Consider the following 72,089-nt stretch of genomic DNA (forward strand, 5'->3'; position numbering starts at 1 on the left):
TGCAAAGAAAAAGAAGTGAAGAGAGTAAGTTTGGGGCAGTGTTGAGGTCCGCTTGGCATGCCTATCACATGGCCAGTATCCCTGGAGATCAAGGCTTTGTGGTTTTCTGAACCCTAATCCTAGGCATAACCCTAACCCTAACCCTAGGTGGAGCCTAAAACATATGGTTGGGCTGAGGCAAGCACCCATCAGGAAGACTGGCATGCAGCAATGTTTGCATTGTTCTGCTCTCCCGTTGGCATGCGTTTAGCATTTTCAGTGTACGTGGAGCTCTGGGCTTTGTGGTTTACTGAGACCTAACCCTATGCATACCCCTAACCCTAACCCTTGACAGAGCCAGAATTTGGGCATTGGGCTGTGTCCAGTTGCAAAGAAAAAGAAATGAAGAGAGTAAGTTTGGGGCAGTGTTGACCTCCCCTTGGCATGCCTTTTGCATTGTCAGTGTCCTTGGAGCTCTGGGCTTTGTGGTTTTCTGAGACCTAAACCTAGGCTTAACCCTAACCCTAACCCAAGACACAGCCAGAAATTGGGCATTGGGCTGTGTCCAGTTGCAAAGAAAAAGAAGTGAAGAGAGTAAGTTTGGGGCAGTGTTATGCTCCCCTTGGCATGCCTATCGTATGGTCCGTATCTCTGGAGCTGAAGGCTTTGTCGTTTTCTGAACCCTAACCCTAGGCATAACCCTAATCCTAACCCTACCCCTAGGTGGAACCTAAAATATATGGTTGGGCTGAGGCAGGCACCAATACGGAAGACAAGAATGCCGCAAGGTCTGCACTGTGCCGCTCTCCTGTTGGCATGCCTTTGGTATTGTCAGTGTCCTTGGAGCTCTGGGCTCTGTAGTTTTCTGAACCCTAAACCTAGGCATAACCCTAACCCTAACCTGAACCCAAGACACAACCAGAAATAGGGCATTGGGCTCTGTCAAGTTGCAAACAAAAAGAAGTGAAGAGAGTAAGTTTGGGGCAGTGTTGAGCTCTCCCATTGGCATGCCTATTGCATGGCCAGTATCCCTGGAGCTCTAGGCTTTGTGGTTTTCTGAACCCTAACCCTAGGCATAACCCTAACCCTAACCCTAGGTGGAGCCTAAAATATATGGTTGCGCTGAGGCAAGCACCCATCAGGAAGACTGGTATGCAACAATGTTTGCAGAGTTCTGCTCCCCCGTTGGCATGCCTTTGGCATTGTCAGTGTGCTTGGAGCACTGGGCTTTGTGGTTTCCTGAGATCGAACCCTAGGCATAACCCTAACCCTAACTCTAACCTGAACCTAAGAAACATAAATCGGGCATTGGGCTGAGTCCAGTTGCAAACAGAAAGATGAGAGTAAGTTTGGAGCAGTGTTGTGCTCCCGTTGGCATGCCTATTGTATGGTCAGTATCCCTGGAGCTCTGGGCTTTGTGGTTTTCTGAGATCGAACCCTAGGCATAACCCTAACCCTAACCCTAGGTGGAGCCTAAAATATATGGTTGGGCTGAGGCAAGCACCAATCAGGAAGACAAGAATGTTGGAAGGTTCGCACAGTTCCGTACTCCCCTAGCAATGCCTTTGGAATTCTCGGTCTCCTTGGAGCTCTGGGCTTTGTGGTTTTCTGAACCCTAACCCTAGGCATAACCCTAACCCTAACCCTAGCTGGAGCCTAAAACATATGGTACGGCTGAGGCAAGCCCCCATCAGGAAGACTGGCATGCAACAATGTTTGCATTGTTCTGCTATCCCATTGGAATGACTTTCGCAATGTCAGTGTCCTTGGAGCTCTGGGCTTTGTGGTTTCCTGAGATCGAACCCTAGGCACAACCCTAACCCTAACCCAAACCCAAGACACAGCCAGAAATCGGGCATTGGGCTGTGTCAAGTTGCAAAGAAAAGGAAGTGAAGAGAGTAAGTTTGGGGCAGTGTTGAGCTCGCCCTGGCATGCCTATCGCATGGCCAGTATCCCTGGAGCGCAAGGCTTTGTGGTTTTCTGAACCCTAACCCTAGGCATAACCCTAACCCTAACCCTACGTGGAACCTAAAACATATGTTTCTGCTGAGGCAAGCACCCATCAAGAAAGACTGGCATGCAACAATGTTTGCATTGTTCTGCTCTCCCGGTGGCATGCCTTTCCCATTGTCAGTGTGCTTGGAGCTCTGGGCTTTGTGGTTTCCTGAGATCGAACCCTAGGCATAACCCTAACCCTAACCCTAGCTGAGGCCTAAATATATGGTTGGGCTGAGGCAAGCACCCATCACGAAGACTGGTATGCAACAATGTTTGCAGGGTTGTGCTCTCCCGTTGGCATGCCTTTGGCATTGTCAGTGTCCTTGGAGCTCTGGGCTTTGTGGTTTCCTGAGATCGAACCCTAGGCATAACCCTAATCCTAACCCTAACCCTAGGTGGAGCCTAAAACATATGGATGGGCTGAGGCAAACACCAGTCAGGAAGACATAAATGCCATAAGGTTTGGCCAGTGCCGGACTCCACTTGGCATGCCTTCCTCGTTGTCAGTGTCCTTGGAGCACTGGGCTTTGTGGTTTTCTGAGACCTAAACCTAGGCTTAACCCTAACCCTAACCCAAGACACAGCCAGAAATTGGGCATTGGGCTGTGTCCAGTTGCAAAGAAAAAGAAGTGAAGAGAGTAAGTTTGGGGCAGTGTTATGCTCCCCTTGGCATGCCTATCGTATGGTCAGTATCTCTGGAGCTGAAGGCTTTGTCGTTTTCTGAACCCTAACCCTAGGCATAACCCTAATCCTAACCCTACCCCTAGGTGGAACCTAAAATATATGGTTGGGCTGAGGCAGGCACCAATACGGAAGACAAGAATGCCGCAAGGTCTGCACTGTGCCGCTCTCCCGTTGGCATGCCTTTGGTATTGTCAGTGTCCTTGGAGCTCTGGGATCTGTAGATTTCTGAACCCTAAACCTAGGCATAACCCTAACCCTAACCTGAACCCAAGACACAACCAGAAATAGGGCATTGGGCTCTGTCAAGTTGCAAACAAAAAGAAGTGAAGAGAGTAAGTTTGGGGCAGTGTTGAGCTCTCCCATTGGCATGCCTATTGCATGGCCAGTGTAGTGGTTTGGTCTAAAATACTCATTACTGTTTATCTTCTGTGAGATAAGAATTAGGAGAAATGCAAAGCAGGCACCAACTTGAATGAATATAAAGAAGTTTATTAACAGACCTAAAAGAAGAAAAGAAAAAAATTATACCACCTTTAGAACTCTCCTCCTCCCCCCACCTTCCTCCCGTCTCCCACTGACAATGTAAAGACAACCCTTAAGATGTTCAGTCTGTTTACCACTTCCATAATAACCTGGTTCAGTCCATTTAGAAAGAGAAGTCTCTTTTTGCTCATGCTATGAAAACAGTATCACACCGAGACAGCCACCCACTTCCAAATATTGTTCAGTCCATTTAGGAAGAGGAGTCTCTCTGCTTGCGATGTGAGTCCCTTCCCCCCGACTTGCAGCTTTTCCCGCAACTGCTTTCGAGGGTCCACTCTTGAAAGTTTTCTGGGGTACAATTTTAAGGTTGAGCTGTTCAGAAACAAAGAAAAACAGAGGCCCTTCTCCTTCCCTGGGAGCAAAGGGTCATCTTCATCTTTAAAACTATCTCTGGAAGCATCTCTAGGAATTGAGGTTTTTCTCCTTTCCTCTTTGGAGCAAAAAGTCCTCATCTGGTTCATCTGGTTCATCTCTCTCTGTCCAAACTTCTCATGAAATTACAGCTGCGTCAGCATCTGCCTATCTCAGCGCAGGTGCTTCTGCTTATGAGTTGAACACTCCACCCCCCATATCTTCATGAAATTACAACAGGATACTCTGATATATCATAGCTTCACAACAGACTTTCAGCTTTAAGCATCTCCTCTCTCTCTTCCCTCAGGTTTTCAGCTCTTCACAGCAATAAAAGGGTTAATCTCACCTCGGCCTTACAGCTGGAATGTGGCTTATCGCAGTTGGTCACCTGACCTCTGCCGGACAGAGGTGCCGCTTTGCTGAATCTCGGCCGCAGTGGAGGGGGGGGGGGTTCCGAGCCGCTCCGGCTGCCCACGGCAAGGCAGTGGGGGGGGTTCCATGGCTGGAACAGGCCCATGGCTCCAGGCTGGCCGTGGCCTGGCCTGGCCTGGCCCAAGCAGGGCCTGGCCGGGCCTGCTGGCCCCTGCACGGGGCCTGCAGCCACCTGTCCCAGCGCCGGAAACGAGAGAGAGCTGGGGTGGGAGTTTGTCTATTCTTAAGTGTGTATCACAGAGGCGGTCACAACTTTAAGTGGCTTAAAGAATTGTCCATATTCAAACTGGCCAGCTGATAGGTTCTATCAGGTCCCAGAGGAAGCTGTAAGCACCCCTTAGCAAGGATATCCCTTCCGGGACTATGCTTGCTAACCTATGACAGCCAGTATCCCTGGAGCTCTAGGCTTTGTGGTTTTCTGAACCCTAACCCTAGGCATAACCCTAACCCTAACCCTAGGTGGAGCCTAAAATATATGGTTGCGCTGAGGCAAGCACCCATCAGGAAGACTGGTATGCAACAATGTTTGCAGAGTTCTGCTCCCCCGTTGGCATGCCTTTGGCATTGTCAGTGTGCTTGGAGCACTGGGCTTTGTGGTTTCCTGAGATCGAACCCTAGGCATAACCCTAACCCTAACTCTAACCTGAACCTAAGAAACATAAATCGGGCATTGGGCTGAGTCCAGTTGCAAACAGAAAGATGAGAGTAAGTTTGGAGCAGTGTTGTGCTCCCGTTGGCATGCCTATTGTATGGTCAGTATCCCTGGAGCTCTGGGCTTTGTGGTTTTCTGAGATCGAACCCTAGGCATAACCCTAACCCTAACCCTAGGTGGAGCCTAAAATATATGGTTGGGCTGAGGCAAGCACCAATCAGGAAGACAAGAATGTTGGAAGGTTCGCACAGTTCCGTACTCCCCTAGCAATGCCTTTGGAATTCTCGGTCTCCTTGGAGCTCTGGGCTTTGTGGTTTTCTGAACCCTAACCCTAGGCATAACCCTAACCCTAACCCTAGCTGGAGCCTAAAACATATGGTACGGCTGAGGCAAGCCCCCATCAGGAAGACTGGCATGCAACAATGTTTGCATTGTTCTGCTATCCCATTGGAATGACTTTCGCAATGTCAGTGTCCTTGGAGCTCTGGGCTTTGTGGTTTCCTGAGATCGAACCCTAGGCACAACCCTAACCCTAACCCAAACCCAAGACACAGCCAGAAATCGGGCATTGGGCTGTGTCAAGTTGCAAAGAAAAGGAAGTGAAGAGAGTAAGTTTGGGGCAGTGTTGAGCTCGCCCTGGCATGCCTATCGCATGGCCAGTATCCCTGGAGCGCAAGGCTTTGTGGTTTTCTGAACCCTAACCCTAGGCATAACCCTAACCCTAACCCTACGTGGAACCTAAAACATATGTTTCTGCTGAGGCAAGCACCCATCAAGAAAGACTGGCATGCAACAATGTTTGCATTGTTCTGCTCTCCCGGTGGCATGCCTTTCCCATTGTCAGTGTGCTTGGAGCTCTGGGCTTTGTGGTTTCCTGAGATCGAACCCTAGGCATAACCCTAACCCTAACCCTAGCTGAGGCCTAAATATATGGTTGGGCTGAGGCAAGCACCCATCACGAAGACTGGTATGCAACAATGTTTGCAGGGTTGTGCTCTCCCGTTGGCATGCCTTTGGCATTGTCAGTGTCCTTGGAGCTCTGGGCTTTGTGGTTTCCTGAGATCGAACCCTAGGCATAACCCTAACCCTAACCCTAACCTGAACCCAAGACACAGAAATCGGGCATTGGGTTGTGTCCAGTTGCAAACAGAAAGATGAGAGTAATTTTGGAGCAGTGTTGTGCTCCCCTTGGCATGCCTATTGTATGGTCAGTATCCCTGGAGATCAAGGCTTTGTTGTTTTCTGAACCCTAACCCTAGGCATAACCCTAACCCTTACCCTAGGGGGAGCCTAAAACATATGGTTGGGCTGAGGCAAGCACCCATCAGGAAGACTGGCGTGCAGCAATGTTTGCATTGTTCTGCTCTCCCGATGGCATGCCTTTGGCATTGTCAGTGTCCTTGGAGCTCTGGGCTTTGTGGTTTCCTGAGACCTAACCCTAGGCATGCCCCTAACCCTAACCCTAGACACAGCCAGAAATCGGGCATTGGGCTGTGTCAAGTTGCAAAGAAAAAGAAGTGAAGAGAGTAAGTTTGGGGCAGTGTTGAGCTCCCCTTGGCATGCCTATTGCATGGCCAGTATCCCTGGAGCTCTAGACTTTGTGGTTTTCTGAACCCTAACCCTAGGCATAACCCTAATCCTAACCCTAACCCTAGGTGGAGCCTAAAATATATGGATGGGCTGAGGCAAACACCAATCAGGAAGACATAAATGCCATAAGGTTTGGTCAGTGTTGGACTCCCCTTGGCATGCTTTCCTCGTTGTCATTGTCCTTGAAGCTCTGGGCTTTGTGGTTTCCTGAGACCTAAAACTAGGCTTAACCCTTACCCTAACCCAAGACACAGCCAGAAATCGGGCATTGGGCTGTGACAAGTTGAAAACAAAAAGAAGTGAAGAGAGTAAGTTTGGGGCAGTGTTGAGCTCCCCTTAGCATGCCTATTGCATGGCCAGTATCCCTGAAGATCAAGGCTTTGTGGTTTTCTGAACCCTAACCCTAGGCATAACCCTAACCCTAACCCTAGGTGGAACCTAAAACATATGGTTCGGCTGAGGCAAGCACCCATCAGGAAGACTGGTATGCAACAATGTTTGCATTGTTCTGCTCCCCCGTTGGCATGCCTTTGGCATTGTCAGTGTACTTGGAGCTCTGGGCTTTGTGGTTTCCTGAGATCGAACCCTAGGCATAACCCTAACCCTAACTCTAACCTGAACCTAAGAAATATAAATCGGGCATTGGGCTGAGTCCAGTTGCAAACAGAAAGATGAGAGTAAGTTTGGAGCAGTGTTGTGCTCCCGTTGGCATGCCTATTGTATGGTCAGTATCCCTGGAGATCAAGGCTTTGTGGTTTTCTGAACCCTAACCCTAGGCATAACCCTAATCCTAACCCTAGGTGGAACCTAAAACATATGGTTCGGCTGAGGCAAGCACCCATCAGGAACACTGGTATGCAACAATGTTTGCAGAGTTGTGCTCTCCCGTTGGAATGCCTTTGGCATTGTCATTGTCCTTGGAGCTCTGGGCTTTGTGGTTTCCTGAGATCGAACCCTAGGCATAACCCTAACCCTAACCCGAACCTGAACCCAAGACACAGAAATCGGGCATTGGGCTGTGTCCAGTTGCAAACAGAAAGATGAGAGTAAGTTTGGAGCAGTGTTGTGCTCCCGTTGGCATGCCTATTGTATGGTCAGTATCCCTGGAGCTCTAGGCTTTGTGGTTTTCCGAACCCTAACCCTAGGCATAACCCTAACCCTAACCCTAGGTGGAGCCTAAAATATATGGTTGGGCTGAGGCAAGCACCCATCAGGAACACTGGCATGCAACAATGTTTGCATTGTTCTGCTCCCCCGTTGGCATGCCTTTGGCATTGTCACTGTACTTGGAGCTCTGGGCTTTGTGGTTTCCTGAGATCGAACCCTAGGCATAACCCTAACCCTAACTCTAACCTGAACCTAAGAAATATAAATCGGGCATTGGGCTGAGTCCAGTTGCAAACAGAAAGATGAGAGTAAGTTTGGAGCAGTGTTGTGCTCCCGTTGGCATGCCTATTGTATGGTCAGTATCCCTGGAGATCAAGGCTTTGTTGTTTTCTGAACCCTAACCCTAGGCATAACCCTAACCCTTACCCTAGGGGGAGCCTAAAACATATGGTTGGGCTGAGGCAAGCACCCATCAGGAAGACTGGCGTGCAGCAATGTTTGCATTGTTCTGCTCTCCCGATGGCATGCCTTTGGCATTGTCAGTGTCCTTGGAGCTCTGGGCTTTGTGGTTTCCTGAGACCTAAACCTAGGCATGCCCCTAACCCTAACCCTAGACACAGCCAGAAATCGGGCATTGGGCTGTGTCAAGTTGCAAAGAAAAAGAAGTGAAGAGAGTAAGTTTGGGGCAGTGTTGAGCTCCCCTTGGCATGCCTATTGCATGGCCAGTATCCCTGGAGCTCAAGGCTTTGTGGTTTTCTGAACCCTAACCCTAGGCATAACCCTAATCCTAACCCTAACCCTAGGTGGAGCCTAAAATATATGGATGGGCTGAGGCAAACACCAATCAGGAAGACATAAATGCCATAAGGTTTGGTCAGTGTTGGACTCCCCTTGGCATGCTTTCCTCGTTGTCATTGTCCTTGAAGCTCTGGGCTTTGTGGTTTCCTGAGACCTAAAACTAGGCTTAACCCTTACCCTAACCCAAGACACAGCCAGAAATCGGGCATTGGGCTGTGACAAGTTGAAAACAAAAAGAAGTGAAGAGAGTAAGTTTTGGGCAGTGTTGAGCTCCCCTTAGCATGCCTATCGCATGGCCAGTATCCCTGGAGCTCAAGGCTTTGTGGTTTTCTGAACCCTAACCCTAGGCATAACCCTAACCCTAACCCTAGGTGGAGCCTAAAACATATGTTTCTGCTGAGGCAAGCACCCATCAAGAAAGACTGGCATGCAACAATGTTTGCATTGTTCTGCTCTCCCGTTGGCATGCCTTTGGCATTGTCAGTGTGCTTGGAGCTCTGGGCTTTGTGGTTTCCTGAGATCGAACCCTAGGCATAACCCTAACCCTAACCCTAGACACAGCCAGAAATCGGGCATTGGGCTGTGTCAAGTTGCAAAGAAAAAGAAGTGAAGAGAGTAAGTTTGGGGCAGTGTTGAGCTCCGCTTGGCATGCCTATCACATGGCCAGTATCCCTGGAGATCAAGGCTTTGTGGTTTTCTGAACCCTAACCCTAGGCATAACCCTAACCCTAACCCTAGGTGGAGCCTAAAACATATGGATGGGCTGAGGCAAGCACCCATCAGGAAGACTGGCATGCAGCAATGTTTGCATTGTTCTGCTCTCCCGTTGGCATGCGTTTAGCATTTTCAGTGTACGTGGAGCTCTGGGCTTTGTGGTTTACTGAGACCTAACCCTATGCATACCCCTAACCCTAACCCTAGACAGAGCCAGAAATTGGGCATTGGGCTGTGTCCAGTTGCAAAGAAAAAGAAATGAAGAGAGTAAGTTTGGGGCAGTGTTGACCTCCCCTTGGCATGCCTTTTGCATTGTCAGTGTCCTTGGAGCTCTGGGCTTTGTGGTTTTCTGAACCCTAACCCTAGCCATAATCCTAACCCTAACCCTAGGTGGAGCCTAAAATATATGGTTGGGCTGAGGCAAGCACCAATCAGGAAGACAAGAATGTTGGAAGGTTTGCACAGTTCCGTACTCCCCTAGCAATGCCTTTGGAATTCTCGGTCTCCTTGGAGATCTAGGCTTTGTGGTTTTCTGAACCCTTACCCTAGGCATAACCCTAATCCTAACCCTAACCCTAGGTGGAGCCTAAAACATATGGATGGGCTGAGGCAAACACCAGTCAGGAAGACATAAATGCCATAAGGTTTGGCCAGTGCCGGACTCCACTTGGCATGCCTTCCTCGTTGTCAGTGTCCTTGGAGCACTGGGCTTTGTGGTTTTCTGAGACCTAAACCTAGGCTTAACCCTAACCCTAACCCAAGACACAGCCAGAAATTGGGCATTGGGCTGTGACAAGTTGAAAACAAAAAGAAGTGAAGAGAGTAAGTTTGGGGCAGTGTTGAGCTCTCCCATTGGCATGCCTATTGCATGGCCAGTATCCCTGGAGCTCTAGGCTTTGTGGTTTTCTGAACCCTAACCCTAGGCATAACCCTAACCCTAACCCTAGGTGGAGCCTAAAATATATGGTTGCGCTGAGGCAAGCACCCATCAGGAAGACTGGTATGCAACAATGTTTGCAGAGTTCTGCTCCCCCGTTGGCATGCCTTTGGCATTGTCAGTGTGCTTGGAGCACTGGGCTTTGTGGTTTCCTGAGATCGAACCCTAGGCATAACCCTAACCCTAACTCTAACCTGAACCTAAGAAACATAAATCGGGCATTGGGCTGAGTCCAGTTGCAAACAGAAAGATGAGAGTAAGTTTGGAGCAGTGTTGTGCTCCCGTTGGCATGCCTATTGTATGGTCAGTATCCCTGGAGCTCTGGGCTTTGTGGTTTTCTGAGATCGAACCCTAGGCATAACCCTAACCCTAACCCTAGGTGGAGCCTAAAATATATGGTTGGGCTGAGGCAAGCACCAATCAGGTAGACAAGAATGTTGGAAGGTTCGCACAGTTCCGTACTCCCCTAGCAATGCCTTTGGAATTCTCGGTCTCCTTGGAGCTCTGGGCTTTGTGGTTTTCTGAACCCTAACCCTAGGCATAACCCTAACCCTAACCCTAGCTGGTGCCTAAAACATATGGTACGGCTGAGGCAAGCCCCCATCAGGAAGACTGGCATGCAACAATGTTTGCATTGTTCTGCTATCCCATTGGAATGACTTTCGCAATGTCAGTGTCCTTGGAGCTCTGGGCTTTGTGGTTTCCTGAGATCGAACCCTAGGCACAACCCTAACCCTAACCCAAACCCAAGACACAGCCAGAAATCGGGCATTGGGCTGTGTCAAGTTGCAAAGAAAAGGAAGTGAAGAGAGTAAGTTTGGGGCAGTGTTGAGCTCGCCCTGGCATGCCTATCGCATGGCCAGTATCCCTGGAGCGCAAGGCTTTGTGGTTTTCTGAACCCTAACCCTAGGCATAACCTTAACCCTAACCCTACGTGGAACCTAAAACATATGGTTCGGCTGAGGCAAGCACCCATCAAGAAAGACTGGCATGCAACAATGTTTGCATTGTTCTGCTCTCCCGGTGGCATGCCTTTCCCATTGTCAGGGTGCTTGGAGCTCTGGGCTTTGTGGTTTCCTGAGATCGAACCCTAGGCATAACCCTAACCCTAACCCGAACCTGAGCCCAAGACACAGAAATCGGGCATTGGGCTGAGTCCAGTTGCAAACAGAAAGATGAGAGTAAGTTTGGAGCAGTGTTGTGCTCCCGTTGGCATGCCTATTGTATGGTCAGTATCCCTGGAGATCAAGGCTTTGTGGTTTTCTGAACGCTAACCCTAGGCATAACCCTAACCCTAACCCTAGGTGGAGCCTAAAACATATGGTTGGGCTGAGGCAAGCACCCATCAGGAAGACTGGAATGCAGCAATGTTTGCATTGTTCTGCTCTCCCGATGGCATTGTCAGTGTACTTGGAGCTCTGGGCTTTGTGGTTTCCTGAGATCGAACCCTATGCATACTCCTAACCCTAACCCTAGACACAGCCAGAAATCGGGCATTGGGCTGTGTCAAGTTGCAAAGAAAAAGAAGTGAAGAGAGTAAGTTTGGGGCAGTGCGGAGCTCCCCTTGGCATGCCTATTGCATGGCCAGTATCCATGGAGCTCTAGGCTTTGTGGTTTTCTGAACCCTAATCCTCGGTATAACCCTAATCCTAACCCTAACCCTAGGTGGAGCCTAAAATATATGCTTGGGCTGAGGCAAACACCAATCAGGAAGACATAAATGCCATAAGGTTTGGCCAGTGCCGGACTCCACTTGGCATGCCTTCCTCGTTGTCAGTGTGCTTGGAGCACTGGGCTTTGTGGTTTCCTGAGACCTAAACCTAGGCTTAACCCTAACTGTAACCTGAACCCTAGACACAGCCTGAAATCAGGCATTGGGCAGTGTAAATTTGCAAGCAAAAAGAAGAGAAGCGAGTAAGTTTGGGGCAGTGTTGTGCTCCCACTGCCATGCGTATCGCATGGTCAGTAACCCTGGAGCTCTAGTCACTCTGGTTTTGAGAACGCTAAACTTAGGCGAAAACCTAACCCTTATCCTAGTGGAGGCTAAAAGCTATCGCTAGGCTGAGGCAAGAACCGATCAGGAAGACAAGAATGTTGCAAGGTTTGCACAGTTCTGCACTCCCCTTGGCATGCCTTTTGCATTGTTAGTGTCCCTGGAGCTCAAGGCTTTCTGGTTTTCTGAACCCTAACCCTAGGCATAACCCTAACCCTAACCCTAGGTGGAGCCTAAAACATATTTTTGGGCTGAGGCAAGCAGCAATCAGGAAGAAAAGAATGCCGCAAGGTTTGGTCCGTGCTGGAGTCTCGTTGGCATGCCTTTTGCATTGTCACTGTCCTTGGATCTCTGGGCTTTGTGGTTTCCTGAGACCTAACCCTAGCTGTAACCCTAACCCGAACCCAAGACACAACCAGAAATCGGGCATTGGGCTGTGTATAATTTCAGACAGAAGAGATTAAGTTTGGGGCAATGTTGTGCTCCCCTTGGCATGCGTATCGCATGGCCAGTATCCCTGGAGCTCAAGGCTTTGTGGTTTTCTGAACCCTAACCCTAGGCATAACCCTAACCCTAACCCTAGGTGGAGTCTGAAACATATGGCTCGGCTGAGGCATGCACCAATCAGGAAGACAAGAATGCGACACGGTTTGCACTGTTCCGCACTCCCCTTGGCATGCCTTTTGCATTGTCAGTGTCCTTGGTGCTTTGGGCTTTGTGATCTTCTGAACCCTAACCCTAGGCATAAGCCTCATCCTAACCCTGGGTGGAGCCTAAAATATATGGTCAGGCTGAGGCAAGCACCAATCAGGAAGACAACAATGCCACAAGGTTTGGACTGTCGCGCACTCCCCTTGGCATGCCTTTTGCATTGTCAGTGTCCTTGGAGCTCTGGGCTTTTTGGTTTTCTGAACCCTAACCCTAGGCGTGACCCTAACCCTTAACCAAGACACAGCGAGAAATCGGGCATTGGTCTTCAAGTTGCAAACAGAAAGACGAGAATAGAGAAAGTTTGGGGCAGTGTTGTCTCCCCTAGGCATGGGTATGGCACAGTCACTATTCCTGGAGCTCTAGGGTTTGTGGTTTTCTGAACTCTAACCCTAGGCATAACCCTAACCCTAACTCTAAGCCTAATGCTACGACTAAATCTAACCGTAACTCTAAGCCTGACCCTAACCCTAACCGTTTCCCTAACCCTATCTCAAGATCTAACCATAAGCATACCTTTTTCACTAACGCTAAACCTAAACTTAACCATAACCCTAGCTCAAGCCATAAGACTGACCCTAAACTTAAGGCTTATTCCAACCATAACCTTTGGGAGTTTTTGGCATGGAGACAGTCTGGCCGGGAATCTGAATTATTTATTCAATTAAATGAACACACTTTTCACAATTTCTGAGGCACAGTACTTCCGCACATGAAAATTCTAACTACATGATTTACCTGAGTTGCCACATCAGCAATACACATTCCAAAGGCCCTTTAGTAAGGTGATAATTTTTGTAATTGCATAGTCCCATTCATTAAAGCTATTTTCCTCCGACACGTGAAAGCGTGAGAAAGTGACATCACCCTTCCATCAGCTCCCAGCAGGCTCCTCTCTGAAAGGCTCTACCCTGTAACAACCATAACCTTAACTCTAACCTAACCCTAACCATCACCATAACCCTAAACCAAACCCTAACCCTTGCCCCTACGACAACACTAACACTTACCCAAACCGTAACATAGCCCTAAATCTAACAATGGCCTTAACCCTAACCCGAAAAAACCCCATACCCCTATCCCAAACCAAAAGAAATCCCTAAACATAACCCTCACCCTAACCCTTAAGAATGACCCTAACCTTAGACCTAACCATACCAAAACCCTAAGCCTAATCCTAAATCTAAAACCTTACCATAAGCCTAAGCCTAACCCTAAACCTAACCCTAACCCTTACCCTAACCAAGTCCTAACCTACCCTGAACTATAACCATAACCCAAACCATAACCAGAACCATAACCCTAACCCTAACCATAACTCTAACTTGTCCTGCAGTGACATGATGAAGGTGCTTTTTTCCTTAACCATTTGCTTAATGCCCAAGGACACTTTATCTTTAAGAGGGACCCAGGAGGCGGGGCTGGAGCTGCAGGAGCCAGGTGTGGGTTGGTTCAACAGCTCAGCCCAATGGCTCTGGCTACAACAGCTCCCCACCATGCTCTGGAGGGAGGGCACCAGGGGTGCGGCACTGCTTCTTGGTGGTTTTTTTGCTCCCGCTAGCTGGAAGAAAGGGGTTTGTTTTTTTTTTCCCTTCCCTCCTCCTGGCCTCCCTGCCTTCCTTCCCTTCTCTCTGGTCCACGGAGACTGCAAGGTGGCCCAGGCTGGTCTGAACCCCAGGGAGGGCCAAGCCATTGAGTGAACTTCACCTGCTGCAAGGAGGAGGACCGGCACCAGAGAGGAAGTGGTTCTCCAGTTTTGCATGCTGTGGGGAGAAGGACCAGCACTGGAGAGTCAACAGGTATTTTTGCATCTGCACTACTGCAGGCTGCTGTGTGGACTCTCCTTCCCCCTCCTTTTCCCCTTCTCCTTCTCCTTCCTGGAGACTGGGGGGACCATTTGCCAGCCCATGTGTTTTTTCCTTCTCCAGGCATTTGTTGTATTTTGAGTTTTTTTCTCTTCTGCCCTGTTTTGTTCTGTGTTAATAATCAGTTTGGGCTTTTTTCCCGCTTTCACCTGCTATTACCAATTTGTCTCATTGTTGGAGGAAAGGGGGACGCCCTTTCCCTTTGGAGTAGACGCTCATTCCTGAGCGTTTCCTCCTAAAATTTTGTCTCCAAAAACTGAGACAGGTTAGGGTTAGGGATAAGGGATAGGGATAAGGTTAGGGTTAGGGTTAGAGTAAGGTTTAGGATTAGGCTTAGGGTTAGAGTTTGGGTTAGGCTTTAGTGTTAGGCCTAGGGTTAGGGCTAGGTTTCGGGTTAGGTTTTGGGGTTAGTAGTAGAATTTGGGTTTGGGTTATGTTTAGGATTAGTTTTAGGGCTAGGTTTGGGTTTAAGTTTTTGTGTTATTTTTAATTTTAGGCTTAGGGTTTGAGTTGAGTTTTAGGCTTTGTTTTTGGGCTAGGTTCAGTGTGTTAGATTTCGGTTTAGGATTATGGTTAGGTTTTGTGTTTGTTTAGCGTTAGTGATAGGGTTATCTTTGTTGATATGTTTAGTGTTTGGTTTGGAATAACTTTTGGGTTAGGTTTAGGTGTTACGTTGAGGAGTTAACGTTAGCGTAATATTTATGTTTTCTTTTGGGGACAGATTTAAGATTAGGTTTTAGGTTTTTTATTAGATTTAGTGTTAGGTTTATGGTTAGTGTTATGATTAGGTTTAGGTTTTGGTTTTGGGTTAGGTTTAGGGGTAGTGTTACAGTTAGTGTCAACGCTAGGGTTATGGTTAAGTTTAGGGTTAGGTTTTAGTTTGGGTTAAGGTTGGGGTCAGGTTTAGGGTTTGTTGCTCAGTTTTTTGAGACAAAAGTTTTAGAAGAAATGCTCCAGAATTTTGTGCCCTCTCGAATGGGAAATTGTTTCCCTCTTTCCTCTTCCAATGAGACAAATTGGTAACAGCAGTTGAAAGTCATAACCATAAAGACTGTGAAATAATACAGAAAAAATCAGGGGATAACAGAACAAAATCTCAAAATACAGCAAATGCCCAGAGAAGGAAAAAATATATGGGCTGGCATCTTGTGCCCCCAGTCTCCAGGAAGGAGAAAGGGAAGGGGATGGGGAGTCAACACAGCAGCCGGGGGCTGTGCAGGTGGGGAATAAAACCTATTAGCTTTCTGGTGCTTGTCCTCATTCCCACAGCATGAGAAACTGGAAAACAGATGAAAAAAACCCCCACTTCCTCTCCACTGTTGGTCCTCCTCCTTGCAGTAGGTGAAGGTGGTGGACCTCCGTGTCCCCTTGCTCAATAACTTGTCCCTCCATGGGGTTTGGATCACCCCATGGGCCTGCCAGGGCCCCACCGCAGGCTCCGTGGACCAGAGAGAAGGGAAGGAAGGCAGGGAGGCCAGGAGGAGGGAAGGGAAAAAAAAAACAAAACCCTTTTTTCCAGCTAGCGGGAGCAAAAAAACCACCAAGAAGCAGTGCTGCACCCCTGGTGCCCTCCCTCCAGAGCATGGTGGGGAGCTGTTGTAGCCAGAGCCATTGGGCTGAGCTGTTGAACCAACCCACACCTGGCTCCTGCAGCTCCAGCCCCGCCTCCTGGGTCCCTCTTAAAGATAAAGTGTCCTTGGGCATTAAGCAAATGGTTAAGGAAAAAAGCACCTTCATCATGTCACTGCAGGACAAGTTAGAGTTATGGTTAGGGTTAGGGTTATGGTTCTGGTTATGGTTTGGGTTATGGTTATAGTTCAGGGTAGGTTTAGGGTTCGCGTTAGGTTTACGGTTAGGTGTTGGTTAGGTTTTCGGTTAGGGCTAGGGTAAGGATTATTCTTAGGGTTAGGTTTTAGGTTTAGGTTTAGGGTTAGGATTAGGTTTTGGGTCAGGTTCAGGTTTCAGGTTAAGTTTTGGCTTTAGTGTTAGGGTTAGGTTTCGGTTTAGGGTTAGGTTCAGGGTTACGTTTAGTGTTTATATTTATGCCTTGCGTTTTGTTTCGGATTATTTGCCGTTTTGATTCAGGGTTTTGTTTATAGTTACATTTGGGTTTAGAAGTATTGTTAGATTTTGGTTACAGTTAGGTTTAAGGTTTATATTTGCATGTGGGTTAGGGTTTGGTTTATTGTTAACGGTTTGGTTCAGGGTTTAGAATGGGGTGTTTGTGTTTGGGTTCGTATTGTGGTGGTCAGCTGAGGGCTTGAAGGCCTTGCAGTAATAATTAATCCCATTTTTTAACTCCCTGTTTTATAACTAAAATAGTTAAGATATAACTGAAATTATTAAGTACCTTTACTGGTTGGTTATGTAATCTCATCAGTGTAGACTGTTGGAGAGCAGGCCCAGGCCATTGGGGAGGCAAGCAGCTATTGGCTGGTTGGCTGGGTGGCAACTGGTTCATCCAATAGGAATCGACTGCACAGATCTTTAACTCTACATGGACTAAATAACAGCTGGTTGTTGTGCATGAACCCAGTGTGTCTTGTTGCTTGTCTGTCTCTGAAACTGCAACAGGTTAGTGTTAGGTTTTGCTTTGGTATTGATTAGGTTTCGGTTCAGGGTTCAGGTTTTAGTTTGGTTTGGTGTACTGGTTTGGTCCAAAATGCTCATCACTGTTTATCTTCTGTGAGATAAGAATTAGGAGAAAGCAAAGCAGGCACCAAACTTGAAAGAATACAAAGAAGTTTATTAACAGACCTAAAAGAGGGGAAAAAAAAAAATTATACCACCTTCAGAACTCTCCTCCTCCCCCCACCTTCCTCCCTTCTCCCACTGACAATGTAAAAAGACAACCCTTAAGATGTTCAGTCTGTTTACCACTTCCATAATAACCTGGTTCAGTCCATTTAGAAAGAGAAGTCTCTTGCTTGTGCTATGAAAACACTATCATAACAAGACAGCCGCCCACTCCAAATATTGTTCAGTCCATTTAGGAAGAGGAGTCTCTCTGCTCGCATGCGAGTCCCTTCCCCCGACTTGCAGCTTTTCCTGCAACTGCTTTCGAGGGTCCACTCTTGAAGGTTTTTGGGGTAGAATTTTAAGGTTGAGCCATTCAGAAACAAAAAACAGAGGCCCTTCTCCTTCCCTGGGAGCAAAGGGTCTTCCTCATCTTCATTGTTAGGACTATCTCTGGGAGCATATCTAGGAACTGAGGTTTTTTCCTTTCCCGTTTGAGCAAAAGTCCTCATCTGGTCCATCTCTAGGGACTGAGGTTTTCTCCTTTCCCTGTCCAAACTTCTCATGAAATTACAGCTGCGTCAGCATCTGCCTATCTCAGCGCAGGTGCTTTTGCTTATGAGCCGAATACTCCACCCCCCATATCTTCATGAAATTACAACGGGATACTCTGATATATCATAGCTTCACAACAGACTTGCAGCTTTAAGCATCTCCTCTTTCTCTTCCCTCAGGTTTTCAGCTCTTCACAGCAATAAAAGGGTTACTCTCACCTCGGCCTTGCAGCTGGAATGTGGCTTATCGCAGTTGGTCACCTGACCTCTGCCGGACAGAGGTGCCGCTTTGCTGAAATCTTGGCTGCAGTGGGGGGGGGGGGGGGTGATTCTGAGCCACTCTGGCTGCCCACAGCCCTGCTGGGGGGGAAGTCATCCTGGAGGCGTGGCCTGGCCCGGCCCACTGGCCCCTGCTAGGGCCCTGCAGCCACCTGTCCCAGCGCCAGAAACGAGAGAGAGCTTGGGGGGGGCAGTTTGTCTGTTCTTAAGTGTGCAACACAGAGGCAGTCACAACTTTAAGTGGCTGAAAGAATTGTCAATATTCAAACTGGCCAGCTGATAGGTTCTGTCAGGTCCCAGAGGAAACTGTAAGCACCCCTTAGCAAGGACATCCCTTCCGGGACTGTGCTTGCTAACCTATGACATTTGGGTTACGTTTGGGTTAGGTTTAGGGTTAAGGTTATGGTTAGTTTTGGGGTTGTCTTAGTATTTTGGTTAGGGTTATGGTTATGGTGAGTTTTAGGGTTAGCTTTAGGGTTAGGGTTGTGTTGGGTTAGGGTTTGAATTTTTGTTAGGGTTATGGTCAGCATATGAACAGGAATCTGATTGGGTGATAGGATACGTGTACAGCAGCACCCCAGTTGAGCCAGCCACTGATTGGCCTTCTCCAGGTAAGTTCTGTTTAGTTTCAGTTTGGTTTCAGTTGTTTCTGGTGGAAAGTAAGGATATAAAGAGGGGATGATTTCTGACGGTAAACGGATCTTCTTTGGACATACAAGGGGGTCTGGTGGCTTTGTTACCCATTGCTACAGTTAGGGTTACAGTAGGGTTAGGGTTAATGCTAGGGTTAAGATTTATGCTAGGTTTACAGTTAGGGTTAGGCTTCTGGTTAGGATTTAGGGTTAGGGTTACTGGTAATGTTATGTTTATGCGTAAGGGTTAATGTTTGGGTTAGCGTTAGTTTTAGGATTTGGTTTGGTTTAGTCTTAGCAGTCGGTTTGGTTTAGAGTTAGTTTTACAGTTTAGGTGTATTGTCTTTTTTAGTTTTAGGGCTAGATTAAGGTTAGGCCTAGCATTAGATTTAAGGTTCGTGTTAATTTCAGGCTTAGGTACATGCTGTGTGTAATGGGCTGTATGTTGATAACACACCAATGTTTTGCATAAAGGTGAACTCAAACATCATCAGGGCTGTCACTCTAATCCCATTAGCAAAGTACAGTAGGATTGGTCAGGGCAAGATTTTGTGAGGGGCTCAGGCAACACAGCTGACCACTATAACCATTGGGATACTCCATGCCATATGACAGAGTGCTCAGTAATAAGATTCTAAGTGAAAGTTGCAGGGTGGTCATTTGATATTTACATGTTTGTCTTCCAAATCAACTATCAAGCATACTGAGGCCTTAACCTTAAGTGGCTGGGCATTGCCTCCTGATGTTAAGGAAAGAATAAATTTTTTTGCTCCCTTTACTTTAGTGCATGGCTCTTGTCTTTATTGGGAGCCACATGCAGCCTTTATTAAACTTTCTTCATCTTAACCCATGATTTTTTCACCTTATTTTCTCCCCCTGTTTTGTTAAAGACTAGGTGGGTTTGTTAACCCACCACACCAGTGCAAATCATGTTATTCAAAACTCTTTTCAATATTGAAGTAACTAAATAATATATCAGCATGGGGAAGAAGATTAAAACAAAGCCAATCATACAGGTATGAAGAAAATATCCTTTCAAATGTCCTCTAAAACAATAGAGACAGAGACACAAACAAATCAAACAAGAAAACAGCAAACAGAAAACCACCAAATTGCACCAATTACTGAACAAACAAACAAAAACCTAAGAAAACCCCAAGCATAAACCAGAAAAAAACACAAGAATTGATGAAAGAGCAGACACTGATAGATGAGATGGAAAATCAAAAAGAATGATTTTGGACTTCATTAAGAAATCTAATTTGAGCAGAAAAAGCCAGTGAGGATGATGAGGTAGAAGAGGTATTTGCATTGGTGTTCTGTTATTCTACCTATAGTTTTGTGTCTCCTGTGCTCTATGAAGTGCAATTGTTTTAGAAGCAGAAGTTTAAGCACTGTATCCATCAGCTTCCATGAGACCTTGAGAAGTAAACTGTGATAACAAGGTTAAGTTGCTAAAACTGGTGCTTAGGTTATTTTGAGGATACTCATTGATGTTGGACAGGATTAAAATAACTGAATAGTGGCTTGTCCCATTTTTGTAAAGCTTTTACTGCAGGCATTTAATTTCCTCCTTTTCTATTTTTCTATATTTTCGTATTCTTCTGTATTCTGAGGCTGTGTGTTCTCACACCTTTTCAGTTTCCCCTTCTAAAAATCAGTTACTGCTTCTGACTCTTTTAGAACACTTTCTTTTCAGTAGCCTGCTGTCTTAAAATGGCGTCAATTCAGCACAGTCAGTTATCTTCACTTAAATTCACTCTTTCCTTTACAGAATTGCTTTTCAGTTCAGTTCTGAAAAGTGATGCACAATTCCTTTTTAAAATTTAAATGTAACTTATGTGCCATGCTGAACTTTGAGAAGCGTATCTGGATGTGCATGAAGTTTCACTGCAATATGTCCATCCTAGCATGATTCTTACATTCTACTCAGTTTAAAGTAGCTTTTGGAAATCTTGTAGCCCCATTGTGCTGCTCAAACGTGGCACCTCTTTAGGCTGAAAACCTTTATGAGGATTAGAAGTTGGTTTTTCTTTTTAAGTTTTTCATTTTCTGGAACTCTGTCAGAGAATATTTTCTCCTAGTCAGTGGGTGCCCCTTTGGTATTCTTTAAATCAGCATTGTATTTGTACTTTTGGCAAGTGACAACCATTTGACTAAAATGATCCTTTTTCATATTCTTATTTGGATTTATCATTTTATCTATAAATGACAATGCACTCTGTATTTGTTTATGTATGAGGTATCTTGGGGTGATTTTATGATAATACTGTATTTCCCTATCATCTGCTTTATGCCCAGAAATGGGTCCCATAGCCTTAAGCTGGGTCCAGGAGAGGGACAAGAGAGGCCGGGCGAATTCTTCAGCGCAGTTTATGTTTGAGGACTCACACACACTCCCCTGTGTTCTCACTGCTGCAGAGCCGAGGGAGCACCTACATGCTTTTAGCCAGCCTGTTAGATGAGGCAAGATATTTTCCCATACCGGCATACTGAGATCCTCCGGTAACTTCCTCTTCTGGAACTGTTTGGCCTATCTGTGATCTGAGAACCAGATCATTGGACCCCGTGGACTGGCAGAGAGGCTGCGGGAGGGGCTGAGCCAGCTACAGAGGGAGCTCTAAATCCACCAGCTTTCTCTGCATGGAGGACGTTTTATATTTTAACAGTTATTCATTTTTTCTGTGCCCCTCTGGCACTTTGTTTGTTAAATAGTTTTTTCACTTTCATCCAAGAAATTCCTTTCACATTGTTCAGGGAGGGAGAGCCAAAACCTGTCTTTGGGGGAGGTGTTCATTCCAGAGTGTTTTCCTCCTAAACTTGTCTCAAACCAAGACAGGAGATTTTTTATTATTGTTTCTGTAGCAAACAGTAGAAACACTATCCTGCTAGTGGTGGATACGACCCACTGAAGCATCAAAATTTTTCTTTTATTTTTAGTCAAATATTCCTAACTGATGCATGAATTTCTGTAGGAAAAGCTTGCTTGTTGCTAGTCCTTTTATTGTGAATTGATTTTCTATGCTCTTTAATTTGACATCTATATCCCTCATATCTCTATCCTATCTTGTGTATAGAGTATGTCTGATGTAAGTCAAGCTCAGTTAGGAATATTTTCATAAGCTTCAATGATGATAAATATTGTATATTTTTGCATCTTTGACAATGAAGGCAATCAACCGTCTGGTGATTTCAGTTGCCATGTTCCAGATTAAGAGTTGGTCTGTTTATTTTCATGGGGTTGTAGCAACCAATGCTTTATGCAATGAACACCACCTCCTTGAAAAACAGTGGTTTATCTTAATTTTAAAATATTACATTTTGATTTAAGTTTTCTTTTATGATAAAGACCGCTGATATTTGAGCTTCTCAAATAGACCTACTTTCTTCAGTTCACTTTTCCATTCTTACTATCACTGTCTTCCACTTTCACATTAAAACTTTTAAAGAATTTTTTTTCTGGTTTTGTTCATATCTCTTGAATAAGCTGTTGACATTTCAATTTTCAAAAAGTACTTTTAAAATATAATTCAGCAGATTTTTAGTTACATTTTTTCTTGCACTTGAGATAATTCCTTTCCACTTACCAGGCACTGACTGCAAACCAGTATTGCTTTAGGTGCCCTGAAGTACCTGGGCTTGTGTAGAATTTTTAGAAAAAAGATAGATTAAAACCCCAAGATAACTCATGTTTGTCAGAAACAGAAAAAAAGCAATAGATACACCTGAGAACAAATTTTAATGTAGGAATGACTAAATCTTCCAATAAAATACAAATGTATCGTTAGCTTTACAATATTTTGTAATTTTCCAAAGATAATATTACATTTAGAAATCTAGTATTTAACCATATCTCAGTCCTTATTAGTTGGTCTTAGATATTTCAGTCATGGTGGAAATGGCAAGAGCTGTTAATGCGTAATTAAGAAGTTTATTTCCACTGCAGTATTATATCCCACTCAACCCATTTCTCTCTTGTTTTTTTCCACTCACTCCATTCAACCTTTTTGTTATCTTTCATTTATTATCTTTTTATGTTTTAGAGGAATTGTGTTTAACTAAAGATAGCCAGAAGGATTGGATAAAAGAATTCTATGTCTCCCAAGTGGTAATTTCAACTTTTTCTATTAATATAAGACTGCATCCAAAATGTTGCCTAATAGATTTATTTTGACCCTCATTGCACAGAGAGTACAGAACATGATATATGACTATCTTAAAGAGAATTTAAAGGAAATATTTGTATTCTCCATGCTTAAAAGTATAACTAGAGAAATAACTGAAGAATAAATATAGGTACAACAGAGTGGCATATACTTATTCACATGACTAAACTTTCAGGTAATGATTGCTGAAAGTTCAAAAGTTCTGTTGAACTGTTGATCAAATGCAGCATGCAGGACAGGTGTTAGGACAGGACACAACACTAAAATAATGAATTCACAGATGTAGGCAGGATTTTGAAAAGAAATTCTCCCCAACTCCAGAGATTGTTAATGTTGTCTGGTAAATGCCAAAGACTACCCATGATTTTACCTACTGTTTCATGTAATAAAAATTGATGCTAAATTAGGCCTTGCTTCTCCCCACTGGCCAGAAGTCACACAAGCAGAAAAGAGGCCCAGCATTTTATATACCGCTTTATTCGATGGCTAGGCAGTTATTTTGAGGAATACTTCAACTCCCTCCACTCTCACCCTGCACTGTACCACTGCCCCTTTCCATTTGGTTGACTAAAATTAGCTTAAAGCATATCCACATTAATATGAAAAGGGTGTTTTAGCAGTATATTTATAGTTATCAGTGCATTTTCTTGACATGCTTTTGGAATAGTGCATAAATAGTTATCATAAAAATGAGTAAGAAAGAAATTGAGAAAACAAATAAATGAAAAATTTTATTATGGAAAAAGTCAATAGAATGGGCACTGATAACAATATCCACCAGTATAATTTAAGAGAGAGATGGCATTTTCAGTTTTGTGGTTTATGTGTGAAGGTGCCACTGCCTTTCAGGTCAGCTACAATTTTTTTTGCGGAAAACTGATTGTAGTGAAAGGTTTTACCTCCTTACAGGCTTGAAGCAACTTCTGAGGTTCACACTGATAAAACCTAGCATGTATTTAATATATCACATTTTCAATGTCTTTGGGTACTGACCACTTTTTACACACTGATTTTTGCTTCCAAACTTTTTCCTAGGAAAAACATTAGCTGTGCACAATGTGTTTGAGTTTAGAGACTAAAGAACTGAAAATCCAGTCCCCTGATTTTCATGTGGGTTTTATGTGCAGATGACTGAGAAATGAATGGTGCACATCTTGATACACAAAACTTCGATTTTGAAATTTAATATAGCATAGAAATGTCTTTCTTAGTCTGTTCCTGCACACCTACTGATGTTTGAACTTTGTAATCTTTGACTCTTATCTTCTCAATTCCACTTCTTTAAAGAAATTCTTCAGCAAGGCAGTCTAAAGTCAGGCAGGGAGAAACCTTCTCCTCATCATGTTATATACATAAGAAGGTTCTGAAAGATTTATCAACCAGTTAACGCCATCATTTGTTAATCATGAATCCAGGAAATCTCTTTTTCCTTAAACCTGAATGACACCTCGTTCAATATGTGTCGTCTGTTTCTATTATCTGTTAAGCAGATGGTCTGGAAGGAATGCAGAATTTGTGAAGGCATATAAAAATTGGTTTCTGTGACACTGAGATATGTGCTTCTATCAAGTGTATTCTGTTGTTCTTTAATAAACAGCCCACGTGTGGTATTTCTTCCAGAGGGAAGGGATCAGCAGAAGGAGGAGGCTCTTGCTCTATCTAGTAAATAGGATAGTGCAAAGAACCCCATCAAACACAAGAGAACTTACTGTATTTCATGTGTGCAGTCCAGATTGTTTGCCACTGTTTTAGAAACAGCCTAGTATGGCCCAGCATCACCAAGACAAAAGGCTAACACGAAACCTAACATGGGCATTTAAAGATACTTGGAATTATAGAAATGAAAACTGCAAATCCCACTTGATCTGTCACATTGTCACAATTGTGGGATTATATTCTAAGTTTCAGCTTGCAGTGTGTGAGTTGAAAGTTTTTAGCATTGTGAATTGGCATTAATATTAAAGAAGGTGAAGACAAGCAAAGAAGAAAAACCTCTATCTCAGTTACATCATGAGCAGTAGCTCATTAGGTGACTATGCCTAGAATTAGCTTGCAGAATAAAGGGGTAAGTGCTTTGGAACTAATGTCACAGGTACCATGTGTTTGCCTGTCTGTGATAATCTTTATTCTCTGCGTGTCTTTATCTGAAGCTGTTCTTCAGCAGGCTCCTTAATTTTAATGACTATCAGGGATTTAATCATTACATGATCAATCTTTGCCTCTTAAATGTGGATGGCTTTTTACAAAGTGTTCCCAATTTCAACAAGTAGTCTACTGCAGAATGACATTTATAAATTTAACACTTTTCAATTGTACAGCTGCATTAGATGAGACTTAATATATTTTTGCCACTAGAAATGTGTATAAAAATGAACATTTTTGATCTATTTGAATAGACAGTAAATTAGGTGAGAGAAAGGGAAAAATTCAAGAAGGATATATCTGAAAAAAGATAACATTGTCTGTAAAATATTGGAATCTTGTAACTTTAGGATTTCTGCTTTTTATTTTTTCTCATAAATTTTGTCTTCAAAATATTTACTTAGCTTTTTTTTTACTTTTGCAAGATAGATGTACATCAGAAGTTTGGATCAGAGAAAAATGTCAACTTTTGCTGCTATTCATAACAATTTTAATTATGTTTCCTTTGGAAATAACTCTTTTGAAGATCTGATATAGCCATTTATAATTAATAACAATAGTTTACATCAACACAGATTTGATTGCTCACCTATTCTGAATCTTATTTGCTTCAATATTTACCATTTTTAAATGATCACTGACATGTTGTCCAAATAATTTGCAATCTACAGATTGTGCAAAGTTAATTCCAACTGGTCTGTATTCTCTTAAAGGGAAGTTTAAAACCATTCTGCAGAAGTCTATTTATGCTCCCAGCAAAGTGAATTAAAGCTTTACAATTTGAAAATTCCAGAGAAAAATCCTCTGTAATTGGATGCCTACCTCACATGACAGCTTTTCCTTCCTGATTTGGTGACTGTAATTTTTTATGTGTTCATGATGAATAATGCTTTTAGGCACTTGTAATAAGTTAACGCTTAGAATTTTTTGATGAATGTTGACTGCTGCGACTCTCAGAAGCTCAGTGACTTGTTATCATTGTTCTGGCAGCATAAATGGGCTTTAAAGTCAGCATAAATTACTTTTGGAAGTATTTGCAAACCTCTCTGCGGTAGTAGAGTAGCATAAAACTGCCTAGTATAAATTAGAATTAGACTACTGTATTTTGCTTATTTCAGTTTAGCCTTGGGTTTTTGTGGATTTTTTTCCTTAACTATGGAAATTTTCTTCATAATCTAAAATTTCCTTTAAAAATTAGCTATAAGAATTTAGTTTAAACTTTAAAAAATAACTTATGATCAGGTATCAGAGCATCTATATTTTCCTTCCACATTTCTATGCTTTACCCCCAAAGGGGTCCAAAGTTAATAAAACAGAACTGTAAGTTTTATTTCTCCTGTGTATTGAGGTAAACCCTCATATTTTCCTTTAAAGTTAATGGAACTGCAAAGTGGACTCAATGGTTTCAAACAACTAGGCTTTGACTCCCTTTACATGCAGGTTCCTCCCATGTTACAGATCTGGGAAATATTGTTCCGCATCACATCTCCACACTCCCTGAGTATCAGACAGCTCTTGTTCTGGCTGCCAGATTAGTCCCTTTGGGTTGTCTGCTGCAGGAAACAGAGTAGAGCTTTAAGTTGTGAACAGCATAATTTGGCTCCACAAGTTGAGAAGCTGTAAGGACAGTTGAGAGCTGTCATATTCCACCTCCCCTAGTACCCCTTCATCTTGACAAAGTGTCCCTGATAAACCTGAATCTTTTCCCTTAAAGAAACACTACTTTTGCATTGCTGTTAAAATGTGGCCTAGACAAATTTATGTCCCAAAGGTATGAATTTCAGGGTGCAATTTGAAACACTTTATGAGTCAAAGTCTTAACAGAAGCTATTTCTTGCCTGAAGTTATAGAATTACTGTAGGTTCATAAATTAACTTTTAAGCCCAAAATACAATTGTTTTATGATTGTTCTTTGGTATTTTCGACTGAGAATTATTTTTTAAATGCATTACATTTGCCCACAGTGTTGCAAACTGATTGATCTTTTGATGATGGTTGAAAAAAAAACCCACCAAAATAACAGCAAGAGAGAATTGGTGTACTGATGTGAAAGAAATTGCTTTATGTAAACAAGAATAATTAAATATTTTAATCATTTAATATGATGTGGTAAAAACACATCATATCTCAATCAAAACAAGATGTATAAGAAAGGAGCATGCTAGGTTACTAGAGAGCTTTTGTGGGGGAGAAGCAGTGCAACGGGTCAGAACAATATTTTACAGAGAATTTGTTTTGTTACCTGTCCACAAAGCTCTTTAATGCACCATTTTTTCTTTTATCAGTATTTTGAAATCAATAGATATGCATAATGAAAAAAAAATCAATTTAAATGGGCTTAACTTTACCTTCCCCTGAAAATATATGGCTAATGCATGAAGTACATACAGGGTTAAGTTAGTGTTCCTGTCTAATAGGTAACATTCCTCAAACCCTTCCTCCGTTTCTTATCTTTTTGTCAAAATATTCTTTGTTGTAGATCTAGGGTTTCTTTGGTTTTACTTACATCAAATCCTTTTTTAATTGTTCTTGGCCTGACTTGATACCCCTCAAATTGCTTGCTTCTATGGACAATGTCTCAAGAAAGGAATGAACAGAAATATTTTAAATCAGGGGATTATGCCAAAGCAAAAGAAAAAAAGTTCATGGATTTTTAAGCATCTATAGCCAAGACCTGGAGTAGTGGTTCATAGTATCTGTAGCTCTAATCAGACTACTGAAGTGAATCGGTTGTTGATTATTTGAAATTGATGGATGGGATATTGAAGCCTTCTCAGAAGAATCTGAATTCCAAATTAAAATTGAAGACCATTTCTTTGTCTTTGGCTATAAAAAACCCTGGAGATTTCTATATTTACACAAATTCCTCAAGATTTGCTAGCATACTGCAGCTAATGACCACCTTTGTACCCCAAGTTGTGCTCAAAGTATTTTTTTGCGACAAGCTCATCTGAACTTTTAAAGGAAAAATTAAATTACTTTCTTCAAATTCTTCAACATCTTCCCCTCCTCCCATTTTTTCTTTATTATGACGACAAATATATGGAAAAAACCCATTTAATATCTCTTAAAGCACTGGTTTCGATTATATTTTCATTTTTACACTGAAAAGACAGATATACTCTTCCGTGTCCCACTTTTCCTTCAGCTGCTAGGTCAGAAGAGGACAAGTTTTCTGTAGATCCAATACCATGTTTTTCAACATTGCGCAGGAGTAACACATAATCACAGACTCACAGAGTTGTTAGGGTTGGAAGGGACCTCTGGAGATCACCTAGTCTAACCTCATTCAGTTCAACATCCCTGAGAAATTTTAAATATGGTAGAACATCTCATAATATGTTCCTGAAACTGACTCTCTACCTGCCTACCTAATTATGGAAAGATAAATTACTCTTCAGATTACATTAACTGGAGAGTAATTAACTATTTTTTATTCACTCTCTTCTCCATTTCTTGGAAGCCTAGACATCCATCTCATACACTGCCACCTACACTGCAGAAATTTAAAGAGGGTTGAATCCCGTCTTGTGGTGCTTGAGACAAGCTGTCTCCTTTCTCACTTTGTTCACTGCCTGGCACAGAAAGAACCTGAATGCCAAGTGCAATTACACTGTTAATTCAGAAGTTATCACTGCTATGATGCATTATATCCAGGATCTCTCTGACACTGGAAGAGCTAGACAAGAAAGATGAGTTCACTTAGTGATGAAAGTACACAAATTATTAGTTTCTGGACTTTGAACTCATCATATTAATGATTCAAGAGACTTGCTGTTGATTGTGAGAAAGTGCTGCAGTCATACTAATAGGACTTGGACCTTCATTTTGCAGAAAGATGATACAATGAGTTTCATTTTTTAGAGAAAAGTATCTCTTTCCCTTCTGAGCACAGGGGAATTTCTTGGTTTAAATGATGAGATTACTAAAGACAGAGTATTCCTGGAGATGTCTGTTTGATGTACAGGTCTTTAATCCATATATCTCATATATCAGAGCTGCTCTGTGAAGTCATATCTTGAACTGGCAGTTCTTTACTAGAGGTCATGACCCAAGTGGAGTCGTATTGGTTATAAACTGGATTTCTCATCTAACAGAAACTTACTTACTCATGCCAGCACGTAATATAATAATACTGATGAAAATAGAACCCATTTTGCAAAAGTGGCTCCATAATTAAAAGTCGGTAAACCATTACTAGTGGTTACCGTAAATAACTGGAAATAATGAGCTACACAAGTAAACTGAGTCTTACCAACTTATGAGTAAATAAACTCTGAATTCTAAAACTGAAATATCAAAAGCAAGTTGGAGTTTTATGTAGGTAACGGTACTTATGCATGTCTTTCTTATTTTTTTCTGGGTTTAGTTGTTCAGCATTTTTCTCTTCTTTTTTATGCTGCCAAGACAGACTGCAAACTTTCTCAATGGGGAATTTTTATTCCTTCATGTGTTCAGTGCATGCACAAAATACAGTCAGTACTGCAGAGATCAATATGAATACTGTTAATAGCTCTGTCCACACATATCTAGCAATGTCAAATCTAACAGTCACAAAACATAAACCCTTCATGTGATCTGCAGGTTATGAATAATAGTCCTCTCCTTGGAAGTGTTTTTTTAGAATTCAGGTTTTCTTAGGTAGCTAATCAGTGAAGGTCAGAGTTGTTATAGGTTAGTGAAGACATCATTGAGTGTGAGTTCTCTCATACTGGACTCTCTTAATTTTTGAAAATTTATACTACAGATTGAATGTATTTAACCTTCAGTATTCCGTAAATAAAAACTATGTTTTCTTAAATTTAGGGTAAGTTCAGTTATACTCTGTGTTTGGAAAGCCAACTTAAAAAAAACCCCAAACCCAGAAGAACTACTACTTAAAAAATAAAAACTAAAACATTTTTGGGGGCAATCAACCATATAGTTCCATCTTTTTGGTATTTTGGTATATCTCTTCTGCAAGCTTAACTTAGTTGTTTTCTTATTGGCCTTTGACAAATTTCTGGCAAAGCTGGTACAAATTCCCAGAACAGAGTAAAAAAGTAGCATAATGTTCAAACATTATGTAATATCACAATATTACTTTCTCTTGTGTGATTTCCTTTAAATTATTTACAGAAAAAAACTTAGAGAGATGTCTACAGTATAGATGTCTGTTTACATCTGGACTAGTTACCCTGCTGTCAGTTTGTAGTTAGCCATAAGAAACAGGCACTTCAAGTAAAGTAGATATTTAATAGATAAATAGATAGATAGATAGTCTTAAAATCAAGAAAAATTGTGCCCTTTCCCACAAACAAAACCTGCATGGAAGATGTCCTCTTTATTAACAGCTCTTCCGTATCTCACTTTAGGTATTTTTAAAATATTTTCAAGTAGATATGTTAGAAAATTAAATAAAATCTTCACCTCAGTATTTGAAAACAGCCATAAGCTCATACAACATCCCAAAACATTGCATAAGAAGTGAGATAAGCTTGAGCTCCAATGCATACAAGCAGTATATGCCCAGAGCTTTTCTCATTGTAATTGAGAAAAAGTCCTTTGTAACATCATAGGGAAGACCTCAGCCTTACCCTTACCTGCAGCATAAACTGACTTGGCCTGACCTTAGTCTGTATCTCACCTAGCCTACTGGCAATGATACAAGTCTATACTTGTATCATTGTCACAGGCAATGCTTGGTCACAGACAATTGCTTACATCTTACAAAAAAAAATTGATCTCTAGGTAATCTGAGTCTTCCTTGGTATTCAGTGAAAAGTGGAAGCCAGACCCTCTGCCCTTACCCAGGTGTTAAGGAAGCACAAAGATGGATCTGAGAAAGTGTGAAATACTAGACTGCTTCCTGAAGCAAGACAGTGTAGGTATAATCAGTAGATACAATCACTAAAGAATGGTCCTTGATGGTGTATCCTTACAAAATACAGATAAAATCTTGAAGAAAAATCTGAAACTAGGTCTGCAATAAACAGAACTGCAAGGATGTTCAGTAGGTACATATCTCCTGATGAAGGTACACATCTCCTGGTTCCAATAAAGAAAAACAGTCCTTGTTACTGTCTAAATTCTGCTAATGTCTGTCAAGAGCAAGGTAAAACAAATACCCCTTTCTCCTGAGTTGTGAATTTTCTTCTATGTGATAAAGAAGTACAATATAGAAACCACAGACCTGTTAGCCTAACCTCTAACTGGAAAAAAATTACAGAGAAGGTCACACTGGGTGCTATGGAAAGGCATTTAAAGGGCAATGCACTCATCAGGCACGGACAACACAAATTCATGAAGGGAAATTCCTGTCTAACTAATATGATATCCTTCTTTGATATGGTCACTTGGCTAGTGGATGAGCAGAAGGCAGTGGATGAAGTTTTTCTGGATTTTAGTCAGGTCTTTGATGCTCTCCCTCACAGAATACTTCTGGACAAGTTGTCCAACTGTGATATGAGCAGATAAAACAGCACGCTTGGTGAAGAACTGGCTGAAGGGTAGGGCTCAAAATGTTTTGATGAATGAGGCTACATCTGGCTGGCAACTGGTCACCAGCAGTGCTCCTCAGGGCTCAATTCTAAGGATAGTTCTGTTCAGTATATCTGTCAACAGTCTGGATGCAAATTTGTTGATGATATCAAACTGGAAGATGTTCTCTCAAGGGACAAGCATAGCTTCAAGGTTGCTATGGTTTGGATTTTTTATGAACGCAGTGTTAGTAACGCCTATGTTTTAGTTATTGCTGAACAGTTCCTGTGCATCATCAACGACATTTATTTAATTTAATTTAATTTAACAACAAATGCTGGATTCTGAACCTGGGACAGAGTAATGCCAGACATAAGTATAAACTGGGAGAGGCGTGGCTGGAAATCATCTAAAAGTGCCTTCTTGACTTCCATATTTAATTTACCCATCACTAGAAAAAAATGTTTCTATGAGATAACGTGTGCCTCTTTCTTTTTTTCCCTTGAAAAAAACATTTGCACCAATTAACAATAATATAAATGGATAGGAAAGAACAAAAATGAGGTTAAGACACTTTAAACCCAGATAATGAACAAAAAGTGAAATGTTGATTTCTTCTCCCTGGTATCCAGCGACAGGACATGTGGGAATGGATCAAAGCTGCGTCAAGGAAAGTTCAACCTTGACATATTTTTCCAGAATGTTGTCAAACACTGGAAAAGGCTTCCTAGAGAAGTCATCTATGCCCTAACATGTCAGTGTTTAAAAGATACTTGGACAATGCCCTTGACAACACACCGTAGCCTTTGGTCAACTCTGAAGTTGTCAGGAATGTGGACTGACTTATGGTTTTAAGTCCCTTTAAACAGAAATATTCTATTCTATTCTCTTCTATTCTCTCCAGTGATATTCAGATATTTTCAATTCATCTTAATATCGAGAGAATATTGAAAAAATAGATTACAACAATAATTTCAAATATTTGTGATATTTCTCACTGTTTTAAGTGATGTGAGAAGTACTTTGGAATGGATTTTTTTATTAGGAAAGTGACCTTGACATTTCAATTAAACAAAATTTTGCACTGTTTATTGTTAGGATAGAGGAAATTTTCTTTATTGTAGCTTGAATTCGTGGTGAAAACAGTGTTGATAACACACTGATGCGTTAGTTATTGCTGAACAGTTCTTTCACAGCTTTAAGTTTTTCTGCTTCTCTGTATTTGCACTAATGACATTCATCTCTATTTTTCTATGCAACAGTGTAATTATACTACCCTTCATATGAATCCATGTCAAATACGTACCCTGGTCTCCCAAGAATTTTGTTCAATAACTAAAAATATGCATTCTATAGGTTACTAAAATTGTACAAAGTTATCTATATTTTAAAGAGGTTAAAATATTATTTTCATTAAATGTTCTCATTTTTAAAAAATTTCTCATTCTTCTTGCTCTTCAGCCTCCCTCTCCTGACATGCCTTTCATTTTTTAAAATTAAAATAACTGACGGAGGAGATAAGGACAGGGAGAGAAATAACAAATTTTTTTTTCAACTTTCTTCAGAACATTTTTAAAAGCAAGCCTTTAATACTTCCAGTAAGCTTCTCAGCTTTTGAAAATAGACCATTTGTTTATCAGCTTCACTTTTAATTCCTACTCTATGATTGGTCTATGTACTTCTTCAGGTTAAAATTAACTAAAATATAAAATTCTACTCATGGCTACTGCTCTATCTCCCTTTCTCTCACAACACTTCCAAAACAGTATCACAAACTTGCCTTTAAAATAATCCTGTTTACAACAACTTGTTCACATGCACATGCAAAATTCTCTGAATCTATAGTTGCCATGGGAGATAACAGAGAGGCATCATGTTATTATTTGCCTGTTCTTACAGTGTTTTAATGAAAAAAAAACTATATGTAAATTCCGTACTTATTTTCTTGTCTCTTTTGTTGTTTTTTTTCCCCAGAAACTGAATCTGAGATGGGTACCATGTTATGCTCCATATTTGTTTGCAATGTGGTGCACAAGGTCTCTTCTAAATTCATAGCCAGTTTTATCCACTATGCAGCAGCAAAACAGAAAAACGTCACTTACTCATTCATCATTTACTCTTTTTATTTTTTTAATTTATTTTCTCCCTTCTCAGAGGTGGAGGAAAATATTAATTTATCAGGCTCAAATCCTAACAGGAAAATAGTTGCATTAAACTGGAGAGTAACTCATTTGTCTGAAAAGAAAGAAATCTGAATGGGAACATATATTTAGCTGAAAGAAATTAAACAATACACAATACACAAAAGTGTCTGTCAAGCAGGGTTGCATGCTAAAATTTCCCACTTAGAATCACATTTAATGTATTTCACTTTCTCTTCCTTTTATACTACAGGACATACAATCTAAATTTGAATTATGGTAACATAAAAAGCCATTTTACTAGAAAAGAGCAATTGATCAACATAAAGTGAGACAAAAGCAAAGGTAGAGAGTATTGATCTTTTTAATATTTTTTTCCTTTTTTCTCTGTTTGGTATTAAACAGAGTGATTTAATACTTTTTTTTTTTATATTTTTCATCTAATCTCACATTACTTTCCTATCCCCTTGGGGATATTACAAAATTTTAATCAAAATGCAGTAGATGTACTTATGTCAGTGTTGAGCATCATTTTTGCTTTGTTAATTAATCACAAGCCTGCAAATATTTATACCTATTTTAAGAGTTTCTTTTTTTTTTTAAATATTTTTAATTGTAACAAGGACCAGAACTCATTAAAAACACATATGATTAGTGTATTTTCCTCAGGTCTTTTATTTCTGTCAATTCTGCCCTTCTGTAAATTCACTTTGTGGATTGAATCAGGGAGCATTAGAAAGAACATTCTTCCAGACCAATACTTGGAGCTTTGATTCTGTAAAGATTAACTTGTAAATGGTCTTCTTTAGGTTACAGTAGCTATTACCAAATACTTCCAATTGTGATGCTGGCATGATCAATTTACAGCAAAAATAAAGCTGGCTTGAGCACATCCAGGGGTATGAGCAGTGCATTTCAAGAGAAAAGAGGTTCAGACAAAGCAGTGAAGAGAATTCCTAGGGTTACAGGAAATTTAACAGAAAGAAATCAAATACATGAAACATATTCTTTCCCTTTATTAGGTCACAGAAAAAATAGAGAATATTAATCACTGATATAATCTGTTCATTTCTAAAGAAGTTTGCATTGAAAATAAAAGTCCATTTTGGTTTCACTCTAAACATGATGAATATTAGTGCAGAATGTGTTCCCACAGATTAAGCTTGAATTAATGGAATCTCCAAATTCAGCCATTCATATTTGTCTGATAATGGCCTAAATAAATTAAGAAATTCCTTAAATCAGTAGTGTCAGAACATTACATCTACTTGAAAGCTGTTTGATGACTCATGCGAAATAAATCAGTCAAGTTGTTATATCTGCTATAATGTAAAAGTAATGACATTTGTCCTAGTTCTTTCTTCTATCTGCTAAATCCTGAGGACATGTTCATAGCTTGTAACGCAGCACAAGGTGAGCAGCCCTGAATAGGGCCCTAAGAAATAGTTGGTTCATGGAATGTGTTTCAAAGTTGTGGATAAACACTAAGGTAAATCCCAGAAAACATAAATCTCTATGCTGGGCCCTATCTACTGAGACTTGCCTCTGAAAATCTATTTACCTGATATATGCTGCACTGACTCATGCATCTCCCATTTTCATACTTATTTTAACTATACCTGTGTTGTGAAATCTTCCTTCTACAGTGACGATACTGAAGCTACAACTTAGAGGTTTAGGTTATTTGTTGAGCAATATTGTATTCCCTGAGAAGTGAATGATGGAGAAATTTAAACCATCCCTTAAACCCTGTTTTCCACAGTTAGTACATATAAGATTGGAGAGGGCTATGGTTTACCAAGTTTTCCATTAGGAATGTGTGCTGATGAAAAAATTAATGAAAAATTAAATTAAGTACTTAAAAATAGAATTTTGTATTTAGAACAAAAAGTGTTTTCAAAAGAAAAATTATTATATGGGCAAAGGGAATACATGCTAGAACTACTGCCCCACAAGATGTATGGTGGCACACATACTTCATTCTGGCATACAATTTGTTTACCCAAATATTTTTAATACACCAAATACCCAAAATATTTTTTAGCTTGAGGGGTTTCAGAATTTTAATGAAAAAATTCTTGATGTACTTTTTATTATTTAAAAGGAAGATGCTGTCGAAAACATCACAAGCATTGTATATTATTGCTTATGTGTCAAGATGCAGGTGCCACTGACAAACTTTTTTACAAACTTCAGTGTTTCCTATTAGAACTAAAAAATATTTGAATAATCAGAATATATTACTGAACATTGTATGAAACATGCACTACATTAGATACTAGAGAAATAACCTTGCTGGATAGGTAATTGTACTGAACATAAGCTAAAATGGGGGCTTAGGATAACAGACTTCTTGGAATCTCAGTTATTTTAGAAGCTTGATGGCATGACAGAATACTTGTGTTTGTATTAAAAGAAATCTTGTACCTAAAAAAGGAACAAATTATAAATGAAATAACTTTAATCCCTGGTTACCATCTATCCTATGGAAATCAGTGACAGAAAAGAAAGGAATATTTCTGCAGAGTGATATGGTATCATTTGGTATACTCTTAAATGCATAGTTACATCATTGAAGAAAATGAGCACAGGGAAAAAGATATTTCAGCAAGTGAACAATGAGAAAAATTAAAAATATTGTGATAGAAAAATGACTTGCCTAGTAGCTTCTATCACTAGTTCAAAAGCTCTCATATAAGACCTCAGGAAAAGCACAGACAGCACACTCTACTGTGCTCTCATACTACTGTTTGGCAATATAGCCGTGACAGCCAGAAGGTGTGCTCTTACAAAGAGATGGCAAAGCTATCTTGGGAAAGCTTTCCCTTTTAGGACGATGCCTAAAGATAGCCATGTGTTTAGTCAGAGTATTTTCAGCTTTTTAAACTGATGGAGGAATTAAAGGCACATGAATATATGGTAATCACAAAAAGGATAAGGTCAAATTTTAAACTAGTTTCTAATATGCATGGAAAAATCTCACTAAAAATGGAAGCGTTTACTGGCTAATGGTGGTAATACAAGTACTAACTAATAAATTGATCTCATCCATATTTAGGCCTTCTGAATTAAACAAAAAGTCAAGTTCAGTAGTCATTAGGACAAGCTAAAAAAAGAGGTGAAAAATATATTATCTGTGTTATACATAAAATGTGCTTTGAATTAATAATTATCCAATATTTTTAATATATATCCAGGAATAAATGTCTATCAAATTCTTATCTTTGAATTAATGAGTTTTTCCATTAATTCACATACAATAACACATTATTCAAGGTTGTGATTTTTTTTTATTTTTGCTATTCAGCATAAAAGAATTAGTTCTTGCATTAGCAAGAAATAAATTCATTATTTAAACAGACATTACTGCTATTCTAAAACTACATATAGCAGCAATCAGAAATAAATGGCAAGGTAAAAAGTTAAGGTCACTGTTGAGAATTGTATTTAACATTCACAGATCCCTTTCCTGCTTTGAAATATTAACCTAAATGTTTATCAAAGAAGACACAGCCTTAACCTCTAATTACTTAAACAGAATAAAGACCAGGTGTTATAATTCCAGGTTTGGGTGCAAATGATATTTCTCTTTAAGAAGCAATGCATTTTGTCACAGCAATTTATGTTAAGATAAGAAGCCATGAGGTAGGTTGCTAAGTTCTCTCTGGTTCATTTGTAATGATTTTTGCACCTGACACAATGTCATGGGTTCAAGTCTCAAAGTGGCACTCTGTAGTGCTCTACTGATAGAAGAGCTATCTGTACATTAGGTGACATTTTAAAATAAGCTCTCTGGCAGTTATCCAAATGTATGCTAAAATCATAAGAGACATTTTCAGATAAGAGCTGGAGATAATAGCACTCTTGTGGGCAGCATCTCTTCTCTCTATAAAACTTGCTCTGATACCGAAGATTGTCTGTGAGCTATTGCTGAACACATGTAATGGCCGCTTCACTTTCTTCAATGTCATTCTATAAAAAAATAACTCATTATCCTTCAAACATATTCAGTATCTGGGATTGAAGGAGCATTATTAAATCAAATTCTATTCAGAAGGCAACAGGGGTTTTGTCACCTGTTAATTCCTTGATTCTGGCAACCGTTTCACTCTTTATGTACTGAGGTAACATAGTCAGATTCTCTGAAGAACAGCCTGTTCAGTGATGAGTTAGTAGGCAGTAGAAAAGGACAATACCTGGGCATATGTAGGTGGGATTCAGGCGTTACCATGAGGGTAAGTGTTCATCTAGGAGTCTGTCAAGTACCAAGTTTTACCTACAGGTCTGCTTAGTCATGTCAAAAAGGGAACTTTATTCACCCAAAGTAACAAGGACAAATAAGACCAGTGGTGTACACTGTTTGATACTGAGCTTTCTGTAAAATGTTCCTTTGCAGGCTTTGGTCACTGTGATCTTTCCTTTCAAGTAAATTTTTTTTCTTGGTTTTCAGCTTATGTTGCTATGACATATTTGAATATTACTGTCCTTACTGATTACATTTTTTTGGTGAGAGTAATAGAGCATGTGCTTTTTCTCTTATCTAGCAAAAAACTTTTTTGCTGATGAAGTATGAACAATTCAGAATGTTTCCATAACTTTTTCCATTTTAATTTCAGAGATTAATAAAGGTTGAAAAACTTCATGAAATCTTCAGAAGTTTTATTAGGAAGGCATACTTAACATACCTTAATGTGTACAATAAATGCACAGAAGATACACATGGATGCTGATAAACTCTTCATTAGGCTTTCTACTGATCTGTGCAAAAAGAAGAGGCCAGAAAAGAAAATCTCAGTATTCTGACCCTGAAATATTTTATATGGGAGCATGTCCTTGTTCCTCTTGTGATAAGAAAATAAACTATTTTGACTGATGGGAACTACTGACCTATCCATCTTCAAATATATGTTGTATCCTCTGTTAACACTTTCTGATTTTATAGATAATTCCCTGAGAAAATATGTTTGAGTAGCTGGGTTTTGATATCTGATGGAATGGCATTTTTGATCTTGCATGAAGGCATTTGTGTATTTTACTTTTCAATATCTGGGATAATAGTGTGCTAAGTACTGTCCAGTAAGGGAATAGAATTCCAGTCAAAAAATATGACTAGAATCAGTAACTTTTGTGTCTAATTCAATGGAACCTGTGTTAGAGGTTCTAGTGCCACAGAGTTAATAGGTACTTCTATGAATTGCCTAATGCACACAGAACAGGTAATCTGAAGTCTGAGGAAAGAAGGGTAATTTATCAAACTACAGTTACATCTGTGTTTGAGAGAGTCTATGAGATTGGAGGGGCCTAAATGGATTTGCTGTTATATTGACCAAATTCTTCAAGAATAATTTTTTTCACAAAAAAGAAAGTTCCAAGAAAAAAATGAAAGGAAAAAAAAATAAGAAAGGTATGGGAGGGTGGTGTAATATGATCAGTAACTAAACAAAACAAACTCCTTAACTTTGAAATCTGAATTGACATCAAGAACAGATTTCCATATGTTTGTAATTTACTACTAAATGTCAGATTTGCAAAGAAATTTTCCGTTTGGATTCAGGTTAGCACCACATTTTTTAAAAGTTTTGTTAATTTTTAAAAATTAGGCACCATCTGAAAGAAAAATTATCATTAGTCTCATGCCACACAATCTTCTGATCAGAGCCCAGAGATTTGATAGCTATGAGAAATAATTGAAAATTTGTTCACTTCATATGCTTTCAAGTTGTGATATTGAAACTAAGATGCCTTCGTCAAGGTATGTGTTCATACTGTACAATACCTGACATAAGGAGAAGCTGTCCTTTTCATTCAACATCCCATGTTTGCTGGTATTCAGCAGCGCAGGTAAAAAGATGCAGTCCAGTTTTTAACCTTCACATCCCTTCCTGCCACTAACATAAACAGTTTTATTGGAGTCAGACTGGGAATGAGAGCTATGCAACTGTATGAGGTAGTCTTGAAGAGGGTTTTGAATGAAAATTGAGTGGGGGGCGATAACCATGTGTCAAGGACAACTGATTGATCATAACATACTGGCTGCCTAATAGGTAGATTTCTGTTTTATACAGGAGCTCAGCCTGACTTATTAAGAAACAGATATGAATAGGAGTAAAAGAATGCTCCAAAGGCAGGTGTTAATGAGGTGTTAATGAAAAAGAATACAGCAACAAAAAATGAATTAGGAAAATGATGAATTTTCCTACTGGAATAGCTAAGTAATATTTCAGAGGTGAAGACAATAAGCTTGAATTTTTACTGAAGAAGGTGAAGAATCACTAAGACTGATGGATTTTGATTAATATATTTTGTAAAGAATGAAAGAAAAAACTCTGCTTAGCAAAGGCTCATTGCAGCGGATAGTCACCCAGCAAACAGTACTCTGGCCTCTATTTATCTGAACCTTGTAGAAACATTTCTTCTGTAACTCCTTGACATATTTTTCCTTCTTTATCTCTTTAAATTTCAGGGTATGTTAAAGAAATTAGGAAACCTTTATGTTTCTTGTGTGTGTTCCATTAACACATGCAAGGAGTCTATAATTTAGGTGACAAGTCATTTTGTTACACATCAGGACTTATTTCTCTACTGCATGTTTATATAATATATACAGAACAGTTTCAGTGCTACCTTTTTACTTTAAAGTGAAGTCCAGCACTACTGACTATATTTTAATTATACTGTGTTTCAGACAAATACATTGAATACTAACTTTTACTCAGAAGAGTTTTCCAGAATTAAGTGAGTTGCTTTAGATGCAAGTCACTGATGATAAGGAAAAGATGTTGCCTGAGCAACTTTCTAGACTCTGAAAGCAAAGGTTTTTTGTAGTGTCAGAATTAGAGCCACATTGCTCTAACAATGTTGGAAAAAACAAACTTTTATGACTGAATGGCTCTTCACAGAAACATTTATATCTCACTGATTATATGAAATAAGAACACCAAATATAAAATGTAGGAAAGAAAAAATTATGAAGACAAACGGTTTTAAACCATTCCTCTCCATCTTTACTGCAGCTAATATTTGACTGTATCACATGCAATAGAACCAGAAGATTAATCTACATACATACATCTTAGATGACAAGATTACTAGTCATAGATAATTAACATGATTAAAATAGATTACTCAAAAACAGTGAAAATAGTATCTGATTCTAACTTGAATGACAGGCATGATAGGCAGTGGTACAAATGACATCTAGGAAGTTTCTGACAAAACTGAACTAGCAAACTTAACAGTTCTAGGCAACATGCTGTAAAATTTCAGTGACTTGGACCTGTGGTATAATTAAGGACACATTGATGTCTCTTCCTATTCTTCTTAACTCTGTGATGCTTTGAAAGCATACTAGATATCCAAACAGCCTAACAAAGCTAAGGACAAATTGATAGTGGGAGCAGAGATCATGTGTGGCAGATGACAGACTTTGAATGAGTGCTTTTATATATATATACACACACATATATATGTACATATATATATATATACATTTTTTAAAGTGAAACTATCAGACTCTGTTTGTCTGATTTCCATTTTTGGTGTAAATATGTAGGAAAACAAGGGGAAGGTCCCAGTTAGACACCAGTTACTTTTTGTCATTTTGGTCAGGCAGCTCAGGTTTGCTGCTTTTGTGGTCCAAGGAAATGCTTCAGCCCCCAGCAGCAGGTTGCTTAGAATGGATTTTGCTCTGCTAAACTTAATGTATAGAATCAACCTTTACTTTTATTTTTCCTTTTATCAAGCTTTTCTCTGTATTTGGGGAATGAAAAGGATGAGTAGGTTGTTGCTTAATTTATTTTGTCAGCATGACTTTTGCATTTAGATTTCCAAAACTGATTAGGGGATTAAGCTGCTCAACTGCCATTAAAGTCAACCTCCTTTTAGTTATTTTGAGAATTAAAACATGTATCTATGGGGTTTGCAATTTAATGATAGTACAACTTTTATATACAAACCACAGGATTCTCTAACAAGGAACATTAAAACCAACATTTTCTCAGCTAGTTCTACAAGAAACTTTATCAGGACAACGGATTGAAAAATTAAAGGAGAAGAAAGACAGTAAAACATGTCCTCAAATAATTAAAGAATTAATTCAATTTTCTGAATTCTAGCAGAATATAAATACAAAATTGAAGTAAAAATTTATTAATATATCAATAACAATCAAAAACTGAGAACTCATATGAGAAAAACTTCAGTTTAGGAAAGCTTTGAAATAATGGTGACCAGAAAGAAAAATAGTCGTAATAAAATATTTAAAAATTCTGAATCTAATTTTAAAGATTTTAGTCCAAATGAAACAGAAAAAATGGTTGTGCCATTTGTCATGAATCAATAATTGTTTAACTCTTTTTTCTGCATTTTTTTGCATTGATCGTAATTACAAATGTCAGACTTGAATCTATATTTCCAGCTTCCATAAGAAAGGTGCATCAAAAAACACTGCATGATCTGACAGCACAGTATTCTTTTGTTCCTAAAGAACAAAAGAATAATTAAGTACACTGATGCCTGGGATGTTTGACTTTTCATTTGAGATGTTGTTCCTATTATTTCAATAACATTTCTTATTATTTATCCTCCAGACTGGCATTGGGTTTGAGTGTAAAGACTGAACACTCTGTTTTGTTTTCCTGGACATCATTGATCCAAATTATTTGACTTTTTGTCTTCATAAGTTTTCAAACTATATTAATATCCTTTAAGCCTACTTAGCAAAGTAGAGAACTTAATTGTATTGAACTGTACATTAATTTCCTTTCAACTTCTCACTTCTCATAAAAAATTACTGCCGATGATGATGAAATAGTAAATGGGGCAATGTTTCAACCTAATAATTGCCATTTAAGAAAGACAATTTCTCATTAACAGTTTATAGATTATCACATTTGTATATTGATATGTATGAAACCTTAAGCTGATCTTTCTGTGAAGTGTCCAGAATACTTCATAAAGCTCTTCTAAGGGAACAGAACAATGAGAATGTTTTGGCATTGTTGTTGAATCAAGTGTATATGAGGGAAAGCCAGCTTTTTGAAACAGGGCATCTACTTCAGCCTGAAGGAATGATGTGTATAATGTATAGATATGCAAAACTGAAAAGCTTAAATTTTGAAATCAGGCTTTCAGAATGGAAACACAGTGTAACTAATCTCTGTATCAGGGTGTTTGTTCTTCCTTCATAGAGAGGCTTACTAAGAGGTGAAAGAGTTTTTGATGTTACTGGTATTTGTTTTGCACTCAACAAAATAATCTGGAAGCTGGTTTCAGTGTGAATGGGGATCTTTTAACGTGCCTTAGTTGAGGTTTCAGATCTATATTCTAGGAGCATATTTGGGCTCATCTTATGGTGTTTCATTTTTACTTTATTTTTTTCCTATGCTATTGATCTACAGTGAGCTCCTTCAAACTCTTGTAATATAAATTATCCCATTTTTTCATAGAATAAAATTTCTAATATGACAATATGGCAATCAAATGTACTAAAATTTAGACCAGTGAAATCATAAACGCAGCTGTTTCAATTGCTAATACAAAAAGGTATCTGATTTCAGTCCCTGGAAATATTACATTAATTCTGTGAAGTATGCCTTCACCAACATTTAGATTTTCAATTTCACAAGTAGAAACTGAACATTCGTGATAAATTAGGAAATAGTTCATGTTTCATTAAACTGGAGGAATACAACCCCACCCCCCCTAATTTTATGCATTACCTTAATCTTAATGCATTATCTTCATCTTAATTTTATCTATGATGTCAAAAAACATGTTTTTGTACACTCTTATGTGCAAAATCTTTTTGCAATAAGTATCACTAATAGAATAATGGATTTTGTAGTGTATTAGATTAAATTATTATAAATTACACATGGCAAGCTAAACCAAATTTCAAATCTAAGGCTATAGCAAAAAATCTTTTTATACTTTTATAATAAGATATTGTTTTCTCAGAGCAATGTTGTTCATAGAAATTAAATCATGCTTTCACAAAATTTTGAAGAGTAATAGAAAATTAGATGTAAGAATAAAAACAAGGGACCAGGTATGAAGCTCTTTTACAGCACATGTATTTACTTTGAGGTAAATAATATCACAATTATATGAGCACAAAAATACCATTTGTAATTTCTTGATTCTAAACCTGACCCTAGGTCTTGGATTTGCTGTAAATTACTCAAGACGACAATGGCCCCAAGAAAGCTATTCCTTACTCCAGGGTCATGGAACTCTAGGAAACCATTTCCAGTGTAAGTGAGGCAGAAATAACTCTGGAACCAGAAGCAAAGCTGTGTGGTCTGAGTGCTGAAACTCCCTAATCTGTGAAGGCTGGAAGGCCACTGAACATGTATCACTGGACTTTCAGACCTTGTACTTGAGCACTCATGTCAAATCTGTCCTGATAGCCTGTGTCTCCCACTGCTTTCCACCACTCCTGACCTCATGTCTGCCCAGCTTGACATTTACAGGGTTGCTTTCATGGAGGAGAGTTTCATCCGGCCTTTTTATTCTAGTGCTGTGTCTTGGGGTGACTTTATCATGTATCCCATATTGCTGTTCTATGCCCAGAAATGAATTTTTTGCCTTTTCTATGCCTTTAAACTGAGCCTGAGAGGGGGGAGAGGAAAACCAAGTGTTCTTTTTCAAAGCAGTTTGCAGTTTGTTTTCATGTTTCAAGGACACAGAGACTCCTCTCTGCATTCTGCAGCAGCAGGAGCAGGAGGAAGCACCCTGCTTGCTTTTTTTTTTTCCAGCCAGCTTTCGGCCAGTTTTTCAGCTCCTTTTCCTCCGGAGAGCTGAACTTTGTTTTCCTGGGACTCTGATTTTCCTTTTCTTCTCTGCTGGATGGTTTCAACATCAGAATACATTGGGAGGACTTTCCCCTGAGGCTTTGGCCCTGGAGGTAGGCCCACCACCCCGTCCCAGCTCCGAGGAGAAGGGGAGAGGCTACCTACGGAAGGACTCTGAAATTTTCCCAGGTTTTTCTCTCCACAGCGAGAAGTTCTATTATTTAGTATTATTATCCTTTTCCTGTGTGTTTGTTAAATAAATAGTTTTATCTCTTTCACCTTCCTTCGAGGAAAATTTATTTTTCCCAAACCTGGTGGGGGAGGGTTGGTTGTAACCTGCCTTCCATCAGAGGATATTTTCCTCCAAATTTGTCCAAACCGGCACATGCTGTCTTGGTGTGTGGGAAAATTAAACAAGCCACAGAGCTCTCTGTCATACTTAACTGTTTTTAAGCTGTGTTTGAAGCTATGCATGGTGAGACTGGCACACATGACACAAACCTGCTTTTGCTAGGTCATGACCATCAATGAATAAACATTTTTAATATATTTTTATTTAAAATATATGAAAATCTAAAATAACATTCTAGTTTGCAATGTAAAAGCAGATATTATCAAGACATAAGGTTTTGGAAGGTTTTTTATATTTAGAAATAAATTAAATCTCAGCAGTAAATTAAAATCAGCCTTTTTCCACAGAAGTTTTTTTTTTGGTACAAAAAGTGCATTTTTGTTACATGAATTATAATGTATCAGCCTTAGCTGATGACTGTATTTCTGATATTTTCAAATCTCTAATTGCACAATAAGAATTTTATCTTGCGGTGTCAAAAATTAGAAAATCCATACTGTTCTTTGTTTTGATACTTGAAGCATTTTGAACTCCAAATCAAATGCAAACAAAATTGTACTAAGTAAATATTTTTTTTTCTTTTAGCCTGAAATTTTTATCTTGTTTTAAAGAAGGAAATAGGTGAGCAGCATTTTCTGTGGATGAAAACCTACTGCTTTTATCCCAGACTGGAACACCAAGACATATAATTTCTCTTCAAAATAAAAATCCCTGCCTCCTCACCTGTTGCAGTATGAGGCTGTACCTTTCATTCTGTTACTTAAAAAAGAGTTCATGGGATGTCATAATTAGTGATATTACTGAGATGAAAATCACCATAGCCACTCATGACATAAAAAATTACCCTTCAGGACTTTTTTGTTTTGCTTGTTGTCTCTTAAGATAATACACTAACATTGTTTTGCAAATAAACATTAATCTAATATATTTGAGACCACCTAAAAAAGGCTGTGTTTGAAAGAATAAAATGGGCACTGCCTAAGCAGTAGAGTTTCTAATGAAAAATAAAGGACAATCAAATAATGGGTTTTGATTTGTAGACTCAACACTCTTCCTTTTCACTTTTTTTCTTTCTAATTTATCATTTTGGAAAAAAAAAACTCGAGCCAGTAACAGTTACTTAGGTATTTTTCTACACTTCTTCATCTGTTATAACAAGTGATCACTCATACAGAAAAGTCCTGACAGATTTTCACAGTGCTCTTTTTTTTGCTCTTTCTTTTGAAACTGCATTGTGGTTTTCAGAGTACATGAATATTATGCTCTGTGAAAATCACTTGCAGAAAGAATAAAAATTAGGGATTTGGTACGGACAGTTACAAGTTAAACAGCTGCAAATCCAATTGTGTCTGTATTTTGTGATCTCTTTTTCTTACAAAGGCCATGTGTGATAACTGACTTGCTTTGAACATACAAACAAATTTTGCATCATGGAACAAATAGTATCTACCGCAAGTACTATGAGAATTAGTGCTTTGTAATCTTTGTCAGATTTAACTTTCTGTAAGTCACAGCTGTACACCAGACTTTCCAGGTACTCTTTTAAATAGTCTTTATTCCATGCATCCCGTTATAGGCCCTGCCCTTATGAGGAACACAAAGCAATACAAAATCTCTTTTTTTCCCCTCTCAGGAGTCCCAGCTGGCACATCAACTTGCATCTAGACTAGTACAAAAATAGCGTCTAAGTTGCTTCTTTGTCCAGGGGCCATGTCACAGACTGCCATCATATGCCTCATCCCCTCTCTTCTCTCCCCACCTTCATCTAGGCAGGGTGCCCGCATCCATTCTACACCCTGGGAACCATGTTTGTTCCTTGCTGTTCCCTGAGCAGTGCCTTCTTTTTTGTGAGAGACTTTTTTAGCCTGCGCAGGCTAAATTGTGGTGGGGATGTGCAAGTAATTAAATATGATAATCCAGCAGAACACCATATCTTAGACACATTGTTCACCACTCCATGCACATCTTATCTTCCCAGAGCTCTTCCTGGTTGGCTTACAGCTTTGCCCTACTTTACACTAAGAGCTTTTGTTTTCAGACATCCCTTTTTTTCCCCTTCTTTTTCCCCTCCTCAACAGAGTGTATTTGACAAAACCCCATCCTATTCTCCCAACATCATCTGTTTGTTATCACTATTCCTTAAGTCCTAATTCTCCAGAAATCCTGAGAGAAATACCCTAACCTCCTTTTGCCCTCCCTTGGTGTTTCTTTCATTCCCCCTCCAATCTTGTCAGTGTTTTGTCATCCTGTGGATATACAGCATCTCTGGGAGAAAAAGTATCTGCATTGACAAGCAGCTTCCCAAAACTAGACTGGATTATATTAGGCAACAAATTGTGGAGTCATACAAGAAAGTAATTTGTAATGACTGTTTTCTTTACTTCTGCACAACATGATTAAGATGTACGATTGGTGACTCATTTGAATTATCCTGAGGCAAGACATTGTTACACTCAAAATCTTGTTTACAGGCAAAGTAGAAGCATACCTTATACACAAGTAAAGCCAAGAATTTGCTATTAGTATAACTGAAATCTGAGGAGTTTAATCATTTTTAGTGCAGATTTCATGGCTTCAGAAAAAGAAAAGTGACATTTCAGTTTGCATGCTTAGTTTCCTCCACTTTTCCTGGTTCTATGCCCACTGTCTCCCTGATCCCTATAGGACACACTTGTAATAATTTTTAAATATTTGCTAATATGCTTTCACACCTTTACTCATTCTTGATTGATCTGCAGCTCCACACTACATCTAAATTTCATATATACAATGCCTCTTAAGTGTGGGAGATGTTATTCTTAAAATTAGCTGTGCCCAGTTCCAGGCCTGCATTTCCTTGATGAACTATTGAGCTGTTCATAGCTATGGAGTCTCCAGAGTCAAGCTTGTGCCCCATTCAATGCTTACACTTCTCTACCCAGCATCCTGTGTCTCTTCTCTAGAGCCAGACCTGTATTTCTTCACACTGCATTGTAAGATGGAGTCATAAATATTTCATTCTACAAAGAATAACTACTCTTACTGCAATCTATATACAGCATTGCTTGGACCACTCAAAGGTGAACAAAAGGAAAACAAATTAACCATAGGTCAATTAGAGAAATTGCTGTCACAACTAAGCTCAGTAAAATAAAATTGCAGGCAGCATAGGAGAAGTTCAAGTAGAGCAAGTATGACTAACTTCAGTCCCAAAGACTTGCAAATTCAGAATAAAACTATGGCCTGTAAATACCAATGGGAATACTGTATTATGGGGATATATGTTTGTAATAGTTCTATCCAACCAATATTTCTGGACTAAAAGCAAACAAATTTGAGGGATTAATAAACAATATCAGAAAAAACCTGAATATTTCTTTACAAGGCAGTTACAAAAGTATAAGATCCACTGCTAGAATGTCAACTTACAGCTGTAGTAAGTGAGCAAGGAACGTGACAGTACATAAGCTAGAATCATTAAGGTAATTAAACTGAAATCTTGTTTGTTGATGAGTGGGACAGGCTGACAGATTGCAGGTTGTCAGCAGGGACTTTGCAGTTATGAAGCACTAACTTGTAGTTCAATTGCTTTTGATTTCATCTTATTTTTTTTTTCTGTTTTCTTTTCTTTTCCCCTACATCAGGCTAGTACACCACTAAGGAACTCTTCTGGTTCTTCCAGGTTGTCAAAAGACTTCAGTGATTTGGATATTGATATTGGGTCTCATGGTATAACAGAGTTCCCCTTCTTGTTACCTCATGACATGCCTGCCACTGGCTGGACATACAAAATAATAGAAGATAGATGGAAGGACCTGGGTTTTTTCTGCCTATAATACCAGGCCCAGAAACACTTTCTGGCACAAAATTTTTCTCCCTAAGAGATTTTACATATTTTATGCAATGCACACTGGTCAAGACTGTCTGCACCCAAATGGTGACCTCACTGCTCTTGTTTTTTAGACCTGGATGCTGTTGCCATTATTGCCTCTATCGAGACATGGAAGGAAGGTGAAAAAGCTGTATAACAGCCACCCACCTCAGTAATTTCCATCTATTTTATTCAGCTCTGACTGCAGGTATCCACAAATATAGGATGGACTTATAGCATTTTTTTCTGCCAGTACCAACCATCCTAAATGATTGGAAAGTTTACTGTTTCTCTTAGTTGACTTTGTACCAACTCCTTGATGCTTAACTTCTCATAGTCTGTAACTCTTTGTATCTGTATTTCTTATGTGAGTCAGGTGGATTTAATTTCTTTTGAGATCTCTCCAATTGATTATACAGAATTTACATACTCACCATCCTTCTGAACTGGAAGTATTTTTACTCTATTATCTGTTATTGTCTGTGATTTCTTAAAAAAAACCACAAACAATCAACAATTTAAGAAAATAAAACCTGAAGAAGAGACCATAGAACTTTACAGCAAGAAAAGCATAAGTTTCAAGAAGGAAAAACATTTTGAATTGCAAACATGAAGTGATGGGGAATTTTCCACTCTTTTTTTCAAAATGAAACTGTTTGCTTCAGTCAGTCTATACTGCTACTTCTTATTTTTCCCTTAACATAACTCAAAGCAGTGTTCTCAGACCAGGTTCCTTCCCCAGCTCTGCTTCCACAATGTAGTTCCTAAATATGCTTGGAACATGGAATAAAAATATGAAGGACCACTTTTTCCTCTGTGCAGAAAGAATAGAAAGGATAGAAAACAGTGCTGGAAAGGACCTCTTAAAAAGGTGTTATTTACCCTATTAGCTAAAAAGTCAGTTTCTCTCTGTTTTGCAATATGACATTTCAAACACCTGAAGCATGTTATGGATTTGTCCTGTCCTTTACTTGTCTATCCTGCAAAGGTTAAAGAGTTTTGATAAACATCCTTAAGGGGTGTAATGTATGTCCTTTACAGGTACTAATGGTATGACTGATAAACTAAAGTTTGATATGGTGAATTTTTGGATGTACATTCATGTGGAAAGTGTCCTCATCCTCTGTAAGTAGTTCAAAACGATGCCTTGTCTCGTAGTCTAGATATATATTGTAGATCAACAGGAAAATTTTAAACATTACAGTCTGTTTTTCACACTACAAACTATTTATGTAGTCACTTCCAGTTGGTACAGACAATGAAGCTCAATGAATTTTATAGGTTTTAGGCTTCTGGGAAGTGTTTATTTTACATCAATATGAAAAGGCTGACTTTGTTTTGAATTTATGTCAATACTTTTGCTTGTAACTTTCTAGTAACAAAACATTCCCTCCATGGAGAAAAATACTGAAAGAAGAGCAAAATAACAGATATTAGAAAACCCTTAAACATTGTCTTATTAAAATGAAAATTACATCCAAATGTATTTTTGAAACAGATGTTCGTATTTGGGATGGAAATTGAACACTTATGAGAAGTACCAAAAATATGTTACTTTTTAGTCTTTGGATATGTATTGGAAAACATAAAAATATATATGTAGCAAGAGTGCATGCCAAGAAAACACAACAGCAAGAATATTTTGTTGTCATGTTCAATGGTAAAGGTGTTATACAAACTCATCACTGTTTCTCTATTTTCTCAATATAAATCCATGTGTAAAGTCTGAAAACAAAAGGTCATGCCTGCCCTTGTTGCATCAATAGTAACTTTTATCTCTTAACATAGACTTATTAAGCATTGAGATAAAAGGAAATTTACACAAAATCTATGTTCTAAAGTGTCTCTGGTTCCACTACACAGAAAATGAGATTTTATCCTTTGCTTCTACAAATATTTCACAAGGCCTCTACCTTTCCATAATAGCTACTTCACCAAAACTGCAAGCAGCTGGGTAACATCTTTATAATTTTTATGCATACAGCTTCTTATTTCAGCCTTTAAAGTTTATCATCGGTCATATCCCACAAGTGATAGTGATGCCTTAAGTTTTAACTTTTGTATTTTTCAAATCCTGTACCACCTAGTATGTAACTCTGAAGTTTCTTGTGGCCTGTTAGCTACTGTTCTCTCATGCTGATTAGACATAACAAATCTTTCTAGGTTTCCACTTCAAGGACACCAGGCCCCAAAATGTGTAAACCAAGAGCCTCTAAAGGGGGGGAAAACTTGAGGTAATTACATCATTAACTGAAGTTATAAATCACAACCCTGATATGCAAATGTACAAAACTTACAAAAGTGTGAAGAACCCAGGAACCGGGGTCCATCTTGGGTGTAGCCTTTTGACTGCCCAGGGTGTACCTTTGAAGGCCCTTCAAATAAATACCTTCTTTTATTCTCTTATTTTTGTCTAGTCTCTGTTTTCAGGTGGCCATCTCAGGCATCAATAGTTGTATCACATTTTAAGAGCTACTGAAGTGTTCAGCCACTTACTCTGTGTTGGTTATTGCATTGCTTCATGTGCTGGGGAGCTTTTGTGTATATTCCCTGCTATCTTCTCTAAGCCTCTCATTTTCTCAGGAACATCCCATGATTTAGCATTCCTGATCACTCCACAACATCAACAACTTTCTCCTTTTTCCCAAGTGGTCCATTCAGGGTGCCAAGTGCAGTCTGCAGGTAAATCCATGGCTTGCTCAAAAGCTGTCACCAGTGTAGTACACATGGCACTGGCATAAGCAGACTAATCACTGAATCCAGAGAGGAGCCTGTGATGCTGCCCCAAAACTGACACACACACAATACATTGGAAAACTTAGAATGTCTGGTCCTTGCTAATATTATTTCAATACTTACCTCTATTTCTGACTCAAGTGGTGAGGGAACTGCAAAATTCCTCATGGATCGATATGAGAATTTTGGACCTTTTATTTGTAATTCCTCTAATTCTAGTGGAAAACCTAGAAGGATTTAATAACTTTTTGTTTTCCTCTGTATACCTTATGCAAGCACAATATTTGTCTCTCAAATGGAAGGAATCTGAATAACAAAGTTTTTGGTTTTATTCTTGTATTATGTATTGAGCCTTAAAATACAAACATGAGACATCAATTTGATAACTGCCTTATCTGTAATCTTTCTTAGATTTTCCAGTAAAATTCCACTTGACCGTGGTAGTCACAGAAATAAAAGTGTAGAGGTAGACCTATCAAGTTGCAGGGTCAGTCCATCTTCCTGACACTGTATGTTTCTGTATTTTATAGTAGATTTTGCAGATTAGTATATAATTACTCAGACATTAAGAATCTACTGTGCTGGAAACAAATAAATGTATAGGCAATTAAGCCTCTCCCTAATAACTCCCTTTTCTGAGTTCCCTCCGATCTGCTGCTTCCTCTTCCTTAATCACTGGTGTGCGTATATGTGTATATGTGTATATGTGTATGTGTATATATATATATATATATATATATATATGATTTTTTCATCATTTATACTTTCAAAATAGCGTTAGACTTCAGGTGTTGCTTAGGTCATCTTTATAATTTTACTTGTTATCTTACCTTTATAACCCAGTCAGTGCAGTCTCTGTTGGCTGTGTTACACTGTTACTCTTGAGAACAAAACATTTTTGCAGCTAAAGCTTGATGCATACTGCTTCAAAATTACAGCATTCTGAAAGAAAATGTGTGTGTGGTCAGCTACCATAAGTCAGACAGTGAGAGAGGATTTCATAAAAAAATTAATGCTTCTGATTTTTCTTCACTCCTCTTCTTATACAAGGTCTCAGTGATAAAAAAATCTGATCAATGATGAAAAGCATAAAGCCAGATATGAGCTTGAAAATTTTTCTGGAAATACACATGAAAAAATTATGAGTTTTCTCTGTTCCTATTCCTAATATATTTATAATACATAATGGCCAAAACTGTTATAATGCTTATCATTAATGGCACCTTTAAAAACTATGAAGTTTGACTGTACTCTAGTTTTATTTTTACCTATGAACAGTTACAGAGATATTAGACTAATGGTGAATTTGACAGGCTTTACAAATAAATACTGTTAAAATCCAGATTCATTTTACTGTAATGAGATCACATTATAAAAACTAAGATTTTTATTTTGTATATAGCCATGTATTGACTCTGGAAGCCAGTAACAATTGGTTTGCTCATTTTTTTTTATGAGCTGAGCGAAATTTTTGTGGAAAATTTATGCATATTTATAGAGTTAAAACCCCAGCATGTTTCCTCTGGAAATTCAGTGATTTCCCAGTAGTGAAAGTTGTGCTGCTCTAACATGAAGGTGGCCAGTACGAAAAAGGAATAATAATTAAATGAGAGATCATGTTCAATGCAGAATGATGATGGAAACAGCATTAAGTATTCCACAAGAAATATGTTTTCTGTTTAGAAAAACTTGCTGCTCTCCACTGTGCAATAAAACTTAGTACACTGAACACATGCATTGCAAAGCTGTTATTTCTTCATAAGTGTGAAGGGATGGGGTGAGTGATATGACATTGTCACATTGGCCAGAAGAAGAATAACTGCAAAAGTTTAGTTACTTATCATTAAAATAGTTTAAATATCCTTTCCCAAATTTATATAAGAAGTTTCAAGAAGAAATCTCCCTTTGGTACCATGTTTCCGGAGGACTCCAGTGACATCCAGCTTATCCCCTATAACTCTTAAGCATGACTTAAACTGACTTGTCTCATCAGCTCCACTCTATGTCTCTCATCAGTTATTCTTCACAAGTATCTATAAATCAAATAACCTTCCAGAAGATCTCAGAACTTATATAAAGGGGTAAAAGTTTGGTACCATAGTTTTTAAATTGAAACAAGATACAGAAGCTCAAAGCAACTGTGGTTCAAAGTTTACAGATAAGAAAGGAGGGAGTATCTAAAATAGTTCAGGCTATTTAAATATTTTGAAAACCTATTTGTACACTTTTCCAAATGAAAGATAACCTGTCAGCATAAGTTTCATTCCTCCACAATAAGGAAATGTAGGGCAATGTTGGTGTATACTTTTGGGTAGGAGGTGAATTTCAGGACAAAACACAGGAACTCACAAAGGGCCTAGATTAACCCAAAGTTTATCTGCTCAAGCAGCCCCTGGCCAGATATGGGCTTTTTAAAGCACAGCAGGGCAAAAAAGTTATAGCATTTCCCCAGACTTCCCTATCATCTTCTGCCCATCTTCAGTCGAATGAAGATGGCCATATAAAACCCTCTGGGTGAGAGTTATGCGACAGAGCTTCATCTTTAATTTAGGAACTGGAAATGAATGCAGCAGAATGAAGAGAAGGAAACATTATGTGCCAGTATCTTGGGAAAAGAAAACAAGAGGAAAAAATTGCAGTAGGAAGAGAAACACACAATAGGAGTTCAACTTCTGTGTGTTCCATCAATTTGCTTGTTAATATTCTATTGTTATTTTGGTATTGTTAATCTGTAACTTTTATTAAGATTTGAAGCTCCTGTGCCTCTTTATTTCCCAAAAGTCATACACTTGTCCAGCAAGGGATTAAAAAGTAGAAAAAAACCTCCTAAAAAACCAGTCAGTGTGTCTACCAAAAGAAAACTTGAAGTAGTGTGGAAAAAAGTAATATTAAAGTGTAAAAATGAAGGGTAGGGAACACAACAAGCCTCCAAAAGTTCAATATGTCATCTAATAAAAATGAAATGTACCAGTTTTTATCTCCTTCACAGAGCTGAAGAATCAGACTAGCCCATTTATATGAAATTTCACCATAGGTTGCATTGAATGGTTTAATTTTAAGTTTGAATTACCTGAGAGCTACAGAAAAACTAGTGTGGAGAGAAAAGACTTAAAACAACCCAAAATGGGGCTGAGGAAGAGTATTTCTTTCTTGCTGGAGTCAACAAGTAGATCTTTCTGTACTCAATGGCCTTGGTATCTCTCTACTTGTTGCCCTGAAGGTAAATTTTATGTCTCTGCCTTTCACAGCATGATCCATACTACATCTCTTTCCAGTAACTATAGTTTTTAGGATTGATCATACTCTATTAATTTCCTTCCTAATTAATCTATATGTTCTTGTAAAGGTGGTGAGCAGCATTTTAGTAAAATTCAGAGTAAAAACCTGTACGATGTACAAGAGACACAGTCTGTAATACCAAGTTATAATGACGTTGGGGTTGTGCTTCATCATTCTGTTCTTTTCTGTTTTTAATGAAGCTGAAGCATTTCATTTTGGGCATATGGCTGCAAGAGAAATATAGATGTATAATGTCTTTTGGGACAAAATCCAAGGGAAAACTGAGGTACAGAAATTCCCCACCTGCACAATGTTTTGTGCATTTACACTAAACAAATTATTTTTCAACACAGCTATTTATTTTTCAGGGATGACAGGTGTCAAAGACATGACGTGATCTTGGAGTAAACACTGAATTAAATATATTTTTTCTTTCAGTTATAAATTGTTTGAATGTTTTAAATCCTTTCTTTAAAGATAAGATTTTTAACAGACAGAAAATGAAGATGAAAGGCCATATCTACACGAAAAACTAGATGTCTACAGATTTTATAGACATACCAGATCAATTTGTGTACCTACAAAACCTCCTGGCATGCACTTAGATGCAAGCATAGAAGTAGGCCAGAAATGTGTCTTGCTTATGTATCTTGCTGTTCAAACATAAGATATAAATAAAAATTCGAACCAAAGTAATTGAGAGCTTGTACTTCTCGGGTTTTTCTACATCATAGAATTGGCATTTGTTCATAAGAAATAGTTTCATGAATAAGGGCTTTTTGCCTAGAAAAATACATTGTTAAGATATTTCAGGGTTGCTTTTCCAGTCTGGAGAGTACTAGAAAAATAATATCAGCTTTTTTTTCTTATAACTTTGAACAATTTTTTTCCTTATTTTCATCTAAAACAGTTTTGCATAGTTCATTTATGATGAAAATTTTGAACCATGAACAAGAATCATAATCTATTTACAGAAATGAGATTTCAAATTCTTAAGCTATATCTTTACAGAAATTTTATTTGAATTAGCTTAATTTAATTAAAAATATAAACATGCCAGAAGCCATATGCTAAATGAAAATCATTATAAAGTACTCTAATAAACAAAAAATATAATTTATAAATTAATTTATGCAGTAGCTACACATCAGAAATTTTAAAATATTCTTTTTTCTTGTTTTTAGATTTTATTATTTTATTTTATTTTATTTTATTTTATTTTATTTTATTTTATTTTATTTTATTTTATTTTATTTTATTTTATTTTATTTTATTTTATTTAGGAGGATATGTCCATTTAGGAAAGATATAGCTGTTGGGGTCCCTCCCCCGTGCCCTGGGGCCCTGGGGGGGAGGCACGGGGTTTCCCTGCCCCTGCTCAGCCTCGTTCCCCATTGGTTGGTTTGTGTTCCCCTGCGCGGGCAAAGCAGCTCGGGTCCTGTGACTGTGGCAGAGTCCCTCAGCAGAGCCCGGCCATGCGGCTGGGGAAATAAACATCTCTGAAACATCTAGCAAGAATCCGTCCGTATATATTTCTTTTCCACGGGACTCCTGGTTTGATATAGGCGTGTTGCAGTATCCCCACTGCAACATTAATGGTGGAGATTTGAGGGCAGAACGATCCCCGATCCCTAAGCGACTTTGTGTGAGTAAACCCTGGAAACTTTGGATTCTTCTTCTTGGTTTTGTTTCGCTATTCCATATCTGGACTATGGAAGAATCGTGGGAAATGGGGCTCTCTGAGCCACAGAAAAAAATGTATCTAGAAGTAAAAGGGATCCTTGAACAACAAAACAAAAAAGTATTGGAACCGGGAGATCTTGAACACTTTTTTATCTGGCTTTTCAAAGAGTTCCCCTGTATTTCTCGAGACTTACTTTTTGATATCGGACCTCCTGGATATTATCAGGAGTGTTACTGGAACGAGATCTGTGATAAGCTAAGGGATGGACGAGCGATAGAAGCTGTCCGGGGATCCTTGGTAATCAGCGAAGCCCTTGAGGGGCATTTGTATGGTCCCATTACCCCTAAAGCAGAAGATCATACCTCTCCCGTGGCCGAGACCGCGTGGCGGCCACCCCAGGAGCGTATGACTGCAGCCGTGCCGGTGGAGGTGCCTGTGCTGGATGTGCCCGGCCCCCTCGGGAGCGCGCGCCTTACTGCGGACCCCATCCCTGTCTCGGGGTCCCCGGCCATGCGGCCGCGAGTGAGGGAGCGACGCCGCAGGCGCCATGGGTGCCGTGGGCCACGAGCAGCCAGGAACCGGAGGTCAGCGTGGAAGCCCGCTCTGTGCATACGGCTCGGAGAGCCCTATGCAGGGAGAAGCGGCGGTTTCCACAGCGACACGAGAAGCCACGCAGCGCAGCGCCGAGCCGAAACGAGGCCGCTCTCGAAGCAGCGTGGAGTTTGCGGAGCGGAGCCGCTCACAGGCCACGGAGCCAGCGGCGATGGCAGCGCGGGGCCGTGCAGAGCCCAGACACGCGCCGGAGCGGGGCCGTGCAGAGAGCGCAGAGCGGCCGCGGCGCGGGGGCCTGACCGAGACGTCGGAGTCAGCGAGGTGGCGGCCACGCGGGACCGGCACCCACGACAGACACGCAAGCACGTGATAGGAGACGTTCTAGCAACGAAAGTCACAGGAACTGTGAAATGGTACAATGTAAAAAACAACTATGGATTTATAACACGAGATGATACAGGGGAAGATTTATTCATCCATAGAACTGCCATTAAAAGGAATAACCCTAAAAATTACCTGCAAAGTGTAGGAGATGGGGAAGTTGTTCAATTTGATATAGTGCAAGGAAAGAAGGGTTTACAAGCAGCGAATGTTACTGGGCCTGGAGGTATTCCCGTCAAAGGCAGCCGTTATGCACAAAATTATAAACAATATCCATCCCAGCAATCTCCCTACCCACAGCCTACTTTCCCCTTTTACCCTATACCCAATATGAACCCTTTCCTAAGTTTACCCTATCCCCAGTTTATTCCTAATCCGTTTTTCACTCCATGGCTTCCTTATACAGTTCCATTTCCCTACAATTCCTCTCCGATGCCGATGGGGGGATGAAAAGGGGGAGGGAAGGAACCCTCTCCTGCCTCAGTTTCCCCACAGGCATGTCCAGAGAGTTCTGTCTCCCTTCTGTCAGCCCTGAGATGTTCCACAGAATTTGTTTGGACATTTAAAGACTCAGGAGGGTGGCTTGTTTTGTTTTGAAACAGTTCTTGTTATGGTTATCCAGTTGTCTTCATTCTCCTTTTATTAAAATAAAACGGGTGAGATGTTGGGGTCCCTCCCCCGCGCCCTGGGGCCCTGGGGGGGAGGCACGGGGTTTCCCTGCCCCTGCTCAGCCTCGTTCCCCATTGGTTGGTTTGTGTTCCCCTGCGCGGGCAAAGCAGCTCGGGTCCTGTGACTGTAGCAGAGTCCCTCAGCAGAGCCCGGCCATGCGGCTGGGGAAATAAACATCTCTGAAACATCTAGCAAGAATCCGTCTGTGTATATATTTCTTTTCCACGGGACTCCTGGTTTGATATAGGCGTGTTGCAGTATCCCCACTGCAACATATAGCATTGGTTAAATTGGCATAAATGAGCAAAATGGACAGCAAAGGTTTGCAATATTGATGGCAGTAGCATCTTATAGGGCACTATAATTAGTGAAAAAGTGTTTCCAACTGGCAAGGTATTTAAGAAAGTTAAAGAGAAACAAATGACACCTTTGTATTCTAATTCAAGGATCTTTAGTATCAAAGTGACACAAAACCCAACAGCATCCCTGGGAAAATAATACATTATAAGAAGGAGAGAGCATAATAAATTAAAGAAGTAATCATGATTTGTACTATCTACGGGTTTGACAAGAATATTGTTAGGAAAGTTTTGAAAATTAGCTATTCAATAGAATTGACAATTTAAAAAACAATAATAAGACATGTAACATTAAAGATTTGGGAGAGTGAAAACAGACCTGAATATTGGATGCAAAACTATTTTATAAGATGAGTGCTAAAGACCTCTTGATAGACCCTGAATTCCAATAAAGGCAAATGAAGTGTGATAACAGTGTAAGACTTAGTCCAATAGTCATTGAACTACCCTAGCTGCTGCTATTTTTCACTTGATTTTGGAAACAGCAAAGGCAATTTTGAGATTTTCATTACACAAGAGTGCATAAGATTAAAGAGAGCATTAATTGATTTATTTTTAAAAGAAATAGAAGGATGGTTAACATGCAACTAACATTTTCCTGTTCAAATAAGAAACATTGAAAATGTTGTAGTGCTAATAAAGCCCATTGGACAAAGGTGACCTAACTATGAGAAGGTTTGGAGTCTCTTTCTTCAGTCTATACAATAGACACTAGGGATAAACTTTCATCTCAAAGAACTGGAGGCGATGGAGTCCAAGTCTGATTTAAGGTTATCCAGATTAAGCAGTCAAATGAGGTCTGCTGGTGACAAAAATACAATTTTTAAAATTAATTACAATTTTAGAGAATATGTAAGTTTATGTACTATTTTCTTTTATGTATTTTAATTGCATTGTTATTTTTAGAAGTATCACATTGGACTTGTACTCCTTGAGACATTGCAGACTTCTGTTAAGAATCACAGTCATAGGAGAAAAGGGCTACGTTTTGATGACAGAGAACGATAAATTAAGATACTGTATATGTTTAATGGTGAATTTAGATAATCTTTCCAAAAGATGGATGTAAATCCAAATTTGAACTTCTGTGTCCACCATCAAAACACAGGGTAAAATAACACAAGAGTATTCAAGCTTTTTTTCCAGTCAGGCAATCTGTCATCATTGTAAACACTGCTATCTGCTCTGCGGATTTCCACAGCCAGCCCTGGGCTCAGCGGCCATCTGCCAGTCCTCTCTAATTGCTATCCAGCTTATACCACTAGTCACTCACTCCTCTTTCAGGTAAGTATCTGAAAACTTGCTGTTTGTGAAATTATCAGGTTTGAAAAACCCTCAAAGAGAGAAACTGGAGTCTATTAAATTTAGGCTTCTGTAATAATGGTCAGGGTTTGTTTGTGTTTCACAGTATGAGAAAAAGGGGTTCTTAAGGTTGCTGTAATTTCAAGGCACTTTAACATGTTAGATGTCATAGTGTAAAGAACAGACTTGAGTTCCTGACTCTTGCTGTGCATGTTATATTTGCTTCCCAGAACAGACAACTAGGTATGAGGAAACCCTCACAGGTCAGCAGTACACTACTGACAACTTGCCTTATCCAGTAAAAACAGGCTTAGCATGAGTTTTTGTAAGAAGTCAGTTTTTGGGTTTAAGAGCTGCTCCTGTGTTGCTGCAATTCCAGTTTGAGAGAATACCCCTTAAGGAGCTATTGTTACTTGGCAAAAGATGAAGAAGCCCATGGATTTGTTTCATTTATCCCAAAAGTCAGATACAAGCTTGTCTCACCTGCCAGGTACTCTGAAATGCAGAATCTGTGCCTATATTGCACAGCAGGATTTTCTATTTAAATTGTGCTTATGATTTTGACAATTTGAGGTCAACTGAAATAATTTTTTGGCCACTTGTCTCTACCTTTCATACCCAGCAATCGCGAAAGAGATTTCCTGTTTTATTTCCTGTGTAATATTTGAACTAGATTTTGAATAGTTTATAGCAAAAAGCACACATTTTATATTTCTCCTACGTAAGAGGCAAACCAATACATTTGTACATGCTTGATCAGGACTTTGCTGCGTGTAATAAATACAGTTTAAGTTAGGCAATCCAAGAGCTCTAAAATACAAATTGAACTTTCTGCATAACCAGTTCTCTAATTTTTATGCATGGATGGTATAATACTATGAGCTTATATGCAATTATTTTGCTTTAGAGTTAAATTAAACGTATACTTTCCAAATTGTCTTTGCTAATGTGCCCTTCAGTCTGTCCAAGCAGAAATTGAAGACCTAGTTGCAGAGCTCAGCACCCCAGCTTCTAGTGAGAAAGCCCTTTGCCATCTCTATCATGCTTAAACCAACAGTCCATAGTAAATAATGGACCTTTCCTGTTCTCTGTTGTGGGAATTGAATATTTTCTTGACTTTTAAACACAAATTATTAATGTCTCTGTAGGTTAAATTAGATTGAAATGGGAGTTAAACACTTAAGAGAAATTTTTACTTGTGTAGCAAAGACAAATTTTCTCCTTATTTGATAGATGCTTCGCCAGAATTAAAAAAAATATATATAAAAAGGGACTTGCAGTTTTTTGCAAGGCAGCATCTGAAAATATGGTAGCATTCACTTTTCTTGTGCCTGATCACTGAGATGGGGTCAGATATCTTTGATATTCTGGGGTACCTGGAGATGAACACTCATCTAAACACTCAGAAAAGCTTGACTGAATTTCACTCTTACCAGCTTAGGTCAACAAATATTTGCAGCTAACTTTGTGGTGCAACCACAGCTCTTTCCTCTTTCCGGAGATCACTAGGCTGAAAACTCCAGCCTTACTTTCTCTTTACTAAGAAAAGTAAATTGGCCATCAGTTCATATAACTACTACTTGGGGTGTTCCATCAGTAGCTCTTAATTGCTGCTATATTGTTGCAGTATCTGTGAAGATACTAATTTAAAGTATTTGAGACTTTCTTTTACTTTATCTTTGATAATGTAAATATAGCTAGCTCTTTATAGCTTTTACTGTAAAGATTTTCTTTAAGCCATTATACTATCTATCAGTGCATTTTCTCCATGACATCTTTCATCATGCTTCTCAAAGGATGGATGCTAGGTGATTATTTCACTACTTCAAATAACACTTTCAACAGTTTAGTATATTTTATTTAATCCTTCTTCCTATTCATTGCCCTTTTTCTCCAGGTCTGCAGGATCCTACTTTGTGAAGTCATCTAGTTCTCTACTTATAATCATCACTCTGAAGGATATCCCACAATCTTCTTCATCAAATGGTGTGCCCTTCTGCAAGATATTACCCTACGATTGAAGTAAGAAAGTATAAAGCAGATAACAATGAATGAAGTAAATACTACTCACTGGATTTGCAAATTAATAGCTCAAATAAGATAGAAAATTTTGGTAATATATATATAACCCCTAGTTGTCTGAGACATGTACTCAGTTTGCTGTAAAAGATTGCTCAGACAGACCCCTTGAAATATTTTGGCAGAATGAAACAGAACAACAAAGAAGAATTATTTTGGTTTTCTGAGCTCATGTGCTTTAAAAATTTGACTTCTAAATAGCCTCAAAAAGAACTTACTGCTTGTCTTTTTCACCAATTAATTAATTTTTTTTCCACGCAAGACGCTACAATGGAAACAATAACAGACCAAGCATTTAAACAAAGTCCTTGCTATCTTTTAAAAACTTGCTATTACCTGGAACAATAGGACACTGAAGCATTTAAATACACTCTGGATTAGTTCCTTCATGCACCTACTAAACTGTTTGGAAATACCAACCTTTTAAAATTGTGGGTACTATGGTAACTGGATATTTCAAGGTGTCATGGAGACAGACTACCCTGCTCCTGAGATGCCAGTCTATTTGAGTCTGCTGTGAAAAAGCACAAGAGAGGCTTTTTTGTTCTGTTCTAAATTCAGCTAATAAAATGTAACTCATACAAGGGTTGAATGATGCTGGTGTTTTTAATACATTATTTTTAGAACTATGAAATCAAAATTTAAGTGAAAAAATGCAATTCTCACACAATTAAACCTCCTTTGTAGAAAGAAGAAGAGCAAAATTTTATTGGCCAAATAAAAAAATCTAATGATAAAAAAGACCTATCACTACCTTTAGTGAGAAAGAAAAACAATAAGATGCTTTGACATGTATTTATAGCATCTTTTTAAATTTTAACAGATTTAGTATATGATAATTCCAACTTAATCTAGAGGTGTAGTTTGGGCACTTGCTCACCTCTATCTTTGTTAACCAATAAATATTTTTAAACTCAACGTGGCTTGTTCTGTAGCAGATTTAAATTAGATGATTGGTTTTTCTTACTTTCCCCAAATTCCTATTCAATAAACATTTTACTCTTCCTAGGAGAATGAGATTCTGGTGATGTAATGGCATTTTTTTCAAATGAGTAAACAGATAGAGCTATCAAAAAAAATCCCTTCTGTTGCTTCTGATGTCTCATCTAAGGTTTGTACTGAAATTTTGCCTTGTTACTCAATTTTTTTCCATCAGTTATGACAATCACAACACTGGTACCAGAAGCTTTTAGCACCATATGTGTAGGGTTAACATTTTTCAAACAAAATACACCTCTGAAAACTGACACTAATAGTTCTGGCACAACTTTTTCAGTGCTGCTTTGAGGAATACCTTCTATTATTTTTATTATTACAGACATTATCCTTAACTTTGGAGTCAGTGTCACACAAATTTTGATTGCACAAGTAAAATTTACCTGCTAAATTTTTTTGCCTGAACCACACTCCCACCAACTTCTCTCCCTCCTTTATCTTCAAGCAGTCATTAGTCTTCTCTTTCATTTTCTTCCAAAATTCAGATTGTTTTTTTCTTCTCTTCTATGGCTCCCTGGTATGACTTTAAAGACTCTTTCATGACTTCCTTTTGCAGCTTCAAGTCTCTTGCCAGTCCCTTTTTATCTTACATTTACTTCATGTCATATGGCAAGTGCAGTGCTGTTGCCCTTCTCCAGAACTCATTAGCAAACTTCTAATATTCTGGAAGTTTCTGGGTTTAGGTTGGCTTGTTTAATTAGCAGCAGAAATAACTTGTGAAATAAACATTTTCCAGATGTTGCCTTAAACTAGGCTTGTTGTGTGTTCTGACTTTGCGGCTGTTTCCACCTGTCTGCAGGAAAGTATGTGGAAGTTTATTGGTAGCAAGGTACTACAACAATTAATGTCATGAAAGAGATGAAGTCAATTTACATTTCCAGCAGAAGGAGGAGGAAAAAAGAAGAACGGCATTGTCTGTGTGAGCTTTTGGCTTACTATTTTTAAAAACAAAACAAACATTCCTTTAAAATTGTTTATTTTATGCATTGTTTTTTGGCTTCCTGACTAAATAAAATTCAAACACTGATTCATTTGGGGACCAGGGTTTTTTTTCCACAGAGATTTTTTGGTGTTTATGAAAAAATCAAACCATAAATAGATAGTTTCACAAAAGCAGCACAATAAAATGAAAAATAAAGATTCAAACAGGCTGTGAAAATTTTCTTGCTCAGTACACAAAGCCATTAATTCCAAAAGGCATAGTCAGATGTATGTAAGGTTTCTAGAAAGGAACATTAAACTCAGGAATAATTAATTTTTCTTCTGGGTTGATCATCAGATAAACAAATCTGCAAGTAAAAGAATGGCAACAATAGGACATAAAAAGAAAATATCTTGTGAAAAACAAGAATTTTTACCTTCTTCCTGGAGTTTTTTGTCTTTTATAAGGACAGAAAATGACATCAAGCACAGCAGGAGACTATTCAGAAATCAATTTTAGCTACATTATCTGAGAGCTGATGACCTTGATACAACTATAAAATGTGCAGAAACTCAAAAGCTGGAAAAAAATCCACATTAACTCCAAGTCTTGTGTTCCTTTTTGTATTTTATTAATGTTAATATGTAATTAAAAGAGCAATAATATTTGTAATGTAAAAGATACTATATTTCAATAATTTACTGTTCATATTATTAATATGATATAGTCTTAATTTAGTTTAATTAACAGGGAACAACTCCTTTAATAATTTTATGTCAGCCAAATCTGGTAGCTTTCAATAACAGGAGCCTGTGCTTTTTATATAACCTACATGAACTAATCATGATCATGAAATAATTGTTACCTACAAATTCATCGGTATTTTAATTTCTGAGATAGGGTTAACTAGAGTATCTAGAGTGTCTATCTTTTTCAATGGCTCTAATATCACTGAAAATCAAGTGTTATGACCTCTAACTATAAATAAAAGGAAAGGTAAACTCTGATCTGCTTTTTAGATTTGGACATATTTTTTCTTTCTACTTAAGCTGGAAAGTCTGAACAGTTTATTTCAGATTTCTATTTCAGATGTTGCCATAATTCTTAAAAAAAATACAAAAATATGTACCTTTTTACTAAGTTATTAAAAAGATTTTAAAATAGTTTGGTTTATTTGTTACTTTATCAATCCACTGAGAATCAATACTGATCAATTGATATTGATTCTGGAAACCTGGGACAAAATCCAAATGCCCTGATGCCTTAAGCACAAGACCATTGAATTCTCCAAAGTTACTATTTTAAGACCAATAATAATAATAAAAAAAAGTGGTACAGCAAAAACATAGGAACCATTGCTTAGACTAAAACTACTCCACAAGAAAGAGACAAGATAGTGACCTCAGTTATCCAAAATGTTATTAGAGATGGAGATGTCCAGAAAATGATCCTGAAACAATCCTTTGAAGATTACTTCTCTCTTTTGAAGGTACAGAGATCTCTTGTAGGTAAAGAAATATGATATTAGATTATTAGATGCCTTTCTCCCCTTAAGGTTTACTCTACCTGGGTGTCTCCTGAAATAAGAGAGGAAGAGGGTTGTCTCTTTTTAGAACAGAGAATGCTGGAGCCAGCTATGCTCTCATTTTATGTGGAATAGTCAGGATGGAAAAGATGCTGAGCAAAAGGAAATTTTACTCCTCATTCTGTGGCAGTCAGAGAAGGAAAAAGGAAGTTGAACAGAGGAGGGGGAAAAGGGCAGCCTCCCTCTGCTAATCCTATTAATTCAGTACAGTTTTTTTACCAGAGGAAAAAGAGTGATGACAATAATAGTAAGAAAATCCCCTTTCTAGCATAACACAATGGACATATCAGTTAAAGATACAGAGTCTCAAAATGGTTCTTCAACTCAAATCTCCCATGCCACGGATAAACCTCCTCACCATCAAATTATGCAGAAGTCCATTGATACCACTGTGTGTGGCTGATTGCCTTAAAAAAAAAGCCCAAACATACTTCCCCTTGACCATTTCTCATATCCAATACCATTATACTAGAATACCTTTATATCCTATTTCAAAAATAAACATTAACTTTAGTGTCAGTGACCAAGGCTAGTGTAGAAATTTTCTTATTTTAACTTTTTTTTGCAGCTTCTACAGTAAGGTTGTGCTGGTTTTTATGTTTTCATATTATCTATGAGAAGCCTGAATTCCATGTAGGAATAATATGCTTTTCTTTTGAGGACAATGGTCATGCCTAGTCAAAACAAAAGAATAAGTTTAGAAACCCACTGCTTTACGAGCTAGAGGTTGTCATGGGAATGCCCAGGGCTGTCTGAATGTGGTTTATTTTAGTTAGAAGCAATTTTACCTTGCTTCAAGTATCTGGTGCTTGTACCATGAATATTTCTCTTTGTTTTCCACTACTACTATTTTTTAAAATTTTATTGATGGATACCTATCAAGAATCAAGAGTATATGAAAGTCATGTAGTTTTTACAGTATAAATTCTAATCAACAGCCATATTCAGGATTTTGACAAAAGTGTTTCCTATGACTGCAGATGCATGTTATGCAATGCCAGACAGAGTAAATTATATTAGGGCCCCAGATAGTAAGGGGGGAATTCTTTGCTCACTTTAAAGCCAAAATATTAACTTTTAATGGGTAAGTCAGGGGACAGAAAGTGTTGCAGGGTGAGGCAGGAGAGGGAGAGAACATTATCATTTTTTACCCTTTCATGTTCTATTTCTGAGTTATAAATTTCTCAATTTAACAAGTTCAACTTCCTATTTTTCTGATTTCCCATGTGTTGCTGAGCAGTACTTGAATGTGGTATTGACATTGCTCGCACTCTGTTTACACAGCTATTACTTTATATTTAAATTCAGCTGTTGCCATACAAGCAGTGATAAAGATTAGTAATAGCAATGAATAGCCTTACATTGCACTGACTGGGACAATCAATGTATTGGAGTGACCTGGAGTGACCAAATTCATCTTCACATGTAATTGTTCATGTCACTCCCAAAACCAAGAAGAAATTCTTTTTGCTTTTGACTGCACTAGTAAGAGAAAGAAAATTAACTGTTTCCAATAAACATTTTTTGTCTATTGCACCAAAATTTCAGTTGAGAATGAAAAAAATCATTAAAAAGTGATTTTTTTTTAATTGTAATGACCACAGACAATTGTTTTCTCTGAGATGAAGAAGTAAAGAGATTTGAGGAAATTTTTCCAGGCTGTAAAAGTTTGCTTTATATTCGGTTCCTTTATCTCCCTCAAAAAACTGATTTTGAGAAGCCAGTTCTATGTAGTAGAAAATACAAAAAGTGTGTTCAAAAATGGGCTCTCTTAGAAAGGCTGCAAGGGTTTAAAATAACTTTTTAAAAGTCTGTAAAGTAGAAAACAGAGAAGAAGAATTTAAAGCAGAGGAGCTACAGTGCATGCCAGGAGGCATCAGAGAAAACAGATGAAAAAAAACCAGAAAGAGTGGGATGGAGAATGAGGTAGAAGAAATCAGTGGCATGGTAGGAGTGATGAGAAAATGGGTAACCAGAGAGGATGAAGAGCAATAGAAGGAAAATAAATAAAAGATAAAGTAGGGGAAGAAACAGAAGGAGAAGAAAAGGAAAGCAGAATGAGAAAAAGAAGAGAGAAAAGAGATTAGGAAAAAATCAATTGCACAAAGCTGGAAGGAAGAAGAAGATACTGAGATACTAGAGTGATGTAAAAGCTGTAGAAGTGATTGTATGGACTATATAAGAAACTAAATGAAGGAAAGTGGGACAATCTCAAGGGAAAAGAATGAAACCTCAGAAGGGAAATGAGAAAAAAGCAATTAGGGCAAGAGAAATTACCCTGGGTTGCAAAGGCCAAGAAGATGGACTAAGGTACAGTGGCAGAGTCAGTCAAGTCTGAACTATCTTATTTTTTGTCAAAGATTTCCACTTAATTCTCTGTGAGTTAGCAGTTTTGTGTTTGAACTATGAAATCGAAAAATGGAGAGGAAAAAATTAGTTTAAACTAAAAAGTAAGTTTCTCAACAGCAGAAAAAACCTGAATCTGCATGCAAACAAGATGTTCTGTTTTTTTCCCAAATGCTTTTTATTTTATTGAGCGACTGCTTTCTATAACTTCGTAAGATGTACATTGGAGTGAAGCACCTGAGGATTTGTATCATCTCAGATATACCCTGCAGCATCCTAATCACAGTTGTGCTCCCTCTGACTCAGCAAGTCCTTACATGAGGCAGAAAGCATCCCCATCTCAGTGCATCCAGATTTTTTTAATCTGTGTAATGTTATAGAACATATCAATTCTGTGAGTTCTTTCACCTTACAATTTTTTTCTCAAAGATATTTAGGAAAATCAACTGGAGTTTGCATATTATCTCCAGGCAAACTTTGTAAAACAGTAGGGAGACAGCCAAATATATACCAAAATTCAAGAACCATAGCACAAAAAGCATGAGAAAATACTATTATTTACAGGAATGACATCACAGAGTACCTGAATAACATGAGAGTAAATTAATCTGTAGAAATTGTAAGAATCTACTGTCATGAATTTCTTTATTCTAGAAGCAGTCTTAGTGGAAAGATAGTGAAAGTCAGGTAAGGGGTTTTTTAATCAGTTGACTTGTGTCCATAAGAATATATTATTGGCTGTCAAAATGTCAAGCTATTTGATTTCATGACAAATGAAGAGCAAGGGAACAGAGATAAACCAAAAAATAACATTTATTTGCATGTATTTGCCCTGTCCTCTAGTCAAACAGAAGAAAATGCAAATGTGCTGTAGCTTGCATGTTACTGAAGCCATGAATTATGTAAGACAAAAAATAGATAAGCATATTGAGAATAATGCTTTTAGCTGTGCAGTTCCTGCCTTCACTAGAACCCCCCAATGGAAATATTGCCCCAAAATTCATCATTACCTGTTTTGTATTCCACTCATCAAGACTCATACTCCAATTCCATTGTTGTGGATATTACGAACTTCTATTGTTCACTCTTCTTTATCCTACAGGAATGTCTGGGCCAACTGATGCGGTGGTTATTTTGTGATGTCCTTTGTGTTGTCCTCTAGCACTCTCCCATGTCTGTGTTCCTAGATATGAGTTAGGCAAATTGAATTTTCTATTTGAGCTCTATAGTGCAAGAATAACTGCTTGGCATTTGGTTAGTAAATAAAGAAGATACTGCATTTTATTTTCTGACAGAATCTTTTTTTTTTTTTCTGGATAAAATGTTGGAATCACAGGGAATTTTCTGGGCAATGGTTAAGATACGGCTGACTGCAGTAGATTCTTGTGCACTACATAATATAACCCACAGGTCTGATTAAAGTATTTCCAAGATGAAGATTCTGAAAAATAGCCATGGTCAGTTCTATTGAGTTTGTAAAGAAACAATTAAAAACTGGCCTGTATATCTTTATGTAAAGCTTAATCACTTTCTTTCATGGGACACAGGGCAGAGAAAAATAATTTTAAAACAGAAACTCTTACAAATAATGAAAATCCAAAGGTATATGCTCAATTGAGTATAACACAGAAGTAAAATAAATAGGATGCAATAAGTAAAAGACAAGAGTGCTGGTGATGTCTTGGGGAAAGTGCACTGAGTGTAGGAGAGGAAAACATAATGTATTCCTAAGATTTAAAGGCAAAGTCCAATCTCCATTACATTGGTGAAAATACTGACTAACATCATTGCCAATTTCATAAAAAACTCTGAATGGTTGGTGAACATAAAGAGAAGAGTTAGCAGCAGGAGAAGTTATTCCACTCAAAACAAATTAGAAGCAATTTTGTTCCAATAACCAGTTCATTTCTATAGCAGGACTCCAACTGAAATAACTATTTTTCATCAGACAAAAAAGAGGGATAGAAAGTACATGGCCTAGATGGCCTACTAGATGGAAACCCAGTGGATATTCTTGGAGGAAATACAAATATAATTTCTATGACTATCGTAATAGAGAGGCAATAAAATGTAAAGTACTGATAATGACAATCAGTTTTCCAGAAAAAAACATGCAAAAAATATATTTTTATTCTAAAATTATCCAAAATAATAATAATGATAATAATAATAATGAAGTAAATACAAGTAAATTAAAAATGTGCAAAATTTAAAGGCTTGTAAAGATTTGCATGGGCATACACTAGCATGACAAAAAATATGATAAGCATCTGCAGATAAAATGAAAAGAAAATTAAGAAAAATAAGTTGATATTGCTGAGAAATAATTGATGTCTTTTCCTGGGAATGCAGATCCACTGCAAAGAAGGAAAAAGTCAGAAACTGATGAATTCTCTGGAGGAGAAAATGAAAAAATACTATATTTAAGATGATGCCAAGTATTGCATGTATATGAATATGTTAAAAAAAATGAAAGGAACTAACACATAAAGAAAAATTTTAGAACAAATGGTCTGCTAGGAAAAGAACTTGTTAACTATGCTGAAAGAAGGGAGAAACCACACTGTGGCTGAACATTTCCTTTGAACCAAAAAGCACTCTGTAAGAGAATATGAGGTAGTATGTAAACAGTATGCAAAAGAGTAGAGAAAACCTGCATCATAAATATAATTTCAAGTCCCATTCTCTGACGAGAGTACTGTTGGTATCAACACAAGCTTTCATACATCCTCAAATGTTAAATCAAGCCTAAAATAAATAGATGCCTGGAAAGCAAAAGAATTGTAGCGGGTTGGGTTTGTAACCGGGCGGAAACACCAATTTAGTGTAGTGGTTTGGTCCAAAATACTCATTACTGTTTATCTTCTGTGAGATAAGAATTAGGAGAAATGCAAAGCAGGCACCAAACTTGAAAGAATACAAAGAAGTTTATTAACAGACCTAAAGAGGGAAAGAAAAAAAATTATACCATACCTTCAGAACTCTCCTCTTCCCCCCACCTTTCTCCCTTCTCCCACTGGCAATGTAAAAAGACAACCCTTAAGATGTTCAGTCTGTTTACCACTTCCATAATAACCTTGTTCAGTCCATTTAGAAAGAGAAGTCTCTTCTTGCTCGTGCTATGAAAACATTATCACAACGAGACAGCCACCCACTTCCAAATATTGTTCAGTCCATTTAGGAAGAGGAGTCTCTCTGCTCGCATGTGAGTCCTTTCCCCCGACTTGCAGCTTTTCCCGCAACTGCTTTCGAGGGTCCACTCTTGAAGGTTTTTGGGGTAGAATTTTAAGGTTGAGCCATTCAGAAACAAAAAACAGAGGCCCTTCTCCTTCCCTGGGAGCAAAGGGTCTTCCTCATCTTCATTGTTAGGACTATCTCTGGGAGCATCTCTAGGAACTGAGGTTTTCTCCTTTCCCATTTGGAGCCAAAGTCCTCATCGCTTCCATTTCTCCCTGTCCAAACTTCTCATGAACTTACAGCTGTGTCAGCATCTGCCTATCTCAGCGCAGGTGCTTTTGCTTATGAGCTGAATACTCCACCCCCCATATCTTCATGAAATTACAACGGGATACTCTGATATATCATAGTTTCACAACAGACCTGCAGCTTTAAGCATCTCCTCTCTCTCTTCCCTCAGGTTTTCAGCTCTTCACAGCAATAAAAGGGTTACTCTCACCTCGGCCTTGCAGCTGGAATGTGGCTTATCGCTGTTGGTCACTGACCTCTGCCGAACAGAGGAACAGAGGTGCCGCTTTGCTGAAATCTTGGCCGCAGTGGGGATGGGGCCGGGGGGGGGATGATTCTGAGCTCGTCTGGGCTGAGGGGTCATCCTGGAGCTGTGGCCCCCGCACGGGGCCCGCAGCCACCTGTCCCAGTGCCGGAAACGAGAGAGAGCTTGGGGGGGAGTTTGTCTATTCTTAAGTGTGGACCACAGAGGCGGTCACAATTTTAAGTGGCTTAAAGAATTGTTCATATTCAAACTGGCCAGCTGATAGGTTCTGTCAGGTAATGGGGAAAGTTGTAAGCACACCTTTGCAAGAACATCACTTCCAGGACTATGCTTGCTAACCTACGACAAGAATAAAAGTAAAATTGGGTATAAATTGTTAGGAAAATGGCTGATTTGAGTTTTTAATGTAATAGTAGCTCTGCATGTAAAAATTAACCTCTGAAAAGTGAGCACTTCCAAAGCACGGTATTTGATGGTGCAAAATCACTACACTACTTCATGAATTGGGAAAACAATCTCACACCCAGACTCTTGTTCTGTAGTTCTTATCTACCATGAATAGATTTAACTTAGAATAAAATCTTGCCTGTACACAGATTATCCACCTGAGCAATTCCTGAATGTTTTCTGCAGCTTCAACCCATTAAGAGGGGAAGACAAGCATAAAGTGCAACATTAAATTTCAGGTTTAGTTGGCATTTCACTTTTTTTTAAGCTATTGTATTTATTCAATGAATTTAATTCTTAGGAAAATAGTTCGACAGCTTTGAAGACTTAAGTGTGTGTCAGTACAGAAACACACTGTCTGAAATTAGAACTGAGGAACTCATTCACAAAGAGTTTGGAAATTGTTGAATTAGGAAAATTCATTTGTTTGCTGTCATCTACGTTTGCTGCAGAGGATACAGACATCACAGACAGCACAGTGAACAATTCTGTTGATTGGGGATCTTTCATACCTATATATTAATTCTATTCAAAATTGTCCAGGCATGTAATAATACTAAGAAG

Source organism: Aphelocoma coerulescens, chromosome 2, assembly GCF_041296385.1.
Source record: "Aphelocoma coerulescens isolate FSJ_1873_10779 chromosome 2, UR_Acoe_1.0, whole genome shotgun sequence".
In the NCBI taxonomy this organism is placed as follows: Eukaryota; Metazoa; Chordata; class Aves; order Passeriformes; family Corvidae; genus Aphelocoma; species Aphelocoma coerulescens.